Source organism: Megascapheus bottae, chromosome 10, assembly GCF_031878675.1.
Source record: "Megascapheus bottae isolate mThoBot1 chromosome 10, mThoBot2.hap1, whole genome shotgun sequence".
NCBI classification, from domain to species: domain Eukaryota; kingdom Metazoa; phylum Chordata; class Mammalia; order Rodentia; family Geomyidae; genus Megascapheus; species Megascapheus bottae.
This window is the reverse complement of record NC_143518.1, coordinates 55,303,090-55,369,315: the sequence shown is the minus strand read 5'-3', so window position 1 is coordinate 55,369,315 and position 66,226 is coordinate 55,303,090. Positions and strand designations below refer to the sequence as shown.

General features: G+C 47.5%; 2 protein-coding genes across 2 annotated transcripts; both read right to left on the bottom strand.

The window, feature by feature from the left end:
- Window positions 1-10,787: 10,787 nt before the first annotated feature.
- Window positions 10,788-36,096, bottom strand: Lemd1 (LEM domain containing 1). Its single transcript, XM_090339936.1, has 6 exons — window positions 36,032-36,096; window positions 34,188-34,306; window positions 33,662-33,778; window positions 30,536-30,600; window positions 12,892-12,968; window positions 10,788-11,392 (listed from the first exon to the last, which is right to left on the bottom strand). The coding sequence occupies exons 2-6, from the start codon at window positions 34,267-34,269 to the stop codon at window positions 11,227-11,229; spliced, it is 507 nt and encodes a 168-aa protein (XP_090196062.1). The 5' UTR covers window positions 34,270-34,306; window positions 36,032-36,096; the 3' UTR covers window positions 10,788-11,226.
- Window positions 36,097-55,699: 19,603 nt separating this feature from the next.
- Blacat1 (BLACAT1 overlapping LEMD1 locus) lies at window positions 55,700-55,801 on the bottom strand. The gene has a single exon (XM_090339935.1). The coding sequence runs from the start codon at window positions 55,799-55,801 to the stop codon at window positions 55,700-55,702; it is 102 nt and encodes a 33-aa protein (XP_090196061.1).
- Window positions 55,802-66,226: the final 10,425 nt, after the last annotated feature.

Genomic DNA, 66,226 nt, shown 5'->3' with positions numbered 1-66,226 from the left:
TGCTCTTGCAAACCAATGTATTCAAGCCATGACCACGTGATTCGATTTTTAATTACCAGCAGAGTGGAAGTGGGAGGAACGCAGATCATTAAAATCCAGAGATAACTTCAAATTCCAATTACCCAGGCGTTTCATGCTACTCCCACTTCCGGGGCTTGTGGATGTCTTTCTATCTTTATCTATTCACAAATAAAACTGTAAAGCATCGGAAGTGCTTCCAAGACACAAATGTAAGTCATAGAGATAAAAAAACATATATGCTTGTATCCTTGTGACCTTAGATCAGGCCGTAGTTTCTCAAAAATGACACTAGAAGCACAAATGACAAAAGGAGGAAAAGTAAATTTGTGCTAGCATGTGTCAACTTAAATTACAATCAGAGAGAGAGACTCTCCAAAGAATAGGGATACATATTCAAGAATGACAGGTCGTTACAATGGGAATCATGGTAAAGTAGCACATTACAGAGTTTGAGGCAAGGGCTGGGGAAAATTTAAAGGCAATAACAGAGAGATTTGCATAAACTACTTGGATACAAAGCTTATTGGTCCTGGAGACGAAAGGCAGAAGTTGGCTTCAGCTCATTGGTTGAAGCGTAGTTGCTGGGGAAATATTCATCAAGAGCACCTTGTCTGAACTGTTACAATATTACACCATGAGTTGTGCCACTTGTAACAATGAACTTACAGAAATCTGTGCATGCATAAGGCCTTGAAAATTGAGGAATATGTGCATAAAAAAATCTCCCCTGGGCTAAATTTCAGATATGCAGGCCTGAGCCTTTCCCCTTGTAAATTTCTCTCTCTCTCCCTGTCTCTCTCTCTCCCTGTCTCTCTCTCTCTCTCTCTTCTCTTTCTCTCTCTCTCTCTCTCTCTCTCTCTCTCTCTCTCTCTCTCTCTCTCTCTCTCTCTCTCTCTCTCTCCTATCTCTCTTTCTCTCATTTTGTCTAGCTCTTACAAGAACGTATAAATATTTCATTTCTTTTTATTGCCTGATAATATTTTACTGTGTGCATATGCCACATTTTATTTATTCATTCATTAGTTGATAGACAAGGTTTCTTTGTGAGTTTGATAACGTTTTAAAATTGAATGTGACGACAGGCTTGAACAACTCACCTGGTGAAAGCCGTTGAATTAAATGGTTGAGCTGTATGGTAGATGAATTATATACACACATATATATGTATGGTTAGGGCTGAATTAAAAGAAGAAAAAACCAAGTGCAGTGGCATGTACCTGTAGTCCCAGCTACCCAAAAGACTAAGGCAGGTTGTTTCACAGTCTCGGTGTTCAGAATCAGCCTGAGCAAAATAGGAATAGCTCATCTCTAAATAAGAGAGAGAAAGAGGAGCAGAAGAAGAAGGAGGAGGAGGAGGAAGGGAGGGAGGAAGGAAGAAAGGAAGGTAGGCTGGCCCGCAGAAGGGACTTTTTAAAAGACTGAGGCTTGCCAGGTACTAATACCACTGTTCAAAACCAGTGTGGACAGGAAAATCCAAGAGACTCTTTATCTCCATTCAACCTACCAGAAACCTGAAAGTAGTGCTGTGGCTCAAAGTGGTCGAGTACTAGCTTTGTGCCTGGATTGAGAGGTTCCTAACAGTGGTAAAGCACACCTCTGGCGCATCTGTGAGGTCATTGCTGGATCACCAACACTATGATCTAAGTCAGAGGATTCACTTGGGGGGAATACATTTCTGTGAATCCACAAGGACGATTGATAGTGAAAAGTAGGAGGCAGGCCAGGTGGAGGAGGTGGGTCAGTGGCGGGTGTCTGTGGGGGCTACATCTAGTCCTGGCCTCTTCCTATGTCCCATTTCTTCTGCTTCCCATCTATGGCAAAGTGAACTGCTCAGTCCCTGCTGTCCTTTCACCACCGGGGTGGATGGACTCCTCTGAAGCTGTGGGTCAATTAAATCTTTCCTCCTTCCATTTGCTTTTCTGGATTATTTGGTCATAGGAATGACCACGCAGAAGTCTGACTGATACAGTATCCAGCTCACCACCACTCAACCTGAGACAAATTAATTTTTGGGTCCTATTTCCTCCGTAAAGGAAGGATTACAACAGTTCATATTTCATAGGATTGCTGAGGGAGTGAAATAAAATAATGCGCATAAAGTACTTAAGACAATTCTAGGCATAGTATGAGCTGTTAGGTTACTTGTACTCCTAAAGTTGGGGGAGTATCTACTTTTGTGTATGGTCACTAACTATTCTTAATTCTAGCACCTGCAGTTATATAAAAGGTCCTTGGAAAATCCTCTCAGGAAGTTAAACCATGGAGTGGGAATGTACCTTTAAACTGTCTAAATTAAAAGCCTCAGAACTAAAACAAAACAAAACCAGGCAGGGCAAGGAATGTGGCTTAGTGGTAGAGTGCTTGCCTAGCATGCATGAGGCCATGGGATCAATCCCTTACTACCACATCGCAATTTTTAAAAGACCAAAAACCTTAGCCAACAGATATTCTGAGTTTAGCATCAGTTTAAGTTTTCACAGAAAACTTAATAGGGATATTTGCATTAGATGCAGTGTGTGTGTGTGTGTGTGTGTGTGTGTGTGTGTGTGTGTGTGTGTGTGCCAGTCCTGCCTGGAGCTTACACTCGGAGCCTGGGCACTGTCCCTGAACATCTTTTGCTCAAGGCTAGTATTTTATTATTTGATTCACAACTCCACTGCCAGCATTTTGGTAGTCAATTGGAGATAAGTGTCTCATGGACTTTTCTATCCATGCTGGCTTTGAACCACTATCCTTAGATTTCACCCTCCTGAGTAGCTAGGATGATGGATGTGAGCCGCTGGCACCTGGTTTAAAGCGAACATCCTTCTGAAGCTGTCTCAGGTAGATATGGGGTTCCCTAAAACTTCCCATGACCAGGATCAGAGCAGCCAGGGAACATTCTGCCATAATTTTTACACTTTCCATGTAAGCATAGTTTTCTATCATTTAACTGTGAGCAGTGAAGGTTAAATATCTGTATTTACATATAAAATAAATTATACCAACAAAGCATAACTACTTGGAAATGTAAGATAAAGCTTGTTAACTAGTTTGAGTTGGGGACACAGATAAACAAATATCTAGAATGGAAATCATCTTGCATAGCAAATTTTGAAGTTTGAGTCTTGGAATCCTCTTGTCAGCTAAATGGAGAATTAGGATATGAAAAGACCTAGTCATGGGTCAGAGCCCCTTGTTCTCTGAGCCTGGTATCAGATTGAAGGTTCTCCTCTAGCAGGGTGCTGGTGGTTCATGCCTGTAATCCTAGTTATTCAGGAGACTGAGATCTGAGGATCCTGGTTCAAAGCCAGATCAGGCAGGTAAGCCTACAGGACTCTATGTCCAATTGCTACTAAAAAAAAAAAAAGCTGAAAGCAGAGCTGTAGCTAGAGTGCTAGCCTCAAGTAAAAGAAGTTCAGAGACAGTGCTAAGGCCCCGAATTCAAGCCCCAGAACAGGTGCACCCTCCTTCCCCCCAAATAAAAGAAAGTTCTCTTTGTCACAGTCATTTTTGGTGTGGTTCACAATGACAAAGAAAATGTCATGTTCTCTTCTCTGAACTCAGCGTTTGAAACCTTTTAAAGTGAAATTCACTAAGGCAATGTACTTTCAACCTTGACTATACAGGGGTGACTGCATCTCTCCCCAGAAATGCTGGTTCAATTGATCTGTGGTGCACCAGAGAGAACATCAAAAGTTCCAGCTAGCCAGGCACCATGGCTCATGTCTGTCCTCCTGGCTGAAATCTGAGGATCATGGTTCAAAGCAAGCTCAGACAGGAAAGTCGGTGAGACTCTTATCTCCAATAAGTGAAACTGTAGTTCAAGTGGTAGCACTCTAGCTTCAAGCAAAAGAAAAAATCTCAGGGACAGTGCTCAGGCCCTGAGTTCAAGTCCCAGTATTGGCACACATGCACGCTTGGGCATGCATGCTTGCTCACACATGCGCCCCTCCCTGCCATGAGTTCACAGGTAATCCTTATTGGGCAGCTGGGCTGACAAGCACCGGATGAAGGGACTCGGCGTGGATTCGTCAGAGCCTTCCGTCCGAATCTGCCTACATAGCTTCATCCAGCTGATCCAGTCAGCTCTGCCCATTGGCTGCTGAGCTTTTCAAACCCAGAGGGAGAATGTTTCCTTACGAGCACCCAGGCAGTCCTGTCAAGACCTGAATGCTAGGCACCCACTAGACAGAGCAGAACAACGAACCCCGGGCTCCAAGCCAGCCATCGCAAGGCCTGCCATTGCTGGACCAGTTTAATTATTATGGGAACACAGTGTACCAGTACAGCAGTTTGTGGAACCTGATCTCAGAGGGAGCAGCTCTCCTCTCATCCTTGCTGGTGGCCTCAACAGTAGATAGCTGATTAAGCATTATTCTGCATGTGCGCTCTCTCTCTCTCTCTCTCTCTCTCTTCTCTCTCTCTCTCTCTCTCTCTCTCTCTTTCTCTCTCCCTCCCTCCCTCCCTCCCTCCCTCTCTCTCTCTCTCTCTCTCTCTCTCTCTCTCTCTCTCTCTCTCTCTCTCTCTCTCTCTCTCTCTCTCTCTCTCTCTCTCTTCTCTCTCTCTCTCTCCCCCTCTCTCTCTCTTTGTCAAACACCCACATGGCTTTTTTGGCAAACATTATACTACTATCACACGGTGTACATCAGATTATAGGGAAGAAAAGCAAAATTTTAATGTTCTGAATTTTAGTCCACAGGTTAAAGTTCATCTTTCCCTTGCTGTCAGGGTGTGTGTGTGTGTGTGTGTGCGCTGGTATTAGGGTTTGAACTTAGGGCCAAGGTATTCTCTTAGCTTTCTCATTGATGCTTTACCACTTAAGCACTCTGATTTGCTTTGTTTTAGTTGTTAATTGGACAATAAGACTCTCAAAGACTTTCCTGCCCAGACAGGCTTTGAACCATGGTACTTAGGTCTTAGCCAGCTGAGTAACTGTGATTAAAGGCATGAACCACTGGTGGCTAGCTACCCTGGACAAGGTTTTTATGCCAGTTCTGTGGCTTGAACTCAGAGCCTGGGCACTGTCCCTGAGCTTTTGTGTTCAAAGCTAGGACTCTACCACTTGAGCCACAGTTCCATTTGTACCTTTTTGCTGGTTAAGAGTCTCTTGGGAGCCAGGGGCAATGGCTCATGCCTGTAATCCTAACTACTCTGGAGGCTGAGATCTGAGGATTACAGTTCAAAGCCAGCCCGGGGAACTAAAAAGTCCATGAGATTCTTATCTCCAATTACCCCCCTAGAAAACTGGAAGTGGTGCTATGGCTCAAGGGTAGGGTGATAGCCTTGAGCTGCAGAGCTCAGGGACAATGCCTAGGCCTAGAGTTCAAGCCCCACTACCAACAAAAAAAAAGAAAAAAGTCTCTTGGGTTTTTTGTTTGTTTTTTTTTACCCCAGTCCTGGGGCTTGTACTCAGGGCCTGAACACTAGCCTCGAGAATGCCCAAGGGCAGAGCTCTACCACTTGAGCATCAGCCCTACTTCTGGCTTTTTTTTTACATATGTGGTACCAAGGAATCGAACCCAGATCTTCATGAATGCTAGGCAAGCACTCTACCACTAGGCCAAATTCCCTGCCCGGATTTATTTTTTATAGCTGTGAACTGCTGGTACTCAGCTACCTGAACAAATTTTAATCAACTGTGCATGTCTGTGTGTCTGTCTGCTGCTCCCGATATGTCACATGCATATTGACGGAGTGACATTACCTGTCTTTCTATTCCCACTTCTCACCAAGTGCCTGATGCTTAATGGAGCCTCTATAAATTCCAACACAATGACACATAGATAGATAGGAAAGTGCTACACCTTTCAAAGAAGCAAAATGTAGTTATCAAAAGCAAAAGCACAAAACTCTGGCTGCTGAATGAAGCATGCTGGGCAAAAGGCTGCACTGGGCATAGATGTGGCCATGTCAGTGAATCTTTCTCTCTGGCCATATCTTCTCATCACACGGGGGTTCTGGGAATGCACTTCTGTTTATCTGAGCTTCCCCACTTTGGAAGTACCCTAGCATACCAAAAGCAATCTTTCAGTGGATGACCTCTTAGAAACGGGAGACATGCAGGCTGTCACTAAGGATTAATTGTAGAAGCCTGGTCTCAGCAAATAGCCAGATCTGACTTTTCCAATCTGGATTTCCTTATAAAAGACAGCAGAAGCCAGGCACTGGCGGCTCACACCTGTAATCTAGCTACCCAGGAAGCTGAGATCTGAGGATTGTGGTTTGAAGCCAGTGCTGACAGGAAAGTGCATGAAACTCTAAAGTGGAAGAATGCTAGCCTTGTGAAAAATAAGAAAACAAAACAAAAATGAACAAGTCACAACACCCAGGCCCCAAGTTCAAGCCCCAGGACTGACGGAAGGAAGGAAGGAAGGAAGGAAGGAAGGAAGAAAGGAAAGGAAGGAAGGAAGGAAGGAAGGAAGGAAGGAAGGGAAGGAGGAGGGAGGGAAGGGAAGGAGGGAGGGAGGGAGGGAGGGAGGGAGGGGGAGAGAGAGGGAGGGAGGCAGGCAGGCTAGTTGAGAGAATAGTGATAATTACAGGTGGAATTCTTGAGGTGAGGTGATGGCTTCCAGTTCCCAGTGGAGATTTCCACCCTGTCTAGGTGGACTGATGGGCCCACATGTACCAAAGTGGAGACATTTATGCAGCTACAGTCGGTCCTGGCCACAGCCTATTAGGAAGAAGTGTGGGGTGGGTTGTTGGAAGAAGAAAACTAGGTGATACTGATTGTCTGCTGCCCCAGAAATAGAAATCCTGCAATCAGATTGTGAACCGTGGGTTATTTTGTTTCTTTCGTGTGTGGAGGTGGGGTCCTGGGGTTTGAACTCAGGGTCTAGGCACTGTCCCTGAGCTTTTGTGCTCAAGGCTAGTGGTCTACCACTGGAGCCACATCTCCACCTCCAGCCCTCTCTTAGAGATAAGCAATGTACAAATGGAAGTCATGGCTGGGCAAAAAATAATAATAGAAACCCCCAACAACAACAGCAACCAAAAACATCCGATAAATTCAAAGTGGTGTATATGTCTCGCTAATCCTTGAACTCCAAAGCAGGTTTTTAACAATGGCTCTCTAGGAATGGAGCTGTCACTCTGTTCCTGGTTGCCAGGCTATGATGAAAAATGTCTTTTGGGAGGCAGCCGCTAGCGTACCTAGAATAGCCTCCCAGCGGGGCTTGGCAGAGCTGGGTTCATTAGGCAAGGCTGTGTTGGGGATACCCACATGGGGAGCCAGGCTTCCTGCAGAGCCACTCTAGAGATCTCAGAACTCAGCTGTCTCCCCGCCACCCATTTGCTTCACTGCCCTCTCACCTGCTTCGCCAACACGATGGAGAAGGAAGTGGACTGAGCTGTGTGTGTGCCAGGGCCAGAAAGCCTGGACACCCTCTTCCAGGGCTCATTTCTTCATCGCCTTCTTTTTTGTTGTTGTTGGTGGTGGTCATGGGGTTTGAACTCTGGCCTGGGCGCTGTCCCTGAGCTCTTTAGCTCAAGGCTACCACCCTACCACTGGAGCCACAGAGCCACTCCCAGTTTTCTAAGGGTTCATTGGAGATAAGAGTGTCATGGACTTTAGTGTCCGGGCTGGCTTTGAACTGTGATCCTGGGATCTCAGCCTCCAGAGTAGCTAGGATTACAGCGTGAGCCACCATACCTGGCCAGGCTCATTTCTTCTTGAGCCAACTTGTTCAAAGTCAGTGCTGCTCAACAAGCTAAAGCACAAGTGTGTGGAATCCTTTTATTTATGTATTTTTTTTTTTTGCCAGCCCTGGGCTTGGGCTCAGGGCCTGAGCACTGTCCTTGGACTTTCTCAAGGCTAGAGCTCTACCACTTGAGCCTCAGCACCACTTCCGGCTTTTTTCTATGTATGTGGTATGGAGGAATCGAACCCGGGTCTTCATGCATGCTAGGCAAGCACTTTAACCTCTAGGCCAAACTCCCGGCCCCTATGTATGTATTTTTTATTTTATTTTTTTGGACCTAGGACTTGAACTCCAGGCCTGAGCACTGCTCCTGAGTATTTTCAGCTCAAGGCTAATGCTCTACCACTTTGAGCCACAGCTGCACTTCTGGTTTTCTGCTTGCTCATTGGAGGTACAAGTCTCATGGACTTTCCTGCCCTGCCTGGGTTTGAACCACAAACCTAAGATCTCAGCCTCCTGAGTAGCTAGGATTACAGATGAGAGCCACCAGTGCTGCGCTGGGAATCCTTATAATCAAACTCCAAATGAGTTTACCATTTTTTTTTCAGATACATTCTTGCTTCAGGAAAGAATGGGTTCAGTTTTACTTCTAAGGCTAGCCTTCTTTTTACATTTGTGTGTGTGTGTGTGTGTGTGTGTGTGTGTGTGTGTGTGTGTGTGTGTATGTGTGCTGCTGGTACTGGGGCTTGAACTCAGGGGCCTTATACTCTCACTTAGATTTTTCACACACGTCTAACACACCACCTCTTGAACTCCATTTCCATCCTTTTGTTGGTTAATTGGAGATAAAAGTCTCCTAGCTTTGTCTGCTCTGGCTGGCTTTGAACCATGGTCTTCAGATCTCAGCTCCTTGAGTAGCCAGGATTACAGGCGTGAGCTGGCATGTCAGGCTGGTTTTGATTTTATGTAGTGCTAATGCCTTCCTACATGTTAGGTGAGCACTTTGCTATTGAGCCACATACCCCGCTTCTGGACAAGATAGTACCCCCCCAAAAAAGATAGCACCCAAATATCAATAACCATTTTACTCGCATGTCAAGAGTTATTATCAACTGCTATAGATATGAGTAATGTGGTCTAGCGCTTCTCTATTTATGACTGTGGCAGAGAAAATAACTTGATTCCTAACCAATTATTTTTAAGAAGTGGTAGCACAGTGTTTCTGTGAATGTTGAAAAACAAAAATAGAGCTTTTAAGACTGTCGTCCATCTGCCAGCCTGAGCACTGGCTGGGTAGAGATGTAAACATGCATGCAGTAGGCCATGAGTCCCACATGGAGAGCAGGAGCGGCGGGATCCAGCGAACCTCGGAAAAAGCAATTAGCTGCACTCTGCCTCATGGCTAGTGCTCCCTTTAGCTCTGTGGGATAAAGATGGAGCGCACCTTTCTGGGTGGCAGGTCTAACCCTGAGGTAAACTGTGGCATGAGCGGTAATAAGTACCAACAGTGTTCTGGAAGTCGGGGCCTGTTGGAAGTGTGAGGGAGGAGGAACAGAAATGCTTTTCAAACAGTGTGTCCATTTTAAGGATTTCTCTTCACAGGCAAAATCAAAAGTTCATACTTCTGCCCAACATAGGGCGCTGTTTGCATCCTGTGGTTCCCAAGACCTTTCAAGAGGTCAGCCCTGCCTTCTTTTCCAGCCCCATCCATCTCTCAGTCATCTCTGCTCTCTTTCTCCTGTCTTTCCTCCCTTCTCCCACCCCTGCCCCACAGAGGATCCAGCTTGCAAATACCAAGCTTGTTCTCTACCTGGCCAGCTTTCCTTTGGCCTAGTCCACTTTCTCCTCCTGCTTCGGACCCAACCCTGCTCACACTTGCTGCTACTGGCTCAGCTCTGACAGCTCCCAGCACCCTCCCTGGCTATCCTGGGGCAGCCTGGGCTGCCACCCAAAGGAAGTCACACCTCATATCTGTTGGCCTTTCTATCTCCTCCCCCACGCTGGGTGTTCCTTGAGAGCAAATTTGGCATTTTATGGTGACTGCATGAGAGATACTAAGTCTACTGTTGAATTTGCATGCCTTGAGGATGTTCCTATAAGACAAATTTTCCTCCTGGGAAAGCTACTCCCACTGCACAGTCTCACCACCCCTCCACTGGCTAGAATCTTAAGGAGGGATTCCTAAGCAGCGTCTCTGTGTGTGTGTGTGTGTGTGTGTGTGTGTGTGTGTGTGTGTGTGTCAGTTAAGCTCAAGGCCTGGGCCCTATCCCTGAGCTTTTTTTCTTTAAGGATAGCACTCTGCCACTTGAGCCACAGTTCTACTTCCAGCTATTTGGTGGTTAATTGGAGATGCGTCTCTCCATTTTTCTGCCAAGGTTGGCTTTGATCCATGATCCTCAGATCTCAGCCTCCTGAGTAGCTAGAATTACAAGCATGAGCCAGTTTTGCTATATAGCCCAGGCTGGCCTCTCTCTTCTTGCTCTGTAGCCCAGGCTGATCTAGAACGCACAATCCTGCTTGAATTGTGTCATCATGCCCAGATTTTTCCAATTCTTTATCTTTTAAGTGATCTATTTTATGTCACTTTTCAGAAGTTGCCACTGAAGCTCAGAGAGGACAAGTTGCAATGGAGAGAGGTGTCAGGTGCCTTTGTATCTCTCCTCGAGCCCATCTTCACAGTACGCCCTGAGCGAGCCTCACTGCTTTAGAGCCTTATTCGGTGTCAAAGATAAAACACTATTTTATTCTACATTGTTTCTATGATGTTGGACATTTCTTTGTATTTGCTAAATTCGACACATTTCTCTTAGTCCTCCCCACACACACCCCACCCCAGTGCTGGGATAAACCTCAAAACCTTGCACATGCTGGGGGCTGGTCACTTCCACCTGTTTTCCCAGCTACTCAGGAAGTGCCATCTGAGGATCCCAGTTCAAACCAAGCCTGGGGAGGAAAGTCTATCTCCAATTAACCACCAGAATATTGGAAGTGGTACAGCATTAGCTTTGAGTGAAAAACCTCAGGGACAGCACCCAGTTCAAGCTCAACAACCTACCTCCCCCGCAAAAAAAAAAATGGACAAAAGATGATTTTTAAAAAAGGAAGGAAGGAAGGAAGGAAAGCAAGCAAGCAAACAGGCAGGCAGACTGGACGGTATTTCCTTTTTAGAAATTTGTTCCTAGTCAGGTGGTATACACCTATAATCCCAGCACTCAAAATACTGGATCACAAGTTCAAGGAGGATCACAAGTTCAAGACCAGCCTGGGTATACAGCAAGATACCATCTCAAGAAAACAAAAACAAGTACAAAATCTTCTCTTCTGTGGCAGCACCTGTAATGATGGTGTCTATGGCTCAGGGGGTTTCCCTAACCACCACGTGTTCACACAGCTGTTGGCTCTCCTCGTTGCTTTTCTGCTTGGCAGAGTCCACATGCCTGTTCTCAGCAGTGGGCAAGGAGAGCCTGGCTGGGGCCGGGGCCAGGGCCAGCTTCTCCAGGGCATTTCTGAAGTTTCTTCCTGTCGCTGGGGGGGCTCCCTAGGGCTGTCGCTCAAATACAAGCACATGGCTTTGTCCCTTGGGTCCCTAAGCCAAGAGTGGCCTATTTTCCACAGTTATGTAGACAAACACCACGATGATGAAAATGCCAAGGACAGCGAGTCTCAGGCCCATTGGAAACTGCTTGTCAATGCTCTTGGTCACCTTGCAGTAGTCTTGCTTTTGGATGGTGTCTAGTGATGGCGTGGCAGACCTGTGAAAATATTGGTGTCTCTTTAGGTTTGTGGAGTTACTACCCAAGCACCCCCTTAAACTGAGTGTGTGACCTTCCAGGTCCAAGGGCACATCCATGAGGGGGGTTTCAGAGGCCCCTCGACGCCAAACCTAACCAAATTTCACCAGGCATCAGGGGGAAGAGCCCTACAGTCCCCAGAGCATTCCTTCACAGCTTCACCACTGTGTGACACTGCTCACTGCTGGCATGAAGCCTGACTTGGGGACAGTATAGATCCCCAGGTCCCCAGGGAAGCTGTACCAATGGATTCGTGTCTTCACAGAGAGTGCTCTTCAGTCTGTTTAAAATTTTGCCACTTAAGCTGCGTGCCAGTGGCTCATGCCTGGAATCTTAGCTGTTCAAGAGGCTGAGAGCTGGAAGAGTGTGGTTCAAAGCTAGTCTGTACAGACAGAAAAGTCCTCGAGACTATCTTCAAAATAACCAGCAAAGAAGTAAGGATGAAAGTGTAGCTCAAGTAGTAGAACACCAGCTGAACCAGCAAGCTGAAAATAAATTGACATTTGATTGGCATTAAAAAAAAGACTATAGGGTTTTTTGTTTCCCCTTTAGAATTAGGGATTGAGTTCAGGGTCTAGCACTTTCTAGACAGGCACACTACAACTTGAACCACACACCCCAATCCTTTTGCTTTTACTATTTTTAAATTAATTTAAGTATCTGTACCAAATTAATTTAAGTAGTTGTACCAAAGAGTTTCAAATGGATTTCAGTTTAGTGTTTTGCTTCTGTCCCCTTCACCGCCCCCCAAATAGAGTCTATATTAACTTCATCCTGGCTGGCTTCATCCCCCCATTCTCCTACCTCTGCCTCAAGTCGCTGGGATTACAAGTATGAGCCACCACATTTATCCTACTTGCTAAATTTATTTTAGTGAGAACTTTGTTTCTACTGTAATCTTGCAAAGAAATCTGCTAAAGTTTACTTTGAAGTGAGGGCAATTTCTAAAAAGTTTCACTTTTTTCCCCTTTCTTTTTTTTTTTTTTTTTTGCAGTGCCAGAGATCTACCCAGGGTCTCTTGATCTAAGACACTAAGACACACTCCCAAATCCTAGACTTGCTTTCAGGCTGAGAAAAATGATCTGCCTTGCTTCTATTTGAACTGGGGACCTTTCATCTGTTGGGCCATAGTAGGGCAAAGAGCCAAGCCATTATTACTTGAGAGCTCTTCTCTCCATCTCCCTTTCCACTCTTCTAAGATACAGAGAGCAAAAACTGTTACCAATCCACTAGTAGTCAGGGCCAGGCTTCTGTTTGTTCTCGGTTCTGAGATTTCTGGTGTTCGCCACCTCCATCTCGGACATGAGGGCCCACATAAACCTCCTTTGTGTTTGAAATGAGGTAGCATTTCACCTTTCTCAACTTTTAGCTTCAACCCCTCCCCCAATCTGAATGAGATCCCTCCCCCACCCCGAAAGTTCCAGAGCATAATCATGTCATGCGCTCTCAGCAGGATGCACCTGATTTGACGGGCAGGCATCTGAGCGAAACAGCTCACGTCCACAACTCTTGTTTTGCCAAAGTAAGCCTTGAGTCTCTGATAAACAGAAAGAAAATGTCAATAGAAATTGGTTTGTAATGTCTTGTACGAAGAATCTTGCTCTTTCGTCTAGGGAGGGAAAAGCACCTAATCAGAGGATTGATTGTTTTTTAAGAAATTCTTATGTGTGTACTGGTACTGGGGCTTGATGAACGGCCTAGGTGCTGTCCCTTGGCTTTCTTACTCAAGGCTGGTGCTCTACCACTTGAGTTATAATTTCATTGATGGCTTTTTGAGGGGTTCATTGTAGATAAATCTCACAGACTTTCTTGCCCAGGTAGGCTTTGAACCATGATCTTTAGGTCTCAGCCCCCTGAGTAGGATCACAGGTGTGAGTCACCAGTACCTGGTCTGATCAGTTTAATATTGCCCAACACAAACTTCCAGCCCTCGCTTCTTTGACAATTAGCAAATCCATGAACAGCACATACAGTGACTCACAGAACAAGAGCCACCCAAGAGTGACAAAGGCCTACTGTGTTCCTAAATATCCCACTGTGTTCCTAAATATCCCACTGTGTTCCTAAATGCCATTTTGCTTTCTCCTATTTATTGATGGCTTGGGTTTTTTTTTATGAGCATATGTGATTTCTACACAAAGAATAAAGCTATTTTTAAAACCCTGTAGATTATAAATAAGGATTAGAAAATCATTGATAAAGGGAAAGCCTCACTGCAAGAGGCAAAGGAGTAGTGACGAAAGGCTAAACATAGAACTCAAAAGGCTAAACAGAACTCCCCTATGACCCAGCAATTCCACTACTTGGCATTTACCCAACCACCCAGAAACAAGGACATACTAAACCCACTAGCACAACAATGTTCATTGCAGCACTATTCACCATAGCAAAGATATGGAACCAACCTAGATGTCCCTCAGTTGATGAGTGGATCAACAAGTTGTGGTATTTGTACACAATGGAATTCTATGCTGCTGTCAGAAAGAATGACATCGCCCCATTTGTTAGGAAATGGAAAGACTTAGAAAAAATCATATTAAGTGAAGTAAGCCAGACTCAAAGGAACTTAGGCTCAATGGTTTCCCTCATTCGTCATAATCAGTAGAAACCTTGGGCTCTACTAGCAGAGATTTGCAATAGAGCAAAATCTTGATACATAAGGCCATATAGTATGAAGCTAAATGAAAGGACCTCCAGGATACTGAAACAAAAGTCATATAACGAATGATTGTTGTCCTTAATGTACTATGTTGTCTCTCATCTCCTTTGCTGTCCCTTGGTTATCTCATATTGGTATAGTATCTCACTTTGTTATCTGATATATTGAATTTATTTGTATTTGGATATTTGAAATTTGATAGGGAAGGGGGGAAAACCAAGACGGGTAGGGGGTGTGGGGGGGGAGGGAAATGGGTACCAAGACATGTGAAAGGGTATCAATGTATGTGAATTAATGCACCTTCTATCTGGCAAATATCATGTAACCCTTTTACTAATTACAATAAAAAAAAACCTGTGGATTATAAATAAGGATTAGAAAATTATTGATAAAGGGAAAGCCTCACTGCAAGAGGCAAAGGAGTAGTGACGAACTAGGTGCTGATGTTTCATGCCTGTAATCCTAGCACCTCAGGAGGCTGGGATGTGACAATCATGGTTCAAAGCCATCCCAGACGGCAAAGTCCATGAGACTCATCTCCACTGAACCAGAAGAAAACCACAAGGGGCGCTGTGGCTCAAAGTGGTAGAGCACTAGCCTTGAGCACAAGAACACAGGGACAGCACCCAGGTCCTGAGTTCAAGGTCCATGACTGACAACTCCCCTCTCCCCCCAGACATCTGTTGGATCTCGCACAACTGTCATCTGCTTCTTGATCAAACCACAGGGCCTAATATTTGGGTCATCAGTCCCTTGGTGTCTGCACCCTCCGAGAAGCGCAGGCCCCTTGCACACCTGGGTCCCAGCCCGGAGCCCTGAAGTGCTGTCCAGTTCAGCTGTCCAGTGATGAGCCAGGGGATGGAGGAACCCTAGACTCAGACTCACCTTCTCTGGCCTCCACTGTGATGGAGCCAGGGCCAAGCCAAAGGGCTGTGCTCTGACAGCAAGCCCTGGTTGGGGTCATGTGGCCGTCTGCCTTGAGTTGAGGAGTGACCCAGGGAAAAGAAGTATCTTGGTCAAACAGTGATGTCAGGACACCCCAGTACAGCACCCGGTTCCCATACCCAGGCCCTAGGGGCTCAGGGTGCTGTGGCAGTGTGTGTGCCAATCCCCCCTGCCCAGCACAGGGCACACCACTCGTCATGGGACAGCTGAGGCCCCATCTCTGCCCCTGGTGTGTGTGTGGGGGGGGTGTTTGTGTGTGTGCACATGTATGTGCCTGTGTGTGTGTATATGGGGTATGAACTCAAGGCCTGGACACTGTCCTTTCGTTTTTTGTTTTTTTTTTACTTGAGGCTGGCATTCTACTTCTTGAGCCATAGTTCTACCTCTAGCTTTTTGCTGGTTAATTGAAGCTATGAATCTGACTTTCCAACCCGGGCTGGCTTTGAACCTCTATTCTCAGATCTCATCCTCCTGAGTCACCAAGATTACAGATGTGAACCACCAGCACCTGACTTCCTCCTGTCCTGTCCTTTCCCTTCCGCCCCTCCCCTCCCCTTCCGTCTCCCTCCCTCCTCTCCCCTCTTCCAGCTCTCCTTCCCTTCTCAGAGAAGAGGTCTCAAGTAGCCAAGCAGATGGGACACAGGAACCCCATAGCTAAGCTAGCCCTAAGCCCCGTGTGGATATCACAGATCTCCTATTGTTCCCACCATTTTCGGGAAGGAAGGAAAAGCGCTGAGCAAGAGTGACTCAGTTTCCCCAAAGGCACACCCGGACAAATGGCAGCCTGAACACCCAGAAGTGTTTCAAACTACTTCCAACAATAATGGGAAACAAGCTTGTATTAAACAAAACACAGAAAAATGTACACACAAAGAAGTAGACGATAGTAGAATGAGTCTGCATGCCATGTTCACTTTCAGTTCTCTTCAATTTAAAAATAGGAAGGTTAAACAACGCGTTTTGGACAAGCCTGTTGCAAAATCAAATGATAGGGAATATTTGATTGCCTAAGTACCGTGAAATCCTGTCTTTTCTTCCCTTCTGCCCTACATAGCTTCGGATATTTTATTTCCTTGTCTTTTTAGTTTTCATTTCTATCTTTTCTTTCTTTCCGTTCATCTTGGGTTTTGAGATAGGCTCTAAATTTGTTGTCCAGTCAGGCCCTAAACTCTTGGATTCAAACTCTCTCCTGCTAAAGACGTTGGCCTCCTGAATAGCTAGGACTACAAGCTTGTACACCACACCTGGTCTCTTATTCTTTTATAGTTTGTTTTCTTGGCTAGCATTCACATTAGAGTTCTCCTCTAGGATGTAAAGGATTTTGATTTCCCAACTGGAGTCATTACAGCCTATCCACTTGACTGGGCAGCCATCAATAACAACAATATTATGAGGACTGTATTACAGGAAAAGGGTTGTCCATTCATGTTACATAACAAGTAATATAAAATGGCTGTGCATGTGTAGTCAATGATGCACACACCATCGATGCATACAACCAAAACCAAGAGGACAATCAAAATGCATCAGACACATGTTTTCTTGTCTGTGATTTTCCTTTTTGAATGAAGTCATGTGTTTGTAATTGATTTGTATTTCATCTTTTAAAAATCCCTCTAATGCCATTATAATGTGATTTTCAGTCTAAACAACATTTGCAATGGAGCTAAAAAAATATTGATGTTTATTAAAGCAATGGCTTAGCAAGAGTAAACGGGTCCCACGGGAGGACTGGCTTTGCTCCACTCCCCCTCGCCCTCAGCTAGAATCTGCAGTGATGGCTGTTTTACAAAGCATGCCGAGTCCACAGCTGGGGGACTTGCAGCCTCCTCTGCTTCTCCACCTGGGATCCAAGCCAGGAAACTCTGCCATTGCTCACTTCCAAGATCTAGGACAATCAACGACAGGCATACTATGCTGGCTCACCTCTTGCACCCTTCCAGTATGCCAGGCTAACCCTGTGACCTGAATCAACTCATTTCATCTCCAAAACTGCCACCCTTGGAGGAAGCTGCTTCTATGAGGCCAATTACCAGATATGGAAACTGAGGCGAAGTGTCTCTAGAGCTTACTGCGATTTCAGAGCTGCTGGAGGTAGTGGTGGAAACTAGAGGTATGACCCAAGCAATAGAGCACCACCCAGGCCATGCAGCTCTGAGGTCCTTGTTCACTCCTACCTCATGTACCCCAGTATCTAGCTCTGCCTCCATGCCAGGAATCAGATACCCACATTCTAGTGCCCAAATACTGGGCATCAATTCACTAATTCCTTCTAAGAGCCCTAGGAGGACATCATTATAGTCTCTACTTTATCCGTGAGAAAATAGATTTAAGGAGTTAAACTATTTGCCCAAGGTAGCAATTAGTAAAAGGAGAATATACTTTTTGGAGGGTAGCGCAAGGGATTGAATCCAGGGCTTTGTGCATGCTTGACAAGCACTCCACCAAAAAAACTACATTCCCAGAGCCTGAAGATATGTATTCCAGTCCCAAAACTTTAGAGGGTTTCTTTTATTATTTTTTTTTCCTGAGATAGGCACTAGCAAGTAAGCCTGTAATATTAGCTACTCAGGAGGGTGAGATCAGGAGGACTAAGGCCAACCTGGGCAGAAAAGATAGAGAATCCATCTCCAGCAAAAAGCAAGCTTGAAGGGATTACTAAAGTGGTAAAGTATTTCAGAAAAAAAATAGCCTTTTAAAAGGGTACCAATGTTTGTGAAGTAATGCACCTTCTCTCTGGTGAATATAATGTAACCCTTCTATTAATTACAATAAAAATATATGAAAAATAGCCTTTTATAATATTATTCCAAGCAAACACTTTCGTGCTAATTCTGGCCTGCTTGTGTGAATCTGCTCATGGATTGATTATATAGGAGCTGTGAGGTCATACTGTATTACTAAGCTGATATTCAGAGCCCGAAGGACCAATAAGACGTCTTCATTCAAAAACTATGTTTGCTTTTTGAGAAGTAGCCATCCACAGAGAAGGATGGGCTTGCCTGCCTGTTCACAGGACGTGCATTTCACCCTTCACAAACCTTTGCTTGGAGTTATCATGGAAGAGGAGCAGACACTGCTTTCCACAGTGGCTCTCACCTATCCTTTCAGAACTTCTCTTGGACTTGAACCTCAGTCGGAAGGCCATTTCATGCTTGGGCATGTACTTCTCTCCAACCAAAACAAAACAAGCTATATTTCCCAGTCGCTCTAGCACTCCAGTTCCTCCCTCCCTTCTTCCCTCCCTCCCTCCCTCCCTTCTTTCCTTCCTTCTCTCTTTTCTTTCCAGTACTAGGGCTTAAATCTGGGTATCATGATCTCATTTGGTTTTGTCACCCAAGGTTGGTGCTCTACCACTTGAGCCATGCATTCCCTTCCAGCTTTTTGCTATTTAATTGGAGATAAGAATCTTATAGATTTGTCTGCAGTGCTGGCTTCAAACCAGGATCCTCCTATCTCAGCCTCCTAAGTAACTAGAATTACAGGCATGAGCCCTGGCTCTCTGCTTTTGCAGCTAGGCCTTCTTTAACAAAAAGAAAATGCAGCAGACACTTTTATAAATGGCTCAGCAAAGTGGCAGTTATGACCCGCTTACAGGCAGCAAAACCCTTTTGATTTAGAGCTCTTTAAAACTGAGTTAACCCCAAGTTATTTTATTGACTAAAATGATTAGATTAATAAAAGCTCTTATTACGATATGACTCGTACTTTATTGTTTTCCCCTAATCTTGATTTAATAAAGTTTTCATTTAAAATATATTGTGTTCTTTTAACCTAAGTAATGATTTTGAATTAATTGGAAAAGCTTTTAAAGAATCTTTACCGCATCAACATGAAGTCTTTAGTGACCTCTGCTCCAGCTACCAGAAACACATCCCCGAAACCCAGACTAGAATGGTACCGTCCAGAAGGGATCCTCAAACATCTCAACACTCACAGCCAAAGAAAAATACGAGAAACGCTGCCTTGAAAGTCTTTAAACAGGGTTAAAAAAATGTAATGAGAAGGAATTAAAAGCACATGAGCTGGGTGTGGTGGTCCACACCTGTAATCCTAGCGGCTCAGGAGGCTGAGATCTGAGAATCAAAGGTCAAAGCCAGCAAGGCACAAAAAAGGACCAATTAACATCTGGAAAAATGGGAAGTGGAGCTTGACTCAAGAATAGGGTGGTAGCCTTGAGCTGAAGAGCTCAGGGACAATACCCAGGCTCAGGGGTAGGGTGGCAGCCTTGAGCTGAAGGGCTCAGGGACAATACCCAGGCTCAGGGGTAGGGTGGTAGCCTTGAGCTGAAGAACTCAGGGACAATACCCAGGCTCAGGGGTAGGGTGGTAGCCTTGAGCTGAAGAGCTCAGGGACAGCGCCCAGGTAGAGTACAAGTCCCATCACCCACAAAAAATAAATAAATACAGAAAGAAAGAAAGGAAAGAAAGAAAGAAGAAAAAGAAATTAAAAGCACATGAAACCAAATTGCAAAAGAATCTACAGAAAAAATTAGCAATTGACCAGAGTTCCTTGTTAGCTCACTATGTGAAATGCTTCATTTCTATGTAACAGCAGTAAACAGTTTTAAAGTCCTCTAAATATACCTAGTACTTCCTTTTCTTTACTTTTGTCATTCTTTCTTTTCTTCTCCTTTTGCCATTGCTAGGACTTGAACTCACGTGTGTGTGTGTGTGTGTGTGTGTGTGTGTGTGTGTGTGTGTGCATGACTTGTACTGTGGCACAAGTAGTAGATCTCCAGTCTTGAGGAAAAAAGCTTAAATACAACATGCAGCCACCCCTCATCCCCCGGCCACTAAAAAGCAATACAAAAAGAAAGGCATGTAGGACTGAGAATGACCTGTGGACTGAGATGGAGCAAATGCACCTCTCCCAGTTCCTTGTACTCAATACATCCCAGACCTTGGATGTTACAGACTGGGCCTGGGCACTGTCCCTGAGCACTTCAGCTCAAGGCTAGCGCTGTACCCCTTGAGCCACAGCGCCACTTCTCTTTTTCTGGTGGTTTATTGGAGATAAGAGTCTCAGATTTCTGTGCCTTTGCTGGCTTTGAACTGTGATCCTCAGATCTCAGCCTTCCGAGTAGCTAGGATTACAGGTGTGAGCCAACAGTGCCCAGCTATAGATAATTCTTAAGGTGAGGAGAAAGCAACAGAACTAGGCCCTCGGGTCCCAAGAACAATAGGAGGTGAGCTGCTTGGGCTTTGCTTTTAACATCATAGGTATTGGACTGGACACTGGATTACTAATGCATGCAGTCAAAATAACAACAACAAACATACAAAAAAACAAAACAAAACCAAAACCCAGCAAATCCAAGGATCAGAAAAGGGGAAGCCTAATCAGAAAACTTCAGTGTAATAATTGCTGGGCTCCAAGCCCACTTGCCAGGGGAGAAGAAGCCTGCAGTCTCACTGCGGTAGGGCTGGTGGCCAACGGGAAATGGCTCAGGAGCCTGGCTGGAAGGAGGCCTCCCTCCCACACACACACTGAGGGGTCCCCAAGAGGGAGCCTGGCCTCTACTCCAATCTGACAGCCAAGAGGCAGCACCCCCTTTTCTTTCACCTGCATGGAGCTGGAGGAAGCCTGCTGAAGGAGAAAGAGGATGGGAAAGAGGAGCAGGAGCAGGAAGAGTGGGAGGAGCAGGAGAATTCAAGTAAGATTTGGGGCTTCATAACTTCAGCGAAAAAGATCGAACAGTCATCAACCAAACATGACGATGGGTAAATCTGAGTGAAGACTATATAGGAATTCTTTGCTGGAAACTTTGAAGTTTGAAGTTTTTTCAAAATAAAAACTACCAGAAAAAAAGGCACCAAGACAAGTTCAAACTATTGCAACCTAAGTATATTCATGCAATTAGAAAAAAAGTTCTTGCACATATGCACACAGTTTATAGCAGCATTGTTTCTGCTAGGAAAAAAAAAACTTGGAAGTGCTCTAGATATCCAACAATTAGGGAACAAATAAATACATTTCTAAGTTGTCCTGTCTACCTGTAAAAATGAATCAACTAGGGCCTGGAATTTGGCCTACTGGTAGAGTGCTTGCCTAGCATGCACGAAGACCCAGGTTTGATTCCTCGGTACCACATACATAGAAAAAAGCCGGAAGTGATGCTGAGGCTCAAGTGGTAGAGCTCTAGCCTTGAGAAAGCCCAAGGACAGGGCTCAGGCCCTGAGCCAAAGCCCAGGACTGGTCAAAAAAAAAAAAATGAATCAACTAGAACAGCAAATGCTGAGTGAAACCAGGCAATATGGCTGAACAATAACTAGGAAATTGAAGAAGAAAATTTACTCTGTGTTGGCAATTAAATAAAATCTGAAACCATAGAGTGCCAAACTAGAGTTATGAATACCATAAAGAAGAGGGAAACTGTAGATAGGAAACTCAGAATAGTGGTTACCTTGAGGGAAAGGAGGGAAAGGGCATACGAACAAAAGGTTTTTAACTGATTTAACAATGATTTGTTTTTAATCTCTGTTCACTGTGTAATTCTTTATTCCTTTTCAAATGTGTAAGGTATTTTCAATTGTGGTGTTAGATTCAAGTTAATTTTCCATTTGGACAAATTCCAGCTACCCACTTGCATGTGTATCAGCCAATATCCCACCACATAGCACAGGAGCTGCTATGCTACTAAAAGCACACCTATGGGTTCTCATCCCAAAGGAATGATCAGACCTTGGGTACCCTGAGCCAACATGAGTGTCCCAAGCCTTTCTGAAGTTCCAAGAAATGGACACTAGGGGGAGCTATTTCATCACCCAGGTTGTTTCCAGGTTGCTTTTCCTCCCTCTTGGTCACTTGCTTGTAAAGTAGGAAGTTGAGAGGATGGAAATTCTAGTCTCATTTTTTTTTCTGCTATGCAGTCCTGGCAATGTCATATTTCTCTAGTCTCTACATGATATGAACACAAAGTCTCCAGTCTTTCAGATAAGAAATTTCATTATCAACTATTGTATTAAATCATACCTGAACTCATGAATTAATTACGACAGGTCTTGGTGCTCACAACCCCTACTATGTCCTCAGAGGTTAAAATAACTCTTCGGTGCTCATCAGGGAGACATGTCAGAAAATGCATCTCCCTAAGAGGAACATATAGCCAGGTGCCGGTGGCTAGTACCTATAATCCTAGCTAGTCAGGAGGCTGAGATACGAGGATTGCTGTCCAAAGACAGCCCACAGCAGAAAAGTCCATGAGACTCTTACCTCAAAAAACTACTCACAAAAGCCTGAGGGGGGCCGGAAGTTTGGCCTAGTGGTAGAGTGCTTGCCTATCATGCATGAAGTCCTGGGTTTGATTCCTCAGTACTTAGAAAAAAGCCAGAAGTGGTGCTGAGGCTCAAGTGGTAGAGTGCTAGCGCTGAGAAAGGACAGTGCTCAGGCCCTGAGTTCAAGGCCCAGGACTGGCAAAAAATTAAAAAGCCGAGATACTGTGGCTTAAGTGGTAGAGGTGCTAGCCTTGAACAAAAGAAGCTCAGGGACAAAGCCCAAGCCCTGAGTTCAAGCCCCATGACTGACAAAAATACATAAATACAAAATAATGCATATATCTATTGCCATAAAATATATTAGAACTTAGCTAAAATCAATATTCTTACATGAAAGGCCAAGACATGAGAGTTTTCTACACAGATGAACATTGTTTTTAAGAAGGCAAATATTATCACTATTTGTAATTTAGGGTGTGTGTGTGTGTGTGTGTGTGTGTGTGTGTGTGTGTGTGTGTGTTTGAACACAGGTACTAGGCATCTTCTACTCAAGGCTAGTGCTCTCACATTTGAGCTATGCTTCTACTTCCCGCTTTCAGGTGACTAATTGGAGATGAAAGTTTCTGGAACTTATCAGCCCAAGCTAGTTTCAAACCAGGATCCCCAAATACCAGTCTTCTAAGTAGCTAGAATTATAAGCCTGAGCCACTAGCATCCAGCTCATAATTCAGTGTTTACTTTTATGAATCAGAGTTTCTTTAAGTCACTCAGATTTCAAAGACTACGTTCTGTTAAACAGAAATAAATCAACATGTAATGACCAGATGTGGTGAGCATTAAGCCAATGCAAACCTTCTTTCCTAGAAGGTCAATATTTTTTAGGGAAGAATGTTAAATTACATTCCTTACAAAGAGGGCATTTAGCTCCCATTAGCACGTGTCAAAGGTAAGAAGAAAGGGCTTATTAAGTAGTTATAGAATATGTAATTTACATTTCACTTTGACCCAACTAGAATATACAATCCCTCTGGGGAGGGGGTTATTTTTCAATTAATTGAACAACTCTTACAGAGATGTTTAGTACCATGTGTCTCATCTTCCAAAACATTTCTATACTATTCAATCCATCCTCTTCTTTTGTGTGTGTGCCAGTCCTGGGACTTGAACTTAGGGCCTAGGCACTGCCCCGAAGCCTCTTTGCGTTCAAGGCAAGCACTCTACCATTTGAACCACAGCACCACTCCTGGCTTTTTCTACATATTTTATTGTAGATAAGGGTCTCCTGGACTTTCTTGCTCAGGCTGGCTTGGAAACATGATCCTTAGATATCAGCCTCCTAAGTAGCTAGGATTACAGGCATGAGCTACCAGTGGCAAGCTCAACCCTCACTCTGACTGGAGTCTTTTAACTTATGGTCCCTGGTCAATTTGACCCCCACCCCAACCCCTGCCTCTCTCGCTGGATTTGAACTTGGGACCTAATACTGTCATTTTATTGATTTTTTCCATCAAAGGCTAGTGTTCTACCACTTGAGCCATACCTCCACTTCCGGCTTTTTGCTGGTTAATTGATGTTAAGAGTTTCATGGACTACCCTGTTGGCTTTGAACTATGATTGTCAGATCTGAGCCTCCTGAGTAGCTAGGATTACAGGACAGGTGACAGAATGTCTGGAGACCAAAATGAGCAGGAGGGCTGCAGAGGGTTCTGAGTGCTGGTGGCTGAAGTCTGGGAGTCGTGGAGACAGGGATCAGAGGGAGGTGTGACATGGGGGACATGAAGGCTTTGATGTGCCAAGGAAAGGGGATGGCCAGGGGAGTGCTGGCTTGGTGGTCAGTGGTTAAGAAGGTGGCTGCCGGGACTAACCAGACCAAGTAGCCATTGTACTGAAAGATCCATAATGCAGAGAAAATGGGAAAATTGAATAAAAATGTAAATCTATTGATGATAATGGAACCCGCAATCAGAAGATAATGGAATCCTTGTCAGAGAGCAATTTAGGGAGGGGAATGGTTAGAAAGAACACCAACATGTTGGATTGTAATTGGAGATGGCTATGAACTTTTGCTTCTACTTTTGTACCTTCACGTGTAAAATAGCTACAGACACATGGGCACATTTACTTTCCAACTCTGTCCACTGCAAAAGTAAGGATGGTCTTTGAGAGGCCATTTCTCAATCCTCTTCTGCAGGTAAATGGCCCCTGGGGGCAGGGAAAGTATAAACAAGTTCTCTTGAGCAGAAACAAGCTTAAAGAAATGTCAAGCTGGCTGGGGGCACCTCACACCCATAATCTGAGCAACTCCTCTGGCAGGGTGAAGCCAGCTTGAGCAGAAATGTCTGTGAGACTCCAGCCTCCAATTAATCAGAAAACAAACAAACAAACCCCACAGAAATGGAGGCATGGCTGAAGTGGCAGAGCAACAGCCATTAGCAAAAAGGCTGAGTGTGTGAAGCCTTGAGCTCAAGCCCTAGTACTGGCACACACACACGCATACACACACAAACACACACACACAGACAGAGTAAAAGAAACAATATCTACACACACAGTAAAAGAAACAATATCTATCATTAAAAGGCTCCCACTGGTCAAGTATGGAATCATTGAGGACTAAAATAATACCAAGAAAGCACTGAGGATGCACTCAGTGTTTATGCATGTGCAAGAACCTTGACTAGAGGCATCTATCTCTATCATTTATCATCAATCTGTCTGTCTGCCTATCATTTCCCTGCCTACTTAATCACATCTACATCCATCTATGGTATACACACTGGCAAACACAAGTGAATTAGAGTTCTACAAGCTGTTCTACAAAATTAGGCAACCCAAGGAGGGGCTCATTTGAACTCCAGGCTCAGAGCACAGGAGGGAGGGGAGCCGGAAGGTTTGAGTCAGGCATGGGAAACAGAGCCATCTTGGGCATTGAGCAGGAAACTGTAGGTTTAATGCTCACAGCAGGCAGGCAGTGTCTGAATGGAAACATAGTCTGGCAGAAAACCGTAGGTGAGGAAAATGGAAAGCCACACACACACACATCAGGTACGAGACATGGTCTGTAGGTAGGAGGAGACTCAACAGATGCTCTGTGAGTGGTTGTGACTCAGAAGGCAAAAGGCGATGGAAGAGACCGCTTAGTGGGGCATCGGACTTGCATGGAGGCCTCTCCGGTGGCACTGGGTGTGTCTCGTGATGTGTCTGTGGGAATGCTTCCCGTGGGGACAGGCAGGATACCTGTTCTTGGGCTGGGGGCTTCATATGCATGGCATACACTATCATCATCTGAACACACACACACACACACACACACACACACACACACTCCAAATGTGATACAAAGTAGAGGTGAGATGTCTGGGTAAGGAATCCCTTGTGCTAGTGTTGTTACTTTCTGTACATTGGAAACTATTTCAAAATTAAATTTTAAAATCACTTAAAGAAGTCAGTGCTGGTGGCTTCCACCTATATCCTAGCCACTGAGGAAGCTGAGAACTGTAGGATCACAGTTTGAAACCAGCCTGAGCAAAGAAGTCCGAGAGACTCCATCTCCAGTTACCAACAAACAGCAGGGCTGGAGGCAGGGCTCGGGGGGTAGAATGCTTGAGTTCAAACCTAGTATTACTTTTATACTAAAAAAGAGCTTAAAAGGTTGGGAGGGATTTAAGCATAAGATTAAGAACTCCTCAATACCTTTAAATATTATTATTATTACTTTGATATAGGGTCTTATTATGTGGCCCAGACTGATTTCAAACTCAGGTTCTCCCTCCTCCATCTCCACCTCTAGGATTACAAGCAAGTGCCACAACTCCCAGCTCTACCACATAAACACTCAGTTGGCTTTACCACCGCCCCCCCCAGTACTCACAGAGAACCATCTATAATTGTACTGTATCTGCATATTTATTTCTATATTTGCAGGCACTGATAAGCCACATTCTGTGTTGTTTAGGCATTCAGAACTGAAGAATATTTCCATGGTGTTATTTTTTCCCCACTAAATATGTTGCTTTTGTATTGCAGATAATTAAACATCATGCTCTTTCTACAACAGTCATGTTAACAATAATCATGGTTCTTGTTTGTACTTAAATAGCCCTTATTATGTTCCAGAATGCCTTGGCTTTTATTTTATTTTTATTTTTGGTTGTGCTGGGATGGGAGGGGTGGAGGACGGGAGCGTGCTAGGAAAATACTATACCACCAAGCTCCACCTCAGCCTGGCTTCACAACTGTAACTCCATCTTCACAACTGGTACAAAGTTCGACACCACTGCTGTCCTTGTTTCTACATGAGAAAACACAACTAGAGAGGCCTGGCCAGGTGAGTGGCAGAGCTGGGATTTGAACCCTGACAGCCTGGCTCTCCAGCCAGTTGGTTTTTTGTTTGTTTTTGCCAGTCTGGGACTTGAACTCAGGGCCTGGACACTGTCCCCAAGCTTCTTTGTGCTCAAGGCTAGCACTCTACCACTTGAACCACAGCTCTACTTCTGGCTTTTGCTGAGTTGTTTATTCGTGATGAAGAGTCCACAGGTTTTCCAGAGCCACCAGCACCTGGCTTCTAGTCAGAGTTGGTTTTTTTAATAGATGCTTTGTTTGCAGATTTCATTAAAAAAATTTCCACAAGGCCAGGTGCAGGTGGCTTAATCCTAGCCACTTTGAACGTGACATTTGGATTTCAGCCTCCTCAGTCAGCCGGGGCAGGAAAATCTGAGACTCTTATCTCCAGTGAACCACCAGAAAATTGGAAGTGGAGCTGTGGCTCAAAGTGGTAGAATGCTAGCCTTAAGTGAAAGAGCTCAGTGACAGGTCCCAGGATTGACCAAAAAAGAGAGAAAGAGACTGAGACAGAGACAGAGAGAGGGAGACGGACAGAGAGAGAGAAGAAAGCGCTAGGCTCGATGCGTGTTCCTGCAACCCTAGCTACTTAGGAGACTGAGATCTGAGCAGCCTGGGAAGGAAAGTTCATACAATGCTTTTCTCTAATTTACCACTTGTGCCAACTCTATTCCTGACTTTTTGGTGGTTAAACAGTAACCTTGAACACCAAAACTAAGGGACAGTGCCCAGATCCTGAGCTCAAGCCTGAGGACTAGTGCAGAGAGGGAAGAGAGAGGGAGAGGGAGAGGAAGCAGGAGAGGGGGACAGGAAGGGGAGAGGGAGAGGGAAAGGAACAGGGAGAAGAAGAAGAAGGGGAGAAGGGGGGAGGGGGGAGAGGAAGAGAGTGAGAGGAAGAGGGAGAGATCTGGGCAGACGCCCTTTGGATGCTGGATACCCTGCCCTCCCAAGGGGGAGGACACACACACACACACACACACACACACACACACACACCCTTCAACCTTGGCACTAGCCCCAGCCCTATACCCTGCTGTGGCCAGGACAATCCCAGCTTAGGCCCCAATTCTCATTCCTCTTCGTTAAGTGTCCCATTTCACTCCCTGGGTCCCTTGTCCCTGGCTTCACGCTCCCATCATACTCCCATTCCTGTAAAGTGCCAGCGTAGGCATCCCCCCAACCCCCGACTCGGCAGGGGACAAAGGACTCTGCCACCCCATCACTGCAAGCGGTGGACACCTGGATCCAGTGTGTCAGACAAAAACACTGATAAAAAAAAAGAAAAAGACCTCCCTTCCTCTCTTCCTCCTTCCCTCCTTCTGTTCCTCTCCTTTCCTTCCTTCTCCCCTCCCTCCTCTTCTTCCCCCTCCTTCCTTCTTCCCACCCTCCTCTCCTTCTTCCTTTCCCTCTCCTCTCTTCTTCCCTCCTTCTACCCCCCCTTTTTTTCTGAGACAAGGTGTCAGCACACATGGGTTAAGTAGGTGCAGAAGCTGAGATGGTCCAGCTCTCAGTGTCTTCTATTCCCCTGGGAACCCACCAAAATGAGAGGGAAATAAAGTGGGGGAGGTGGCGGAATGCAAATACTGTCTCTCTAGGCACACAGAAGATTGTTAGGTACAGACCAGTGCTTTTGAGTAATTAAAGTCTATAGTGTAAGGCGAGTGTCTCAATAAACACTTTCTGCCACTTGTACATGGAAATTTAAATGCTTATTTACATTTACTTTCGGATTTAAAGTTGAACAGATGTCTTGGGGCCTTTCTGAGAATCAAAATGGCTTACATAAATCCTTCAGATCAAAAGATTTTCTGCCATCACAAACTTCCTATTTAATTCTATTGCCAATTCAAAATATTGATGTGGCTTTCCTTCAGGCCCACATAAAGCAAAGAGCAGCAGCCGCACTTGCCGTGTTTTAGCCCACGCGAGTTGCTTTTCCTACACTCAGGTCGCTTTTTCTACCAAACATCTTTGCAGGAACAAGACAAAAGGATTTTCTGAGGAACCAAGGTTGGGATAAATGCAAAGGAACCCTCTAATGAGCCATTTAAGAGCCTTTTCAGAAAATCTGACATGCTATCAGAATTACTTCATCAACTCTGAATTACGCTTCAATAGGAAGCAAACGCTAAGCGTATTGCACCAGTGTTTACCTACGGTTCCTTGTCATTGGTTTAACTCTGCAGTCACTTTAAACTCAGGGGCACGTTGACAGACTAAACTATTCAACACTGAAACTTCTGGTAGATTCCATTAGGTGAGCTTTGGGCTCCATCTTGTGCAGCAGCTAGTGAATGAGGTCCAGTGTTGCTGTTAGTCTTGGGGACTGGGCACTGTTCTTGAGCTTTTTTGCTCCAGGCTACTGCTCTACCACTTTGAGCCACAGCTCCATGTCCAGAGGTGGTTCATTGGAGAGCCTTACAAGCTTTCCTGTCTGGATTGGCTTTGAATTGCAATCTTCAGATCTCAGCCTCCTGAATGGCTAGGATGACAGATGTGGGCCACTGACATGTGGCCCCAACGCTGTTTTAAAGGGTCTCCCATTAGTGGCATTTGAGATATTTCTTCAAAGATTTCCAGATTTTGACAGGAGAAATGGGGTGGAGGATGTAAGAGTGAAAAGGATTCTGGGGATCAAGGCGAGAGCAGCTGGGTGGGGTGAACGGGAGCTAAGGTCCCAGGAAGCACTGGAGGCTTCTTTTGCAGCTGGTGTTGAGAAGTCCCTGTACAAGTAAATGTCATGAACCAATCTCGGCGGGGAGCTCTGAAGGAGAATTGGGAAAAGCTGAAGGCAAGAGACTACTCTGCCACAAATTTTACAGTTGTACCAAATAAAAGTAATATGGGCATAAAATAGGACAGCCACTCTGGGAAAGTTAAGATGATGTTTCTGTTTATTGTGTGTTGTTCTCGTTGGATTTGGTTTGGGGGGATTTGTTGCAGTGCTGGAGATCAAACTCGGGGTGTCACATATGTTAGATAAACACTCTGCATTTAGCTATCTTACCCTTGGGATGAATGATGGGTTGGTTTGCTTTTGAGAAAACACTTCCTTCTGTAGCCTCAAACTCTAGATCCTCCTGTCTCAGCCTCTCTCAGCCTCTGAGCACCAAGGCACACTACTGCCCCGCCCCCAGTAAAATTATGTATCCACAGAGGTCAAGTCCTAACAATTAGTCCTGACAGTCAGTGAGGGAGGTGGGGGCCACTTGCAGGTGGCTGGGAGCCCTTGATTGTGGACAGGACAGGGGAGGGAGTGAAGCTGTCACCATCAACAGTGGTCACGAGGCAGGTAGGGACAGAGAACAAAGAGGGAAAAGCTTTCCAGAAAACAGCTGTTCACCTGGCCTATACCCCAGACTCACAGTTCTGGGCAGTCACCAGGGGAGCTAGACAGAGCAAGATGGGGAAGCCAGAAGAACACTTAGGAATTGAGGCCAGAGGAGTATTGAGGGAACAGAAGAAAGACAAGAAAGCAAGAGAGCCCAGAGTGATGGAGAGAGAGTGGTCAGAAGACGGAATTCACAAGGGTGACTGGAAGTCAGGCTCTAGCTGGAGATGGGGCACCTCGCTTCTGGGCTCCATCCTGCAGAGAGAAGGTGATCTGCCTTAAACTTTGTAGAGCATTGAGAAGGAGGGGCTCGGGAAACACCCGGAGGCTTATAGCTCCTAACTGACTTCCCCAACGCACTCAACCAGCAAGTGGAGGGAGGGTCTCGAAACCAACCAGACCTTGCTCGCAAGCATGCAACCCTCACGGACTTGGCCTCCTGCTCCAATCTGGTATTGGGGTAGAGGCCCCACATCAACATTTCAACAACAAAAACCTGAATTTAAATGATCCTCTTTACGTTAGTTAACCCGTCTAACCGAAGTGCTATTTGTTATTCTTTTCCCTCTATAGGCAGCGAGGTATTATTCATGTGTTAGAATTGTACGTACATTTTTGGATTCCTTGTCTTTTTCTGTGATGAGTGTGATATTTCCTTTCAAAATGATATTAAGCTCTGGATCAAGGGAAACAAAAAGAAAAAAAAATAGGCCATGAGAATGTACAAGCTAGCAAAGGAAATAAACAGCAAGCGTGGGGGAGAATTCTCTCCAGCAAAGGGCGTTTGCACTGCAGAACACTCCCGTTGCCCTTCTGAGCAAGAAGAGCCTTTCCCCAACCTCAAGAGCTTCAGCAGACTTGGTGGACCTTGCCTAGGACTCCTCTGGGGACAGGGCTGACTGTCATGAGCTGGCTGCTCATCTGGGCCGCTGTTTGCAGCCTTGTCATTGTCCCTGGGTGCCAGCTCCATGCATCCCTAAATGTCAGAACAGCAGGAGGAATTTTTCCCCCCTTCTCTCTATGTATGTTTATATATATATATATTTAAAAAAAAAGCACTCAGGCGAGGGTAAGGCCAGACATGTGCTCAAAGGCTTTCCACCCTGGGGGGCGGGGGCAACAACCAATGTAGAAATCAGTTTGTGCCCAAGTGTTTGGATCAAGCTGGCAGACGCCTGCGCAATTGTACACTGAGCTAATGAGAGACTGTGTACGTGCGCTGGTACTGCGACTTGAACTCGAGGCCTCCTACTCTTGCTTAGCTTTCTGTTGCTCAAGGTTTAGTGCTCTTTTCTTGAGCCATGCTTCCACTTCTGGTTCTTGTTTGTTAATTGGTGATAAGAGTCTCATGGACTTTCCTGCCTGCTCTGGCTTCAAATTGGGAGCCTCAGATCTCAGCCTCCTGCCTTAGTAGCTAAGGTTATAGGCTTGAGCCACCAGCCTGGTTTAATGGGAGACTTTTAAATGAGCTCTCAGAGCCAAAAAGATCTGGGAAGTGGGAAGAGTGATTAGATCATTTGAGCTCTGTTCCCCACACTGTCCAAACAGTGAGTGAAAATGAGAGAAGTAACCAAGACAGGAGAAAGGGTATCAATGTATGTGAAGTAATGTACCTTCTATCTGGTGAATATAATGTAACCCTTCTATTAATTACAATAAAAATACATGAAAAATATGAGAAAAGTAGAAAGCAACTGTTGTTTGGATGACTCCAAATTGTTCTAGAACTCTCCGCACAGCCCCCACCCTAGCATTAGGTACCCTAAGACCCCCATAGCCCCATCCCTGTCCATTGCTTTTCAGCCACTCCATTCCTATGGCACCGGAGGCCGAGACTCTCTGGATGAGCAAATTTAAAGGGCAACTTCATCCCTCCCTTGGGACCAGGGGACCTTGCTACTTGGAGCAAGGGTGGCATTACAAGGGTACTGTTGGCAGGGCCTGTGCCCTACAGTTGGTTGGCATCAAATGGAGTCAATCAAAGGCATTCAAAGCCCAGGCATGGAAAGATCAATTTCCTCCCAGCCAGTGTAGTGCCACCTGGGTTGGCTAGGAATCAGAGGGGCTAGGCCTGACTTGGTAACAGCTCCCCTCTGAAGTTTTGAGCTGTGGTCCCCACCAGTAATAAACAGACTGCATGGCTAGAGTGATCTCCAGGCTCCTTTCTAGGGCAGGAGCAGACAGGTCAGGACTCAGAGCACTGTTGACATCTAGGAGTCCAGGAGAGTCACTCATCCTGGGCCCGCTCATGCATCCTGCCCAGATTGGGGTCTGTGGTGTCCATCCTCTAAACCTTACCCTTTTCAAACAAACCTGGCTGTGCCCAACCTTTGGGGTAAGCTTTGTGCCTCTGATTCCAGGAACCTGGTTAGGTTTCCAGAGGGCATTCGTATTGCTTGTCAGGCTATCTATTTGAAGTACATAAAATGGTCCCGTGTCTAGGGCAGACGTCGGTCCAAAATGTAGCCTACTTTGCCTCATAGTAGAAATCATAAGAAAAGTATAAGTTCTGTGTAGAAAGACAAGTTGGAGAGCCAGATGTGAGTTCAAAGCTCAGGGGTGCCACTTTTAGTCTCCAAATATATTTGGAATTTCTGCTTCGTTTTACTTGCTGGACAGTGTGGGGATAAGTGGGCCCTGCCCTGCATATGCCTATCTTTGGGGGTCACTGCCCAACTCTATGACGTTGGGTTAGGCAGCTGCCTCTCTGAGCTTCAGCTAAACACTGTCAGGATTAAATGGGAGAGCACATAGTTATTAACTATGGCTCAAAAAGGGCTCCTAAGAAATGTTGGGAAATACATTGTGGGAACCTTTGAGCTGCCACTACAGGTGCCAGTGCCTCTGTAGCTCTGAGTCCAGTGCTCCCAAATCACCTATTTGGTGACCCCAAAAGGCACCAGCTGCTTTCTGCTCCCATGGGAATCAAGAGAACAGTTGGCATAGGAAAGATTCAAAGATGGTACAAGCGAATTCATTTTGTCAACTCAAGGCTAGCGCTCTACTATTGGAACCAAAGCTCCCCTTCTGGCGCTTTTTGGTGGTTAACTGGAGCTAAAAGTCACATGGACTTTCCTATCCAGGCTGGTTTCGAACCATGACCTTCAGAGCTCAACCTCTTGAGTAGTTAGGGTTCTAAGCATGAGATACACTTCATCTAATATAATTCTTCTTTTTCATTATTATTATTATTATTATTATTATTTTGCCTAGTTCTGGGTCTTGAGCTCAGGGCCTGAACTCTGTCCTTGGACTTTCTCAAGGCTAGAGCTCTACCACTTGAGCCTCAGCACCACTTCTGGCTTTTTTCTATGTATGTGGTACCAAGGAATTGAACCTGGTCCTTTGTGCTTGCTAGGTAAGCACTCTACCAATAGGCCAAACTCCCGGCCCCACCTAAAATTATTTTTAAAAGTAACTTCATCATTAATGATGAAATGTATTTGCTGAGACAAATAAGAGGCTGAGATTCCAAAGGGAGTCCAGAATTTAGTGGAAACTTCCGGTGTTAAGGAACCTGGCTCTAGGAAGCTCAATCTTTCTCCTAACTGAGTCTCAGCTATGGAATTAGAGTTCCTTTGACAACCCAAGGGCCTGTTTTTCCTGGCTTAGCGTGCAAGCAGTCCACACGCTATTTCATAGGTCAGTTGGCACACCACTTAAAGTGCATCAGTCATGTGGGATAAGTGATGCATGAGCCCAGATTTGCTAGCTAGCACTATGGCTTATGGCAGTACCTTCTGTGTCATCCTGAAAGCAATGGAGCTTTCTGAGTTTCTTCACCAAAGGTTGTTCATAAGGAGGCAAGACCAGCAATTGCACCAGTTTCTTTTCATATAGTTTTCTGGTAGAAGCTGAGGAAGATTTGGGAGAACAAATGTAACTGTTTTGCTTTTGTGTGTGATCTACTGGATTCAAGGCATTTTATTAATTTAGTTGGGCATCGGTAGCTCACGTCTGTAATCCAAGCTACTCAAGAGGCTGAGATCTGAGAATCCAGGTTTAAAACCAGCCCAAGCAGAGTGAGACTTCTCTCTAGTGAACCAGCAAAAAGCTGGAACTGGAAGTGTGGCTCAAGTGGCAGAATGCCAGTCACGAGCGAGAAACCAAGGGAGAGCCCTGAATTTAAGCTGTAGCATTGACACACACGCATGCATGCGATCTCAACCTCCTTAACTACCAGGAGTGTCCAGCTGTAAGTTGCTTTAAATGAGGTCCTTTGCAGACAACAAATATGAGTCCCTCAGTTTGCCTTAGACATACGTAGTATGGGGCCAGGAGAAAATCCAAGCTGTTCAAGGTGGATCTGCAAATCACAGTTGCTCAGACACTGCACGTCTACCATAATGAGAGCAGTGTGGCCTCTTCTTACAGTGGAATCCCTGCAATCATAAGACATGAAGTTCATGAGTCCAGTTTCACATGGAAATGAGATCCCTGCTTGCTCACAGAAGGGCTCACAGCCTTATCTCCTGCTCTTAGAGGTGCACGGATGAGAAGCAGGAATCACTGCTGTGCTGCTTTCTGTTTCGAATCCCTGTATGAAGTCTTGGGAGGGGGAAGCATCAACCCAGAATTCTCTGGATTCAATTAATGTTTTCTACAAATTAACAGAAAAAAATTCTGGACAAAATACCCAAGGATTTCCATTACTCCTCCGAAACTCACTAAGATTCAAGCTCTGTGAGAAGATAAGTTAATTAAATGGGAAAGGGCTGAGAGAGAGATTTTTTTACAAGTTAAATAAAAGTTATTTATCCCTGGCCTCCTTTGATGAGAGTGCAGAGTATGGAACACTTGGTTATTGCAAACAGTAGTGTTTTTCACACTTGCAATTTAACTCTGAGCATAACGAGATGGTTGTTTTTAATTAACCGCCAGCAGACTTTGTAATTGCTGAATTGGCATTTGGAAAAAAAAAGTCAACTATTCATTCTCTGACACACAAATTGATTTGTATGGATTGGTGCAAGACTTGATATGGCACTCCAAACCTGCATAGCCTTAAGTTTCATGGCTTTTGTTCCACTTAGCTCTTGATCTTGCCCCACAAATCTACAACTCACCCTGCGATCTACTTCACAAAATTCTGAAAAAGACAGACCCATTGGACTTTTAGCAGAGATTTTTTAATTTAGGAGTTTATTTGTTGTACCTCATTTCTTTCATGTTTCAAGGCTTTTTAATATTGCAGGGAAAACGATCGCAAGATAATTATTCAGTATAGGAGAATCTAGACCAATTTTAAATAATGACTTGCTTTTTATTGGTGATCAGTCAATGTCCATTTAGAAAGCACATGGTATACAAGCTTGAAAATGTTGTGAATTGTTAAGACTTGCTCTGGGACACTTTAGCTGGACCATCTTCTGTGTAGAAGCTAGGCTTTGCTTTTTTCTTTGCTCCATCGAGTAGACACTTAGTAAACATTAGCTTCCTCTTTTCCTATGTGTTCCAGAAGCTTTGTGTGTGTTGCTGGTCATGGGCTTGAAATCAGAGCTTTGGTGCTGCTGAGCTTTTTAGTTTAGGGCAAGCTTCTACTATTTGAGTCATAGCTCCATTTCTGGCTTTTGGGGGGGGGGGAGGGAAGTCAGTTGTGGGGTGTGAACTCAGCTTAGGGCCTGGGCACTGTCCCTGAGCTGTTTTGCTCAAGGCCAACACTCTACCACTTTGAACTACAGTGCATTTCCGGTTTTCTGGTGGTTATGGAGATAAGAGTCTCATGGACTTTCCTGTCCAGGTTGGCTCCAAACTGCTCTCCTCAGATCTCAGCCTCTTGAGTAGCATTATAGCTGTGAACCACTGGCACCACATGAAGGAATGCCACCATTACTACTAGAAAGCAGCCAAAATGAGACGGGGTGCAGACATTGAATCTCAGCACCTCCTATTTTTGTGTGTGTGTGCAGTGGCTTGGGCAGATCCAGTGACATTTGTTCTTAAGAACAGCTGTCTGTTGTCCTCACTCCCCCCAACTCCGTACCCCCAAATAACTTCCCCCAAAGCCCTCATCCATTTCAAGTGACACTGGACAATTGCCGAAAGGGAACACGCATATGGAAGCAAAAAATACTCAAATGGAATCCAACTGCATGTAATCCACTTACCCCTTTCACATGGCTGTCTAAAGTCTATGCAATCAGGCTGGTTACTAAAGCTGGGAGAGTTTCACCCTAAGGTTTCCACTAGCAACCAATCCCTCTTTGCCTGTTGGATATTATGGTAATCATAATACTGACAGTGTGACATCAGTAACCCCTATAGCAACAGATGGATGTGGAAATCAGATGATTAATTTAACCTAAGTTCAAACAGAAGGACGTACTGGTCGGCTTGGCAGGCAGACGGCCATGATGAAATGTCAAGAGAGGCACTATACACGGGAAGCAAGAACTGCAACCCAGCCAAATGGTGCCTGGAAACTGGGACGAGAAAAGAGGAATCAAAGAAGTGCCAGTATCCAGACCACCATCAAAAGACTTACAGTCACGGATGGGTAGGGAGGCCATTTACGCCAGGGAGAATAGGAAGATAGAAGAAACATCTGTTTGTTAAGGCTTACTTAAGAAAACTAGAATCAGAAGCAGAGCATCAGTGGCTCACACTTTAATCCTCCTCCTATTCTGTGCCAACTATTCTGGCTGAAGATTTTTTCTAAACCTAGTTACTCAGGTGGCTGAGATCTGAGGATCACAGTCAAAGCCAGCCTCGACAGGAAAACCTGTGAGACTCTTAGCTCCAATTAATTAGTAAAAAACCAAAAGTAGAGCTGAGGGTCACGTGGCACAGTGCCAGCCTTGAGTGTAAAAGCTAAGGGATTATCAAAACACACACACACACACACACACACACACACACAGAACCTAATTTAAGGGCAGGTAAAAGTTATACACTACAAAAATTTGAAAGCTTTGGCCTTTTGAGCATATATATATATATATATATATATATATATATATATATATATGTATTTCAGTCTTGGGGCTTGAACTCAACTTGGGGCTTAGTAGCATTTTCCTTGCGCTTCTTTTTGCTCAAGGCTAGCACTCTACTGCTTGAGCCACAACACCACTTCCAGTTTTTTCTATTTATGTGGTACTGAGGAATCAAACCCAGAGCTACCTGCACGCCAGGCACTAAGCCATATTCCCAACTCCAGCTTTGGCCTTTTGAAAATACTTTCATGTCCCATTCCATCCTCTGGATACTTCTCTAAAGACACAAATGTTATCTGCTATCAACTACATCGCAAAACACTGCCTCTTGTTTCATTTTACCACAACACTGGGATTTTTGCTTTCTTTTGTTTAAGGAAAGACCTGTCTAACTATTAGCAGGAGTCTCTCAAGAAATACCGTTGCAATTAAAAACAAAACAAAACTGTAAGTGTGAGAAAACACACAATGCTTTGATTAAACACCAGGGAAAGGGAAATTTGAGGATTGCATCTGAGACAGAGACAGTGGACACTTCTGCTTAGTCAGGTCCCAGCTCTGCCTTACCTGGTTAAGGGTATATGGGTGAGCTGCTGACCCCAGTGTGTCTCTTCCTTTTATCTGCAATGGAGACCCATCTTATAGGGCTGAGATGAAGATTCCATCGGTGACTGCTCAGCAGTAAGCACTAGGAGTTTTGAAAAATGTATTCTGGTTATTTATGAGCTATGTCTTCAGGAAGTTTCCATGTCTAGTCTCTTCTTCAAGAGGCTCTGCTGCTCGTGCCCATGGAGATGCTATGCCTACAGCCCCCCTCCATATTGTGGAAAAGAGTTGAGCATTTTTAGGGGCCATGGGGGATGGCTCAGGGAGTGCTCCCAGGCTGTGCTCCAAAGTTTCTGAATGGATCTTCAGTTTCCAAACAAACATGCCATACAAACATTTAGCAACATCCAAACACTGGATTCACCAAACAAAGACTTTGAAAATTGACACATTTGTTTCCATCAAAGCAAATAAATGATAGGCTTGGGTATATTAGGATGCACAAGCATTTTGTTTACATTTTCCAGAATTGCTTTCAACAAAAAGGCTGCCAGCAGGTGGAACCGCTTCCATTTTACATAGGGAGGCTTTGGCGGCTGCGACTGAGTGGGGCCCGTGGCTGCTGCTGCTGCCTGCCACGGGGGGAGAAAATTGCTAAAATATTTTCTCGGTCAGATCTCTGGGATTTAAACCCAGCTCAGTTTGGACAGGATTACAACAGAAGTCCCCACTAACCAACTTGGACTGAGCCTCCTCCTATTCTGTGCCAACTATTCTGCCTGAAGATTTTCCCTTAAAGAATCATCACATGCATAACCATATCCATAACCCCAGAGTCAGGATCATTTCCATGTACGAATCACTACAAATATTCCAAGATTCTTCTTTCTTGGAATATTTGGCCCTGATGTTTGCAGTATGTCCATCTCTGAAGTCCTGGACAGTGGCTTGCTTTTTTTTGTTGTTTTGGGTTTGGGATTGGGGGGGGGGTGTTGTTGTTTTCCTCTGTAGCTGCAAAGACATTTGATTCCCTTTCTTGTGGGAAGCAAGTTTTAATTGCCAATCCACTAGGTATTCAGCATGATAAGGTATCTAAATCCTGAGAGCTTCCTCCTTTCATTAAAATGGAGATCCGATTTCACTTTCCTTAATGCCACATGCTGTTATTAAACTGAAATAATGGAACTAGTAAAAGCCAGATGTCACTTCAGTCTCAGGTTTGACGTGGGGCACAATTTCCTCTCCTGAGCTCTAATCTGCCAGTTATTTACTAACCCCATCCTTGGGAAGAATACACAATTTAAATGTAAATGCAATTTACATAGGGGAGCAGATAGTAGATTTGCAGTTTCAATTGCCAATAACCATTTGGAAAGGGGAGAACCCACCAAAGCACAAATCAGCAGCTGTCAATCTCCAGTTTCCATCATTCACCACCTCAGATAACTTCCTTCCTGGAGCCACCTGCCTCTGAGCCTCAGCTACCAGACAAACAGAAGTGAGGACACAGCCATTTCCCCTGATATTTCTAGCTGAATTTACTCCTGACAGGAGGATGAGGGCACAGACATGTGTGAGTTTCAAGGAACTAAATTCATTGATATCATTGCTGACAGCATGAGCGGACCAATTTCAACCAGTGCTTGTTGGTCATGTCAGTAACTCATGGTGCTCAGGAAGCTAAGATCTGAGGTTCATCGGATTTTCAACTAGGACAGGAAAGTCTGTGAGACTCTTAATCTCCAGTTAACCTCCCCCCCCCCACACACACAGAGCTGGAAGTGGAGCTCAAGTAGTAGAATATCATCCTTGAGTGAAAAAGTTAAGGAACAGCACCTAGCCTTGAGTTCAAATCTTAGTATTACCATTCATGTGTATGTATACATACACATATGCACACACACACATACACACACACCATTAGTAACCATCTCCCATGAGATAGGTGTTACACTTGATCTAAATCAGAGAAAGGGAAAGGAAGACTACAAAAATGCAGAGACTGGGCCAGGAACATAGCCTAGTGGTAGAGTGCTGGCCTAGCATGCACAAAGCCCTGGGTTCTATCCTTGGTACCATATACACAGAAAAAGCTGGAAGTGGTGCTGTGGCTCAAGTGGCAGAGCACTAGCCTTGAGCAAAAAGTGTCCAAGGACAGTGCCCAGACCTCCAGTTCAAGCCCCAGGACTAGCAAAAAAAAAAAAAAAATGCAGATTGCAGTCTTTGAAGGAGCTTGTTGTCTCCATTAAGAGGAAAGGAAACAAACCACAACAAGGAAGTAGGATTATGTGTCAACAGGGAAGCCATCACTGGGAGCCCCTAAGGGTGATTCAGGCTGAGATTAGGGTGAGCAATAGTGCATCCTGTCAAGACCTGCTATATCATGGTCTAAGCGTGTGGGAAGCAAGGAGAGCAGTCAGGGGCTGGGCCAACGGGCATACTCCCATAGTCCTACCACTTGGAAGGCTGAGGCAGAGTGATCGTGAGTTCCAGGCCAGCTGAGGCTCCATACAGGAGACTTTATCTCAGAAACCAAGAAGGAAAAGGAATGCAAGGAATCCAGTTAGGTGGGGTTGGGGGTGGCTTGGAGAGTCTGCTTGGGGTGTGTGTGGTGGGGCATCATAGCAGTCTAGGAAAGAGATGATTCAGTTTGAAGTGCGCCCAGAGACGACGACAGATGCATGATTCATGAACAATTGCTGCCTGACCAGTGTGTCTTCACTTGGCTTGCAGAGCACCTCCCCAGTTCCCAGGCTTGGCGGCAGCGAGGAGCCTGCTTACATAAGAAGCCATATGGAGTTTGGTCTACATGGCACTGACACTTCAAAAATGAGTCTGCACTTGTCTAGTCAACCCTTGATTACCCACACCACTTGAAGGCAGAAACGACACAGATAATCCATAACTCTCTTCTCTTTGGCTTTGGCATTAATTACACCTTTTAGGCCAAATTTGCCTTCCTAATTAATCTTTCTTAGGCTAATATTAAAATTAACTGAAATTCTCTGAGCTCTTGCCAGCTGGGCAGAGAAGGGAGAATAAGAAGGGAAGATTGGGGGTGGAGGGAAAGGAGGCCAATGTCATACAGGCCTTAGATCAACTCCAAGGAGAAGCTGTGTCTAGTTTACTGACACGTGCTCTGTAGTTAAGGACTTCAGCTCTTAGGGGTTTAGTCATCAAGCACCTACTATGTAACGTGCAACTACTAAGCACTGGACATCTAACTACAGCTGAAGATACAGAGAATAAAGGCTGGGTGCTGGTGACTCAGCTACTCAGGAATCTGACATCTGAGAATTACGGTTCAAAGCTAGCCCAGGCAGGAAAGTCTTATCTCCAATTAATCAGTAAAAAATCTGTAAGTAGAGCTGTGGCTCAAATAGTAGAGCACCAGCCTTGAGCACAAAATCTCAGGGACAACACCAAGGTCTTGAGTTCAAGTCCCAGGCCCAGCAAAAAATATAAAACACAGGGTTGGGAATGTGTCTTAGTGGTAGAGTGCTTGCCTAGCATACGTAAAGTCCTAAATTGGATTCTTCAGTACAATATAAACAACAAAAAAAGGCAGAAGTGGTGCTCAGATGGTAGAGTGTGGGGAACATCACATTAGGAAAATGGGCCGACTTGACTGTTGCCTTTTGGAGGTTTGGCTGTGGTTTGTGATGTAAAATAAGGCTACCTCGAACCCTGGGATTGGCCCTGCTGCCCTCTCTGACCGCACCTACCTCCCCTTGCCCTACCCACCTTTATGCTGATAGACTCCTGCTTCTTACTTTAGCCCCTTGTACTTTCCCAATAAACGAGTTTCTGCTGTGACAGTCTCCCTGGCGGGTCTGTGTCTTCCCTCTAGAGAGGGAGGGCTGGGTGAAGGCGGCCAGTTGGCCCTAACCTTTCTCCGTCCCGTCTTAGTCAGGGCGTGTTCTTCTTGCCCTTCCTGTGGGTCAGGAGGCAAGGAGTGCTAAAAACCCCGACAGTAGAGCATTAATCTTGAATAAAAGAAGCTCAGGGACTATATCCAGGCCCCAGGTTCAAGCCTCAGGGCTGGCAAAAAGAAAAAAGGAAAGAAGGAAGGAAGGAAGAACAGAGGAAGAAAGCCAGTCTCCTTGCTCTGGGAGGCTCTCCACTGGGGCTGCTGGGAGGGCATGCATGGATGGTTTTGTCTGGTATGGAGAGTGCTCTGGCAGCAGTCTTCCCTCCAAGAAAACAGACATGAATAAGGTTAATGATGAACAAAAAGAAAGAAAGAAAAAAACAGCCAACAATTCTGAGTGAAACAAAGGATAAACACAACAGCAAATATGCTTATAAACCAAGAGCATAATTTCTTGTTTTAGTAAACCAAATTAGTAAATAATGAGAAGGAAGATGTGATGTTCCCTAGCAATTGTCAAACAGGGATGCACTAGCCACCATCTCTGTATGAATGCGTGGAGCTCTCAAGGAGAGATGAGCTGCCCAGAGTCTGTCTAGGGCTGCTATGACTGTCTCTTAGCTGCCTCACACACTGGGCTCCTGCACAGACCACATTAAAAATATTTCCATTGGCCGGGAGTTTGGCCTAGTGGTTAAAGTGCTTGCCTAGCATGCATGAAGACCCGGGTTCGATTTCTCGGTACCACATACATAGAAAAAAAGCTGGAAGTGGTGCTGAGGCTCAAGTGGTAGAGCTCTAGCCTTGAGAAAAACCCAAGGACAGTGCTCAGGCCCTGAGCTCAAGCCCAGGACTGGCAAAAAAAAAAATACTTCCATTGCTACATCAAGATAAGAAAAAACTACCTGTGGACTCTGCTTTTCAAGCTGCTACTTAAAAACAAAATGGTTCTCCCTCCCAGTCTTATGAGGACAAGCAAGTCACCTGGCCTTGCAATGAACTTTTTGTCCTCAAAGTGATTCTAGGATTGCAGAAGAGGAATTGAGGCTGAGAGATCCAGCCTGTCATTCTAGCTGCTCAGGAGGCTGAGGTATGAGGATAATGGTTCAAAGCCAACCTGGGCAGCAAAGTCTGTGAGATGCTTATTTCCAATTAATCACCTACCCCTCCCTGTAGCTCAAGTGGTAGAATGCAAGCCTTGAAACAATCAGGGACAGCACCCAGGCCCTGAGTCAAGCCTCAGAACAGATACTAGATAGATAGACAGACAGACAGACAGACAGACAGACAAGATGGATACCATTTGCAGAGTGCTCTGCATTTCCAACAAGATATAAGCCTCCAAAATGTCTTTTGCTTTTAGGGTTCTTCTGTTATTCCAGGCTGCTCTGCTTCTGGAGGTGTCTACAGCTACAGCATGTGTGTGGATTACAGGCGTGCCAGGCAGGACAGACCACGCAGGTCAGAGGGGGAAACTGTGAAGTCCTGTGATGTGCCGAACAGTAAAGAGGGTCTCCCACTTGGAACTCAGAGCACAGCCTTCTCTGCACCTTTCAGGTCAGGCTCCTGCTCTGCCCCGGAGGGCCCAGGCTTTCTCAGTAGTAACAGACAAGGACTGCAGGCTGGGCTATGCCTGGGCACTGCAGGTGTTTGTCTTCCTGGTCACGGCAGGCAAGCATTCCCAGGAAGAGTTCCCAGGTGAACTGTGAGCAAGGCCCTGTTACTACACCATGGCACTGGGGTCCCGTGTTAGGCAGCTTGGTGGGGAGGGGACACCACTCCCCTCCTTATTTAGTACTTACTAGGACCCTAGGAGAACCCAAAGTAGCTCCTCATAAAGATCAGCCAGGGACCTGCTTCTGCTCAAAGGATATTTGAGGGGAGAGAACATTCTAGAAGAGTGGGCTTACCTAAAGGAAGAGCACAATGCTATCTAGCAGTAGGAAGAAATAACACCTTTTAACAGCAAATGCAACACAACAGGCAGATAAATAGTAGGACTTCCAATCCTATCCCTAAAACCAGGAGAGGCGCCAACGCTGGTGGCTCGCACTTGTAATCCTAACTACTCATGAAGCTGGGATCCGAGGATCAGAGTTTGGAGCCAGCTCAGGCATGAAAGTTCCTGAGACTCTTATCTCCAACGAACCATCAGAAAACCAGAAGTGGAACTGTGGCTCCAGGTGGCAGAGCGCTAGCCCTAAGGAGAAAAGCTCAGGGACAGCGCCCAGGCCCAGAGTTCAAGCTCCATGACCAACAACAATCATAAATGTTCTCAGGAGTCCATCTCAACAGAAGACACTGGGCTGGGAGGCATGTGCCTATCATGCCAGACTCAGTGGCAAGCGTCAAACAGGAGGTGCAGGTGCAGGACTGGATATTTCCTGAGCGTGGATGGAAACTGGGTGACTATCAAGGAGCAAAGATGAAAGGCTGGCAGGACCTGGATGGCAAAGGGCCTTTGATGGCAAAAGGCCGGGTGAAATGGATGCAAGCTTGGACTAAGGGAGTCCCTGTGGAGATGGGGTGGACTTGAGAGGGAAATTTGGGAAGGAGAGCCAGCAGAATTTGATGACAGATCAAAGGTAGGAGAGGGCGGAGGCTGATAAGGATGCGTGGCTTCAATGCCTCAGTCCTTAAGAGAGGAAGAAAGGTCCCAGGGAAGAGATTAGATTCCCAGCTGGGTCCCCCACAGCCTGGAGAGGGAGGCCATGTCCACTCCAGCCCAATCAGGAAGCCAACTGCTCAAGCTGCTTCTCATCAGACACCTGCTTTAGGCCATCCCGAGTGCCCGCCACCACCTCCACCCCTGGTCACCCAGAGCCTTCAGCCAGACACTTCTGAGTCACTTGCTTGGGCCATGGGGGAGTCCAGTGCAAAGCTGTGGCAGCTTAACAGGGCGTGTGGGGGAGGGGCAGACACGGGGAGCCCAGCCACAGGGATAGTTGGCCTGATCTTGTCAGGCTAGAAGGGGTTCCCTAAACCCATGTTGTGGCCCACGTTTTTGTAGTTCTGCCCAACTCATTGCACCACTGTCTCAGGAAAGAAATGGAGGCTGAGCACTGAATGAAGTGGGAGTTTGTCGGGAACAAAATGCACACCTGGGCCAGGAAGAAGCCTGGCTCAGGCTTCAGCCTTTCTATCCTCATTCAGGGGTTCTTGCAAGAACAGACTTATTAGAAGAGGCATAATAAGGTGGCCAGTGGAGGAGGAGGAGGAGGAGGAGGAGGAGGAGGAGGAAGAGGAAGAGGAGGAGAAGAAGACCCTCAAATGCAATCTAAACTGACCAGAGTGGCTAGGACAAGTGTCTTGTCTCTGGAAATGACTCTTCCAGTCTCCTCCATCTGCTTTTTTAGCTAGTATCTGTCCTTGCCGCACCTTGCCCTAGAAGGGCATTTTCTCTGCTGTCTATTTTGGTGTGTGTTGGGGGAGGGGAGGACAGGCATTTGGGGTCATTGTCTGGGAATGAATCCTGGACAGCGGGAGGCTGCTGCTCCTGAGCTGCCGCGTCCCCATCATCTGTCACCCAGCGAGGGCGGCCGGCGGTGAGGCCGAGGACTGCCTTAATGAAGACAGAGAGGCGGTTCCGGCTGGGCACAGGTGCCGCTTCCCCATTAACAGAGGTGACATTCCGAAACACTACTCATTACAGAGCAGACATTGGACAGGCCTGGGACACATATTGATGGCAGCAGGGCCAGCCAGCGTCTGTCTCAAATCCCATTGCCCCTGAGCGAGCTGGGGAGAGAACGAGAAAGAAGCAAGCATCCAGAGTGTCAAATGTGCAGGCCCCTCACTTTGCAGAGAAAAATGAATTCTTGCTACCCTTGACTTTGGGGAGGGGGGCGGGGGAGTCAAGTCATAGTCTCTGCTGCTAGCCCACCCATGGATTCTTAGCTGAGGGCAAGGATAAGGTATACCAGCTCCGGCCGATTTCCCAACTTCTGACCTCCCAGGAAGGAATGATGCTATAGGCGGTTGTGGGGGAGCCTGGCCCTCAAAATCAGACCTGGATCGGGAGCCCTGTGGAGTTCTGCTTTTAAGACAGGAATAAAAGCTGGGCTGGTGACTCATACCTATAATCCTAGCTACTCAGCAGGCTGAGATCTGAACATCACAGTTTGAAGCCACCCCAAGCAGTAAAACCCATCTCCAATTAACCACCAAAAAGCCTGAAGTGGAGGTGTGGCTCAAGTGATGCAGTGCCAGCCTTGAGGGAGAAAAAAAACCTGGCACAGTGGCTCACACCTGGAATCCTAGCTAATCAGAAGGCTGAGATCTGAGGATCCACAGTTCAGAGGCTGCCTGGGCACTAATGTTTGTGAGACTCTTATCTCCAGTTAACCACCAGAAAATCAGAAGTGGTTCTGTGGCTCAAGGTATAGGGCTGTAGCCTTGAGCTGAAGAGCTCAGGGACAGTGCCCAGCCCCAGAGTTCAAGCCCCAAGATAGACAAAAACAAATAAAATAAATAAATAAATAAATAAATGAAAATGAAAAAATCTGGAAGTGGCATTGTGGCTCCAATGGTGGAGTGCTTGCTAGCCTTGAGCACAAAGAGGTTTACGGGGAGTGCCAGGCCCCGAGTTCAAGCACAACCAACAAAACCCAAAAATGACATCCACATCACCTCCCAGAAGCCAGAATGGAGTTTCTGAAGCTCCCAGAGTCAGGGACCAAGTGGCTAAAGGAAGATTGTCTTCCCACACATGCCCATGTGCCCACACAGCCCCACGCACACCCACGGGCCCTGGGCTCCCCACAGGGAGAGCATGTGCTCTTTGCACAAGCACATTTAGACATTTAGCCACACTGCCAGCCAGCTCCCCCCCACCAACACACACACACAGCAGGGCGCCCCCGCCCCCGCGCCACTCGGCTTTAAACCCACAGCAGACGGAGCTCAACTTAAAAATAACTATTTTGACAGTTGCGATGTAAATATGTGAGTGACGCGTGGGGCTGTTTTTCCTCCACACTTCCCTCACCCCTCACTCCCTACCCCAGCCCTGACTCGGCTGAGATGATGGGAGAGCGCCGCCTGCAGGGAGCTCCCCAAAATGCAGCAGAAAGAAACATCCTGAGCACTGGGCTGGAATCTCCCAGCTCACATCTACCACCCTGACCATCTTGAGCTAAGTGGCACAAATATATTTGATTACTAGATCTTGTCTATATCCTGACAAAGGAGAAAGACACGGATTAGTTTACTGATCTCTGATCTTCCTTTTTTGTGTGTGGTCCTGGGGCTTTAACTCAGGGACCCGGCACTGTGGGGTCTTTTTTGCTTAAGGCTAGAAGGCTAGCACTTTACCTCTTTGAAGTACTGCACCACTTTCGGTTTTCTGGTGATTTAATGGAGATAAGAGCCTCATAGACTTTAGTGCCCTGGCTGGCTTTGAACCTCGATCCTCAGATCTCAGCCCCCTGAGTAGCTAGGACACAGATGTGAGCCACCAGTGTCCTTCTTCTCCCCATACTTTCTCTTCAATTTGATCTGTATTTCCAATTGCCCCCCCGCACCAGGCACTGTGGTCAAGCTAGGCAGAAGAATGCATGAGATGTGCAAAATGCACAATTTGCCATTTGTAATTCTTATCTGGGAGAGAGCCAAGACTACAGCACAGCACTTTAGGCCTGCCAGCCTCTCCTCTCACCCTCTTCTTCTGGCCTTAGACAGCATCACGGGAAATGTAGGTACATGATGTTTTCCAGGATTCCTAACTTTCTCCATGGAGAAAGGTTGGGGAGAGGGTGAGGGGTCGAGATGAGTTAGAGAAAAGAAGAGGAAGCAAATACAGACACATCCAGAAGCAATGAGGTAAGATAAATTCTCAGAGAGCTCTGACTGTAATTCTAATTACTAAGGAGGCTGAGATCTGAGAATTGAGATTGTGAGACTTTTTTTTTTTTTTTGCCAGTCCTGGGCTTGAGCTCAGGGCCTGAGCACTGTCCTTGGATTTTCTCAAGTCTAGAGCTCTACCACTTGAGCCTCAGCACTACTTCCAGCTTTTTTTCTATGTATGTGGTACCGAGGAATCGAACCTGGGTTGTTGTGCATGCTAGGCAGGCACTCTACCACTAGGCCAAACTCCCGGCCCCAGTCTGTGAGACTTTTATCTCCAGTTAACCACCAGTAGTGGCACTGTGACTCAAAATGGTAGTGTTAGCCTTGAGCACAAAAGAATATGGGGTCAGTACACAGGCCCTTTGTTCAAGCCAAAAGTAGAACTGTGGCTCAAATGGTAGGTGGAATGCCAGTCTTGAGTGAAAAAAAAAAAAAAGTTTAAGAGCAGCACTCAAGCCCTTAGTTCAAACCCCAGTAGCAGTATAAGGAAGAAAAACAAAAACAAAACAAAACTAATTCCACTGTAGTAGCAAGATTCTGGGGTCAAATGCCTGATACTCCCCAGAAGATCAGAGCCTAAAGTCTCAAAGTGCTATTGAGATGTCAGAAAGACGTTCCTGGAAAGAAGAGGAAATTGGAAAGGGTAAGGCCCACCCATGAATAGAAAAGGCTTCTCATGGCAGCTTCTGGCCCGGTCCTTGCAGTCTCCATGGCAGACTGGCAGAACCTGGAGATGTTAGTAAAGGAGAGAGCACAGCATCCCATCAACCTTTCATTTTCTCTCTGTCCTTCAAAATCAGCTTAAATTCTACCTCCCCTGATTCTCTAAACCATCGACACCTCTGGAACCCCTCAAAGTCCTGTGCTTATATTCTACCCAAGGCGTCTTGTACTCTGAACCTGTCACATCGCCTTTTGTTCCATCGCCATCAGCTGATTTCCCCATGTTCCTCTTGTTTCTCCTGGAGCAGCTTCCATGGGGTCCTGTACAGCATCAGGACTCAACTGAATAGATCCAAAACCACATAGCACACATGGCCTTACACCTGGGGGTGAGGCCTGGGGTGCAGACAGTAGGGGTTGGGAAATACAACTCAGTTGAACTTCTGGAGACTTGGGACTCTGTCTCAGACCATTCAACCAACTTTCCAAGGCCTTTGTATCAGCAAACATCAAAGCTGCCAAGCCTGGAGGACAAGCAGCCAATCCACTGCTCTAAACTACACTGCCCAAATCACTCCTTCCTCCCAGGTGACTGGCTTTAGGATTATGGATGATGGCTCAGGTTTTCTGTCTCCTCTTGGAGAAAATGTCCCAGCCCCCAATCCGAGGCGAGTTATGAGAGAGGAATTCTTTCTTAAACAGCTTTATTGATATATAATTCACATACTGCATAATATAATAACCCCTGTTCTTAATGTTATGTCATCTTATAGCATTCCTGCAAGGCTAAAAATTCCCATGTGTCCTGTCAATCATTCTGACAGGCCCAAGTATAGGTCTTTATTCTGCCTGCTGTCCTAACATATCCTAAGCCACCTTTCCTGCTCCTGTTCCAGCCAGACTTTCTGAGATGCCAGGAGGACAGAGGACTGGCCTCCCTTGCTTTATGTGCACTGGTTTATGTCCTTGGGACTCAGGAGCTCCAAAGCCTCACTTTAGATCTGCACCCCCCAGCCTTCCTGCAAGTTTCCATTCCTCTCTTGCAGCAGATTGGTGGAGACCAATGTTTGGCTCCTGCTGCAGTGTTTTACAGTGTGAAATCAACATGGAAGTCCCATCTACCCTGACAATATAATTCATTGACTGCAAAGGGATATAATAAAGTCTGTTTATTACAGCAATTAACAGAGCAGCGCTTGTCAGCATGCTTTTCTGTGGCCACCAGAAAAGTGCTTACTCCAGGTGCCCAGATTCAGGAAATCATGCAACTTGAGCTAAAATGAATCCAATTAGAGGTTTAGAAAATGAGTCTACCATCCAGGACTCAGTTCCACAGAAGTAAAACCTCAACGCAGCAGTGATCAAGATGGAGATCACTGTTGTACGAGGTTAAGATCTGGGCATGAGGAGGTGGCGTTTCAGGGAGAGTGATGGGGAGGGATGGGCCAGAATGACGGGGAAACATGGTATACATGCGTTGAAATACCATTCTAATGTATAGTAATGAAATTAAAAAGCTCTAGATGTGTCTCTAATCAGGGTCCTAGTCTTCAAAATGCACAACCCAGCACCCCATGTGCGGGGTTCAAATCTCATTGACCTACGTAGGTATAGGTGGGGAGCATTAGCACCAGCTGGAGGAGGGGAGCAGGGGCAGGGATGCAGACAGAGGGTCAAAGGCGGGGCCAAGGAGAGGAAAGCTGCCTCCCTGAGTGTCAGTTTCCCACCCTGGATCTTCTGGTCTTGCTAACTCTTGGTAGAGCACTTGCCAAGCATGGTTAAGGCTTTGAGGTGTCTGTGTACGTGTGTGTGCTGAGACTTCAACTCAGAGCCTGGGCATGTTCTCTTAGTTTTGCTCAAGGCTGGCCAGCTACCATTTGAGCCACAGCTCCACTTCAGGTTTTCTTGTTTATAATTGGAGATAAGAGCCTCAAGGACTTTCCTGCCTAAGCTGGCTTTGAACTATGATCTCCAGATCTCAGCCTCCAGAGTAGCTAGGATTACTTGCCACTGGCATCTGGCCAAGGCTTTGGGCTTTGTTTTTGTTTATTTGTAGTGCTGGGGATCTAACCCAAGGCCTGTGCATACTAGACAAGTACTCTACCACTTGAACTATAGTTCCTAGTCCTTTTATTTTGCTAACGTGTGTGTTTTGGTGCTGGAACTTGAACTCAGGGCCTGAGCTTTTGTGCTCAAGGCTACTGCTACTGCTCTACCACTTGAGCAGGAGCTCCATTTCTGGCTTGTTTGGTGTTTTAAAGACAAGGGTCTCATAGTTTCTCTCCCAGAGTGGCTTCAAACTGAGATCGTTAGATCTCTGACTCCCAACTAACTAGGATTACAGGTATGAGCCACAGAGACTCAGGTTGTTCTTATTTTATCTTATTTTATTTTTTGGCCAGTCCTGGGCTTGAGCTCAGGGCCTGAGCATTGTCCTTGGACTTTCTCAAGGCTAGAGCTCTACCACTTGAGCCTCAGCACCACTTCTGGCTTTTTTCTATGTATGTGACACCAAGGAATCGAACCCGGGTCTTCGTGCGTGCTAGGCAAAGCACTTTAACCACTAGGCCAAACTCCCGGCCCTGTTCTTATTTTTGAGACAAGATTTTGTTGGGGGCCGAGTAACGCCATGTCTAATAACTTTCTGCTGAAACAAGGCAAGGCGCAAGAGGCAGGGCACAAGACTTAATTACCATTGGTTACAGATGTGCTATTGCTTACCACTCTCTGCTGGGACCTAGAGTGAGGGTATATTAGCTGGAGGGACTTCCTCAGGAGGGGGCGGGTTTTGGAGAGACTTTCCTGCCTTGATGAAGCTGGGTGGCGTCTCTGTTCATGCTCCGGGGAAGGAAGGCTAAGTGCGGGAGGACAGTGGGCCCTCTCCTCTCAAGGCTTGTCCTGGTCGGGGTGTGTTTTTCCCCATCCCTCCTACTAGTCGAGAGGGACCGGGGACAAAGGACCCCAACAAGATTTCACTGCCAGTTTTTCTCAGGGTGGACTCTCCTGCCTCTGATTTCTGAGTAGCTGGGATTATAGGGGTGTAACATGATGCCCAGCTATGGCTTTCCATTTGATTCCTCAACACCATGGACATATTTAAAGACCTAAAGCTCCTGGAGGAAATGTGGCTAGTTAGTTGGGTAGGATGGGGAGTCAGTTTTTCAGCTTGGAGAAGATACTGTCTTGTTCTCAGCAGTCTGGACAAAGATTTAAAGCTATGTGTCCTCTTTGGTGGATGGATCAAAGACAAACAAGTATTGGTTTAGATTCTCAAGCAGATATGACTGCTAATTAATCAAACTGAACCCCCTGTATATTGCTTATACCAACAAGACATTGCTCCAAATCATAGCTGGCATTCCCCAGAAGTCCAACAGCCTCTATCCTGGGTATCTGGGAAAATAAGCGGAGCAAGAGTTCTCCCTTCTTTTCTCTGCAGCAGAAAACATGAAACTAGGTACTGAAGCCAGGTAACAAACCAAAGGCTTGAAAGTAGAGGTAAACCCCTGCCTGAGATCCTTCTGATTGAGGGGCTTTGTGTGTTCCCCTTTCTCCATCCCTTTTCTCCTTCCTCAGGCCTCTGGGAAAAGGCGTTGTGTTGAGGGATAAGGGCAGAAGGCAGCTTGGCCTCTCTGGAATAGAGAAAGTCAGAGCTTTGAGCATCATGAACAAGGAGATAAAAATAGCTGTGTTACCATGGTGACGGAGGCTGGGAGAGTCCTGAGGAGCTGTCTGGGTCCTGCCATCTCCCCCTCGCCCCTTCTCTTTGCCGCTGGATGGAGCTCAGGAATGAACTGAGGGAGGTGGGAGGGATTCCCAAGAGGGTAGCCCACTAAGAAAACCCTGCAACTCCAAACCCTGAGGAGGAGGGGTTGTCTTCTGCCAGAACCCAGACCTGTCCAGAGGGGAAGCCTGTGGCTTTTCAAATCTCTTTCTAAGCATAAGGATTTCCTCCAGGGATGTCCCGGACAGTTCCCCCCTACCCCTCTCCTGGTGGGTGGTCTGGCCTGATTTCCCTGTAAAATGAGGTTTCTGTTTCTTCTTTATGATCTCTGGCTGTGATCCCACTGGAATTTACAGAAGAGGCCCAGGCAGGGCTGTCCACCACAACCCCAACACAGTGGGCGCTGCCCACTCCAGTACAGCCTGAGGGGAGAATTCATTCTGACAAGCCAAGTGTCCCGATCCTGGACTGCTCAGCAGTGTGGAGGTGAAGAGTTGTGTGGAGTGAGAACAGGGTGAGCTCACACCTGCCGTCTCTCCATCTCTCCTTGGGAACAGGTTTTGGGCTCTTGGTTCTTAAGTTGTCGTCAATTCGATCACCTCGGGAGACAGCAGCCACCTTCAGGATGAACACAAGACTTCCCAGGACCAGTTGCTAGGTGCCCACCCAGGGTGGCAGTCCATGGATTCTCTTCACTAGTGAAGGCCAAACTCGGAGTTGGTGAGCAGAGTTTACCTCTAATCATTATAAAAGCCACATACGGACACATCAGGCACACGGGGCCTCTGTATCCTGTGCCTTCCTGTGAGGTAGGGAAGAAGCAAGCGGAGGAAGCAATCTGTCCTCTGTCAGAAGTGAGGCTGAAACTGCCCCTCCAAAGATGCTCACTAGTGCAGTCTCATCAGGACAACCTCAGCCAAAGGGAAAACGCACATTCAGCCTGTAGATGGGGCAGACTCAGGCTGAGGCACTTCCCCTTGCAGAAGGCAAGGAAAGGACAAAGGTGTGGTGGTTCCATTAGCTTGAAGACCGTGTGAAGGGAAACCCAGGAGTTATGTTAGCCTGGGCCCTGACCTGAAGGTAGTGAAAGAGAGGAAAAAGGGAGACAGAAAGAGAGGGCAGGAAGGTGGCGACCTGAGACACAACCTGGAGTCACAATCCAGAAGCTTTGGGTGTGGCTGAGGAAGCACCCTGCCCCCGTACTGTCTGCACAGAGTGCCCCCTACTGGAGCTCAGGACACCTGCAACCCCTCGGCTTCTCAGAACCACAGACTTGAACTCTGAAGAGAACTTCGTAGAGAACATGAGTGCAATTCTTTTTGTGCCTGAGGAAACTGAGACCCAGCAATAAAGCCTGACTTATCTAAAGTCACAGGATCAGAACCCAGGGACTTGTCTCCCAGTGCCACTTCATCTGCTTTTTTTCTTCTTCTAAAAACAACAATCACTGGGTACAGGTGGCTCATGCCTGTAATCCTAGCTACTCAGGAAGCTGAGATCTGAGGATCGTGGTTCAAAGCCAGCCCAGGTACAAAAGTCTAAGACTCTTTATCTACAATTAACCACTAGAAAACTGGAAGTGGTGCTGTGGCTCAAAATGGTAGAGAACTAGCTTTGAGCTGAGCTTAGGGACAGTGCCCAGGCTCTGAGTTCAAGCCTCAGAACTGATGAAAATAAATAAATACAATCTCCCAGTGCATGTATGGATCTATATGCTACATTCAAAAAGCCCTCCTCTTGGAGCAAAGAAAGAAATGATGTTCTGATACAAAGGGTTCAGCCTGAGATCTCCAGTGGGGTTCTAGACAACTCCAGTCCCGGGACCCCAAGTGGCCTTCACACTTCTCCCTGCATCCTTCTCCAAGGTGGATACTGATCCACTGGCCAGGACAAAAGTTGCGTGTAGCCCCTGCCTCTGCCTCACCTTAATGGGGTCCCTGGGAAAAGACCATGGAATTGTCCCTTTCTGAAATAGAAAGGACAAAATTATCCAAGTGAATCTTTGGTGGAAACAAGTGAGACTCCCAGGAAGGTGAGAAACAAGGCATCTAGGCAGAGGTCTGGACCAGGCACACTGTATGGCTACAGGCTGCTGTGTGCTTTTTTTTTTTTTCATCACACCCATCCTGTGCTCACCCAAGGGCACAGAGGTGAGGATTCCAGAATCCTTCCAAAGATGCTGGGAGAAGCCAAGTGTCTGTCTCTCTGAGAAGGAAACAGGGGGACAAGGTAATGTGGCGCTGGCTCTACCTCAGCCCTAGAAGAGGCTATGAGCTTGGAGGCCAGGCACAGCCATCTGCAGGCACCAGCTGGGCCTGCACTCTGACAGCCTTGACCTTGGAACCCCACCCACGTTCCCATAGCAGAGTCAGAGATATCCAGTGTCCTTGGCAAATCCAGGTTGCTGTCCCAGGGGAAGCAGCTCTGAGTGGCCCCTGGCCAAATCCTGCAGCTGCCGAAGCCCAGGGTGAGAGCTGAACTCCCCAACCCTCTTCCCAGGTCCCTACTCTCCTGACCTTACCTCCGGGTGAGGCACTGTGGTTGGGACATAATACCCAACACCTCTGAGTCTCAGGGATAGAATTTCATCCTCCTTTTCCATAGGACTGCAGTTTCACCCACCACCGCCAGGGACAGGGGCTCCCTACGGAGGGCTTCTATATTAGGAAACCTCTCCCCCCACCCAAGTTTTTCTGCTCTTCTCTCTGCCTCATGCAAGGACTCTGCTGTCCAAGGAATTAGAACCAAGAGGTTTCCCTCTATCCCTAGTGTTTATTGCTGGGTCTTGCTATTTCCTTGAGAGTAGGGCTTCTGTTTATAATTCTTTGGATATAAAAAGAAATAGCAGATTGTTGGAATCTGGGGTGGAGAATGGAGAGCAGAACTTTTAAGCCTTACTGGGGCCTCTCACCCAGGCAATCTTGATCCTCAAATCTGCTCAGAGCCCAGGAAAGGCATAGGCCTGGCAGGAAAGGCTGCCAGGTTCTGACAAGCAACAGAAGGGACCTCTGCCCTTCCTGTTGCCTGGAGGAGTGTGCATTCCTGGAAAGAGGGGTTCAGCCCCTCCTGCCCTGCAGCCCTGACCTCTCTACCGGATCTCCTCTGACACACCTCCACTGCCAGATGGGCTATTCTGTCTGTGGATGCTGCTGAGGGGGACTCACTCCTGAGCACAGCTGTACCTGGACGGTAATGGCAGGCTCCTGGGAGCAACAGAATCTGCTGGAAGGGCCGCTGCTGCCAGGGTTCCTGTCCCTGTGCCCCTCTAGCACCTGAGAGGTCCTGGCACAACGACAAAGTACAGGGAGGAGGGAGAGCAGTAAATGGGAAGCAAAAGAAATGTCCCTTCCTTCTTTCCCTTTCTTCCACTTCCTGGAAATGGGCTGGGGCAAGACCAAGCAAGGTTGATGGGTTAGGGAGATGAGGAGAAAGGTCGTCAGTCCTAAAGGCCTCACCACCCACCCCAAGTTTCCCTGAAGGCACCACATGCAGACATATCCCCCCACCCCACCTATGGCTTCTGAGAAATCAGGGGTGAGATGGGAAAAGAGAGGTGGGCACACAGTTTAGTCCAAGAAAAGGCTCCCACAGTCCAGCCTCTGGTAGGTAGGCCCTGAGGCTGTCAGTGCCTTGGGAGAGGCCTCCCCAAATCTTTGTACTGCTAAGGAGCCAGACATGATGAAAGTGGGGAGAAGAGCCTAGCCAGGGTTAGGAAAGACTGCCTTGTGGTGCTGGGGGGAGCAGAGCCACCCCTGACTCCCCTCCACCTCAGGCCTGGCTCAGGAGGAGGCTGGGAGCAGCGGGAGTCCTAAGGCCCTGGCAGGGGCTCTATCCGGGTCAGGGCAGGGCGCTGGGGGCTCTCTGCCAGAGAAGCCCATTTATTCTCATTTAGTAATCTCTCTCCTCTTCCAAGAGCCTTCCGGAGAAGAGTCAGAGCTCTGGGGACAGGAGCAACTTCCCTCCTCTGGAAGGTATGCAGCTGGTCCTGGGGTTCCCTCTTGTGGGGCTGGGGCCTTTCTCCAGGGAGACTGGAAGATTGGAGGTTAACGAGTATGGGCACGAGAAGGCCTGTCAGGTGCCCAAGGAGCTGATTAATCAGGAGTCAGCTAAGAGAAAATGGCTTTCTGTGCCCAGCATCAGTCACAGCACGACCTCAGCCCTGAGACCTGACAAAGGGCCCTGGTTCTGCTCACACAGCCGTTTCCCGCTCTCTGTGAATCTCTTCCTTCTTCCTCTTGATCTTGCAGAAGCCATGGAGGCCACAGAAGCAGGCAAAAGTGAACTGGGGCATGTCCTGGGGCTGGCTGGGGGATGCTCACCACAGAAGATCTGTGAAGGAAAGGCAGGGAGGGATGATGGGAGGAAGAAAGGCAGAAGAGAAGCGAGCTGGGGTTAAAGGTTCCCAAAATCCTTCGGGCTCCCTGAGGCAGCCCGGGCCCTGCTAGCTACCACACTAGATCTCGTCTCCAATAACAGGTTCTTTGAAACATGTATATTTCCTCATCCGGTAGGAAGCTGAACTCAAGCCCAGCTGTTACCTGCTTTGTCCCTGGCCTTCTGCCTCATCTCACCTCACCCAGACACACCTGTGGACAGGGAACAGGAAGCAAGCTGAATCAAAATAAGCCCTGGCTATGGCAACATATGCGCATGTATATGTGTTTGTATGTAGAGGGAGATGCTTCCCTTTCTCCCAGAAGTCCTAAATCAAGTGCTCCAGATGTAGAAGGGTATGGCGCTTAAAGGGTCCTCTGCCCACCGTAGGCTCAGCTTAGACACCAGGAATGTGACACTAACTCTCTCCCTTCTTAACAGCCCCAACAGACTGCTCTGCAAATCCTGTGCTCCCTGTAACCCACATTCCCAGCCTCAACAAGCAGAGACAGACAGCAAGGACAGTTCAGCCAACCGGCTACTTTATTTAGCACCTATGCTGAAAACAGGGATTGAGTGTAGGTATGAAAAGATATGCCATCATTTCCTCTTTTTTCCTCACCCTAATTGAGACTTGAACTCAGGGCCTCTCTCACTTGGATTTTCCACTTCAGGTTTTTTTGGTGGTTAGTTGGAAATAAGGATTCTACAGACTGCTACCAGGCTGGCTTTGAGCCACGATTTTCAGACCTCAGCTCCGGAGTGGCTAAGATTCTAGGTGTGAATCACCAACCCCAGACGATACATCATCTATTCTCTAGCTGGGTTTGTCCAAGCTGGGCTCCTTGTCTCACATCTCGAGCTGACCAGACCCTGAACAGGAATCAGACAAGTGCTTCTCTAGCACCTGCAGGTAGATAGATTGGCTCAGGCTGCCAGAGCATCCCTTTATCCTGCTCATCTAGGTTTCCCTGCCCTTGCACCTGCACATTCTCTCCATTTCTTTTCCTTGGCTCTGAGCTTGCTGACGAGGAAGCAAAAGTACCTGTAGGTTAGCTCAAAGATGGGATCTGGGAACAGGAAGGGATGACAGGTCTGCATCCTAGGCCTGGTGAAATGGTTTTTCTGTGTAGGAAAAGCACTGGGAACAAACAGGTGTGTGAAACCCAGGGCAAAGGGGAGGGAGGGAAGCCTGGGGTGGGTCAGAGGATTTATAATAAGGACATGGCGCCTCCCTTGGTGGGCTGAGATAACATGGGATATCCTGTGCCCCAAATGCAAGGCACATCTGTAAAGTGGCTCTATCTCTGAACCTGGTGTGGCCCAGGTGGCAGCTGAGGACAGTTTCCAGATCCAGACAACCTTGTCCCTTGAGACCAACTTTCAGTGTGTTTCTCCTTCCAGAGCAGAGGCCCTCCCCATGCACAATGTCCAGCCCAACATAGAGCCAGTCCCGTCAGGATTCCCTCCTCCCTCCCTTCCTCAGAGCCCAGTAATACACCTAATAGCTGTAATTAATAGGTGCAGTGCATTTCTAGTGGCCAGCTGGGTGGGCAAGAGGCCCAGCTTGAGTCAGCATGGGTAGAGAGGCAGGCTGCTATTTAATAACCCACCTGCTTTCCAACACCATTTACACACCCACTCTGGTGGAGTATATATAGTGAGCAGAGAGCAACCTCCAGGATAAATATAGGCCCCCCCCGAGACACAACTACTATATTTCTAGATCCATCTCCTACAGATCTAGAGCTCTCCCGTGACAAACCTAGAGAGACAGGGATCCAGTCTGGGGCTCTGCGTTGAGATGCTGTGTCATCCTTGGCCAGTGGCAGGGTCGCTCTGGACCTTCATGTCCTTCTTCCCAAGCACCTAGTTAAGGTTTAACTTTCAGACTCCAGGCCTGAGGGACTAGAAGGGATGCTGGGAATCCCAGGCTGATAAAAGGAAAAGGAAAAAAGAGAGGCGGACTCCCTGGTGGCCAGTACTTACAATGCAGACACTTCCAGAAAGCCAGGAAGGAGGAAGAGGTCATGGGAGCTCTCAGCAACAAGACTACAGAAAAAAAAATGCATGGAGGAGAGAGCCACCATTCTCAGCCCATCACAGGAAGGCAGAAGTAGGGCTGCGAGGACCAGGACCCACATAGCAAAAGAAAGAACGGCTGAGCACAGTGGCTCAGGCCTATCACCCTGGTCAGCCTGGGCAGGAAAGTCAGTGATTCTTCAAGAAACGAGGCCTTGAGAAAAAGGGGAAAACAAAATTCAGGGACGAAAGAGAGAAGTCCCCCAGGAGTTGAACTGGGGGGAGGTCACAACCGGGTTCCCAAGAGAAACCCAGTGGGATTTGCAGGTCCTTGTTTCTAAAGACAGCACACGAAGAAGTGAGAGAGCCCCACTCCTCATTCCTTCCAGAGTGTGGATCTGGGGTGCTTGGTCTGCCAGGGCTTGCGCAGGACATAACTCTAGGCCCTGGAGGCAGTTCAGGCCATCAGCAGAATGCAGGTCCGCTAGGCAAGTCCCCAAAATGAGTGATGGCTGGGGGCCCCATCCCTCCTCCCTTGGGACCCTCACCAGCAGGTACGTAGGGAGCCCCCTTTGCTGGACTTGCACTCTCTACTACTGCTATCTGCTTTACCAGCACAAGTCCTGTCCCTTCCCTTTCCAGCCTTTAGCCTTCACACATGGCAGCAGCCCCACCACCAGATGGAGGCTCCCTGGAACGAATTCCCCACTCACCTGTGCTCCCACCCAAGCCCCGGAAGGGCTAAGGAATTGAGAGACCACCCCTACACCCCAGAACTACAAGGATGGAGGAGCAGATCATTCTCCCACCACCCCACAATTGGCTCACTAGACTACAACCTGCCGCCCCTGGCTCCTTCCCCACCCTCCTTTCTGATTTTCCCTGAACTCGGCTCCAAGGCAGTCTAGATGCTCTGCCCATCCCGATGTCAAGCCACCCTGGAGTTCACCAGCCTATCTGCTCACCCTTCCTCTGCCCCTTACCCCTCCACTCCTCTCTGCTACACTCTCTCAACCCCAGCATCGGGGATAAAGGGGAGCGGTGGGGCCAGACACTTTGAACACGTGGGAGAACCAAGAAGGCTGGGACTTGCAGACACCAACTCTTTGGTGTCTCTCCAATTTTGGTGATGTCTTCCATCAAAGTGGGTGGCAGTGGGGAGGGGGGAGGAGGAGAAAGTTACTCAGTAGTGTTAGGACAAGCCAAGAGTTCAAACAAGAGGCACTGTCCCTCCCGCCCATCTCTTCAGACAGAAGCTGAAGCTTCCCCCCTCCCCAATCCCCACTACCCCCACCTCAGGTAAAGGGCAGCAGTGAAGTGACCCAGTGGGGAGGGATGCCCCCAGAACCTCAGGAACAATGCAAAGCCCTGCCCCCCTCCCCAGCGCCCTTCGCACCCCGCCTCAGTAATTAAAATATGAATTCACCTTCCCTCCCCGAGCCATTCATCACCGAGAAAGGAAGCAGCTGCGGCTTAGGAGACCGGATTTGGGGGATTAGCTCTGGCGGTGGAGCAGACACACCAGGAGAAAGAATTAAAAAGGAAGGGGGCGAACTGGGTTTTCTCTCCCCACCTCCTCCCTCTCCCTTGCCATCTCAGAGCCTCACACCCCACCCCTTCCCCCAAAGCCAGGCCTCTGCAGCTTTCTGGGAACTGTAGTCTATGAGGTGGTGTTGATAAACAGGCAGGCCAGGGGTGGGTGGTGGCACAAACTACAGATCCCAGGACTTCTTCCCAGAGTTGGCAGCAGCCAAGCTGGGCACCGACTCCAGTCTGGGAGCAGCCAGAGTTCTCCTTGGAAGTTAACTCCTTCTTGGCCCGGGAGAGCCAGAATTGCCTGGATTTGGTAGCCAAGCCCTAGGAGCCTTCCCTGAGGTCACTACCCCTTGGGTATGCCAAGGCCAGCCACACTGGCCTTTTGTTTGCCTGCTCATGGTGAGAACGAGCCAGCCTCCTCCCCGTCCCCCCAATGCAGCTAAGCATTTATCAGGGGTCCGGAGTTTCTTGGATGCCATCATAGCTGGGGGAGGGGCACACAGGGTAGCAAGTCTGGAAATGCCCTTGTATCTTGCATTTAGGGTGTAGCAGAGGCTGGTCCACCCTGGGTCATCATGACAGGACAAGGGAGCCCACTTAGGCCCTGGCTCAGGCTACCATCACCACAAGGGATCCCCGTCTTTCCCCCCCCCCCAACATCATCTTTGTCTTTAGAAAGGAGTAGGTAGGGCTTAGCAGTCAAACTCCATTTCCACTAAAAACGGTACAAATACCACCAGGGAGAGATCTGCTTGAATCTCCGTGTGGCTAACGTGGGCCTGCTCTCCCGTGAGAGGCTTTATGCTGGGTCTGAGATGGGGGTAACTCGGATTGCTCAGAATATTTTCCATTTCAGCTGTCTACTGGCCACCAGGCTAGGATCTGTGAGTCCTTTGGGAGAGAGGGCTTGAGGTCAGCTTGCCTATTCAGGGCAGTTCAACAATTATGTGACATATACAATTGTGTATCTTTCCAAGCTTGCCCAAAGATGACAAAAGCTCTCCAACTTTGTTGCTCCAGAGTGCCTTACACACACACCCCACACACACCCCTACAAAGCAGGGTCTGTCCTCAGGTGAGTTGCTGAGTCTTTGTTCAAGGAGATTCACCTCTCCGACCCCACCATCGCTTCTACTTCTTCCTAGCTCAGAATTTCTCCCACTAATATTGACTCTGTAGTTACTACTGAATGCCTTGCTTTGGCTGGAGCTTTCTAAAGGTAGACTCTTTGAAATGGTTTACCTGCCCCTTTCCCCGCAGTGCTGTAGAATTCTCTGGAAGGCTCTGGGAGCTAAGAGGAAGGAGACACTGTTCCAATCTAACTTTTCAATAAAGAGACTGGGAATTAAAAGGAACCAGGAGGCTCTCAGAGCAGGGAGTATGACAGATTGGGCAGGGGAAGCCTCACACGGAGGGGGTTTGGAGTCTGGGATACCCATTTCCGGGGAATCCAGAAGAAAAGTCCCTTCTACCATCTAAGCTGGGATAGGAGAGGAAGTAGCTTGGATCAGGCAAGCATAACTCCAACTAGTTTGGGTTCTCTTTACTTCTAGTGTTTAGACTTCTTTTCTCTTTCCTTTCTGTTCTTGCTGGAAAAGTATGATTGATCAAGTAACTGGAGTTGGGCCATGGAGCCAATTTGAGGTTCAGCACCCCACAGAAACTTCTGGGGCACTCCTGGGGTATGCACAGCACTCTAGGCTCAGTACCACCACTCTGATGGTATTGGCTCTCCCTACATCCACAGGAGACAGTAAAAACGATGGGTTCTGGCTCTGGAGAATCTGGGTTCAATCCCCAACTCTGCCCCTTATTAGCCAAAATGTACTTAGACCACTTTCCCAGCTTCCCTGTGCCTCAGATTCCCTTAAGTACAATGGGCCAATAGTAGATATAGCTATTTGGGGAAATTGATGAGCTCCTACAGGTTAGAATTGGGATATAGAGGCAAACGCTGATTGGAGGGAATTAAGGACACCAAGACATTTTAAGTAACTTGACTTTTGATCTGTTTTAGACAGCCTGGGGATAGCAAGGGGGTATATAGGAGGCAGAGGTGATTTCACCACCACCAGCCTGCTTCCTTTCCATCTGCTAGAATCTCCCAGGACTGGACTGTGCAGGTATGAAAATGCAGTAGGTGTGGAAACAGAAGGGAGAGGGCCAGGCAGGCTGAGTGACAGGCAAGTGGAGTGTCAGAAGGAACTAGGAGAGATCAGGAGCTAGGGACTCTGGGTTCCATCCATCTGGCTGCCCTGGGGGAACTGCAGCCTTGCAGCCTTTCTAGTCTCTTCTGCCCTCCCTTCCTTCTTTCTTGTTGATCACCGGGCTTGAACTCGGGGCCTAGGCCTGGGCATTGTCCCTGAACTCTTTTGCTCAAAGCTAGTGTTCTACTACTTGGAGCCACAGCTCCACTTCCAGTTTCCTGGTGGTTAATTGTAGATGAGTTTTGAAGCCTTTCTTACCCGGGCTGGCTTTGAACTGCTGTCCTCAGATCTCAGCCTCCTGAGTAGCTATGATTATAGGCATCAGCTAGCAGCCCTAGTTTTATTCTGGAACACTCTCACCCATTGCAGCTGACAGGGAAGGCTGAGAATTCCAAGCTGGGCACAGAGAAAGGTGAAATAAAGAGCAAGGCTGAAAGGCAGAAATTATCCCGAAGGCCCTGAGGAGGGGTCCAAGACTATGAGGCACGCTGTCCCTCACTCCAGCCCCTAAATCTCTGGGCAAGAGCGAAGCCTCAAAAACTTAGCAAGGCTGAAAACAACTCCTCAGCAAGGCCTCTGCACACTCTGAAGACCTCCCTCTTCTTTCTTTGGGAACTGCCCAGGCTCTTTATTTTGGAGTGGGGATCAGGCCCAGAGAGTGGAAGCAATTTGCCCGTGGTGCTGCAGTACTCCCTCCCCCTCCACCCAGCCCAAGCCCCAGGTACTAGATCCCCTGTAGCCCCTCTCCCAAGCATGACACCCCCACCCCCACCCCAGGCGTGCCCCATAGGCAGCTGGTCCTTGGAGAAGAGCAAAGGTGCCGAAGGAGCTGGGCCCTCACTGTAGCCCATGGCTTTTAGCCCTACATGAGTTCGAAACAGCAATCACATAGGAATGAAAAGCCATAGGCCACAGCAGAGCTGAGGGGGTCCCGCGGCAGGAACCTCTAAAGCAGTAAGCTGGGGACACCTGAAGACTCTCACCAGCCCCTCTCCCCCCTACAGCCTCCCAGGAGGCCTAGGGCCCCCCAGGTCGCATTCTGCCCACCCCATCCCCTACCCTTTACTTGGCCCCAAGAATACTAAAGCCATCTCAGTAATGAGTCTCCTGTTCTGGCCCCACACAATGGTCCTCACTGATGGTTGAGAAGCTGTGGCTTCCTGGCCATAAAGGACCTCCTCAAAGTCCCTTAATTAGCTTCTAGCCCCCTCCCAGGGTCTCTAACTACCTCCTCCCCTCCCCTAGCAAATAAGGGCAGTGCTTTTCAAGGCTGCCAGGTCAGTCCTGAGAGAGGCCCCGTTGTGGGCTCCCTCTTTCTAAGCCTTAACCCTTTCCAGGCCAGCACAGGAAGCAGAGGGGCAGAATGCACAGACAAAGGCCAGCTTTCTCTCTGGAGGAGCCTAAGTGTTTTGGGAACCTTCCCAGACCTAAGGTGTCCTTCATTTTTTAGACGAACGGAGGGAGCTACTCACTGCACCCATTCTTTGGTGGGTTCGAGGGGAAAGGCAAGGGAGGGGGGGGTCATCTCCAAACCTACTGAGGAGCTGGAAAAGACTCGAGCTGAAATTTCCAGCGGAGACACTCTGTACTCTCTCTCTGGTCAGTGCTGCTGCTGTAGTAGGCGGGCCCCAGTAATTGGCACAGGCTTCTATCTCCAGGACCAGGTGGCCAGGGTAAAGAGCTATGGTGGAAAGCACCAAGGTCTCAGGACCCTGGAAAAGATAAGCCCTAAACAAAAGTTTTAACTTTCTCTCCTGCCAGGGTTTGGCTGTGGGCACAGGCCTTGCAGGAGTCCCCCCCTTAAGTCAGGACCCCTAAGTTAGGAAGATCCCAGGGACTACAACAGGAAGATGGGAGGTCGCCTGAAGCCCAGATCAGATCCTATCTCTTCAGACAGTAGCAGCCCACCATAACTTGGCAACACACACACACACACACACACACACACACACACACACACACACACCCCACCAGACCATTGTAACACTTGAGGGTCAAAGTATCACCCATCTTCCCTCATGACTCTGAGTCATCGATCCCTAGAATCCCAGACCCACAATTTGCAAAAAGCCAAGGGCTCCTGGCAAGAGTGCCCTCGTCCCCTCTATGGAGAGCTGACCAGGGGGCCGGGAGCCCAGGGTTTGCTCACCTGGCCGACCTAGCAAGGTTCCTCTCCCTCGCGGTCTCAATTCCTGCAGAGCCACTTCCTGCCTGCCAGGCAGCCACTCACTCCTCCACTCACCCCAGAAGCTCCACTCACCCCAGAAGCTCCACGCCCCAGAGAGGGCAGGCCTCCTCCCTCCTCCGCCCACCGCTGGCTGGGCCAGAGCTGCCCAACTCCCCTTGACTCCCGGGTGACCTGCCCCTCCCCCGGCCCAGGACAGAGGGGGCGGGGCAGCCAGCAGGCGGGATGGTCAGGTAGCCCTTCAACCCTGACTTGGGCTGGGGTAACAAAGGTCTCATTGAGCCTCTGGCTGTCTGGTCGGTGAAGCACAAACCTCTTGTATCTGCTAGCTTTTGATCTCACTTCCTCTGAACCAGCCGAGTATTACTCACGTCCCCCTGCCGGGCTATTGGTGTAGAGGGGCTGTTTGGTCCCCTCTCCCCCCCCCCCCCCCATCTCCTTTCTCTCTTTCCTTCCCCTGCCACTCCCTTCCAGTTTTTTTTTTTTAATGGTTTAATTTTTGGCAGGAGACCTGAGTCAGCTCCCCACAGGCCCCCCTGCTACTGCCAGACCCTCCTCCCTTATCTAAAAAGCAAGAGTTCTCCCCCTATCCACCCCTTTCTCCTGTTCCCACCACTCCCTGCCCTGCAGGGGGAGGGGAGGCAGCAAGGCCAGCAATGGTCTGTCCTGTTTCCTCTCAGGTCTCCTCACAGTGTCTCCCCCTGATTCCTGGCAATGGCTCACCTGTCCTGGCTTCCCATCCTTGGGCCCAGAAAAGTCTTGACCTGCCTGGTAGACCAGCTTAGCTGACCAGTCCCAAGTAAGATCTGGAAGCCAGAGGGTATCTCTGGGGGCTCTGATGGCTGACAGTCTCTAGGACCTCACTTGGAATGTAGAGGAAGACACAAGTGAGCATCACCTCCCTCCTCAGTCCTGAGAACCTGCTTTCCCTGTACCCCAGGCAGTAAAAGCCACCAACTCATAGATTCAACCCCTTTCCATAACTGCAGCCAGGCTCATAATGTGACCTGTATCTCCTGTCTCACCCTTGCTTGTGCTGGAAGCCCCCTCTAGGCCTGCAAGTGAAAGCCACTTTCTGCAGGGCCCCTACCAAGGCCTGTGGCTTTCCACAGCCCGGTCTCTGGAGGATCCTGAGGTATTCTTCCAGCAGAGGCTAAGAATTCCCAAGCCGGCTGACTCCACAGAGCTCAGCCCCTGTTCCCCCACGCCTACCACCTGCGGCCATGGGGTTTCCACCCCTCCCTAGCCCTCAGGTACTCCCATTCAGTGGAGGCCAGGATTTGGGAAAGCTGTCCTGTCCTGACAGAGGCCCCATTCTTCTTGCCGCAGGTTCTCTTTGTCCCTCATGACTCCACACATTCTTGGGCCTCTAATGAGAAACTAGACTACCACCAGCCCTGCCCTGCCCTTGTCAGCTCAACCTGGGCCTTTCGGCCTGTGCCAGGAACCAGGCTGGGGTGGGGAGGGGGTGAGTAGGCTGGTGACAATCTTGAGGGAGTGAAAGGAAGAGAACAGAACTTAAGAAAAACTGTGGAAGAGGAGGAAGGAAGTAATGGCACATGGAAATGTGTCACACACTAGGCATTGATTGATTACACTCATTCAGTAAAGCAAACACTACCCTATTCCCACTTGTTGGATAAAATAACTGAGACTTCGGGTTTGCCTGGGTGGACACTTTTGCTCAAAGGAGGGAGTAGGAAAAGCCTGAGGAAAGGGGAGAGGAGAAAGCCTAGATGAAGAGGGAGTAAGGACAGACATGGAGTGCAGGGAGAGCTGGGGGAAGCAGATAGGGATGAAGAAGGCCAGAGAGCTCAGGCCTTTGGCCCTTCTGGTAGGGGCTTTCCTTCTACTTGGTGAGAAGATGCTGAGGGTCTCAGAAGTGTGTCCTTCCCTCTCTGATAATCAATCCCACAATCCAGCTAGAAATGGAAGCCTATTTTGCAGGGAACACATTGGCTTTTTAGGGAACCCTGGTCCTACAGTTCTCTTCAAAAGCAGTCACCTTAGCCTGAGCTGGACAGTGGGGTCTGTGATATTTCCAGATAAGGATGAGCCAGGTGAAGGGTAGTTTGCAAGGGTGATGCCATGAGCCATCTGCCTAAGTCACAGAGAGAAGGGCCAGGGACAGATAGGGACCAGCCCAAGAAAGACAGAACTAGCACAGCTTCAACAGAAGGCAGTAGTCTCCCTGTCCTGGCCCAGGCAGTAGAACACAGCAAAATTCAAAACCACATCAGACACACAGTAGGTACCCAAGAATAAGCAAGGTGCTAGTGTTGAAAGAAGTTAGATTGATGTCCCATCAGGATTCACGAGTTCACACTGGACCTGTCTTTCCTCAGAGGTTTTGGTAAACGTCTATACTTTGGGGGAGAACTTGAGACCACCC

Coding starts and splice junctions, on each gene's coding strand:
- Lemd1 (XM_090339936.1), bottom strand. CDS start 34,269: ATGGTAGACGTGCAGTGTCTGAGCAACTGTGATTTGCAGATCCACCTT. Junction 33,779..34,187: donor TTCTCCTGGCCCCATACTAC/GTATGTCTAAGG, acceptor AATCTTCCTCAG/CTTCTACCAGAAAACTATAT. Junction 30,601..33,661: donor CTTTCAGGATGACACAGAAG/GTACTGCCATAA, acceptor CCCTTGATCCAG/AGCTTAATATCATTTTGAAA.
- Blacat1 (XM_090339935.1), bottom strand. CDS start 55,801: ATGCCCCAGTTCACTTTTGCCTGCTTCTGTGGCCTCCATGGCTTCTGC.